General features: G+C 40.4%; 2 protein-coding genes and 2 pseudogenes across 2 annotated transcripts; 3 read left to right on the top strand and 1 right to left on the bottom strand.

Annotated features, from left to right (window-relative positions):
- Positions 1-20362: 20362 nt before the first annotated feature.
- LOC113934180 (olfactory receptor 1L3-like) lies at positions 20363-21340 on the top strand. The gene has a single exon (XM_027614695.1). It carries the CDS (start codon positions 20363-20365, stop codon positions 21338-21340), a length of 978 nt encoding a protein of 325 aa, XP_027470496.1.
- Positions 21341-43989: 22649 nt separating this feature from the next.
- Positions 43990-44497, bottom strand: LOC113934181 (annotated as a pseudogene).
- Positions 44498-45198: 701 nt separating this feature from the next.
- LOC113934816 (olfactory receptor 1L4) lies at positions 45199-46223 on the top strand. The gene has a single exon (XM_027616377.1). The coding sequence runs from the start codon at positions 45291-45293 to the stop codon at positions 46221-46223; it is 933 nt and encodes a 310-aa protein (XP_027472178.1). The 5' UTR covers positions 45199-45290.
- An 18570-nt stretch (positions 46224-64793) lies between these two features.
- On the top strand, positions 64794-65720 carry LOC113935022 (annotated as a pseudogene).
- Positions 65721-72089: the final 6369 nt, after the last annotated feature.

The raw sequence follows: 72089 nt of genomic DNA, 5'->3' as shown, positions 1-72089 counted from the left end.
GATCAGGCCACTGTTATGGAAGAACAGAAAGTGAGCTAGTTATTTGTGTGCTGGGTACAGTGATATATTAAAACTCCAGGTTCATTGCAGCATTATTCACAATTGCCAAGATATGGAAACAACCTAAATGTCTATCAGTGGATGAATGGATACAGAGAATACAGGTACATGGTATATGTATATATACAATGGAATATTATTCAGCCATATAAAACAAGGAAATCCTGCCTTTAGCAAAACATGGATGAAACTTGAGGGTATTATTCGAAGTGAAATAAGTCAGACAGAGAAAGATAAATACTGTATGATCTCAGTTATACGTAGAAGCTAAAAAAATCAAACTCACAGAGACAGAGAGTAGATTGGTATTTCCAGAGTCTGGGGTAATGGGGGAAATAAAATGTTGGACAAAGAGTACAAACTTCCATTTATATGATGAGTAAGTTCTGAGGATCTAATGCTATGTGATTATCCTTAACAATACTGTATTGTATACTTGAAATTTGCTAAGAAAACAGATCTTAAGTGTTCTCATCACAAAATAAAAATGACAACTCTGTAATGGATGTGTTAACTAATCTTATTGTGGTAACCATCTTGCAATATATACATATATCAAATTACCACAAGAATGTACACCTCAATAAAGCTGGGGGTGGGAAATAAATTAACAGGTACTGTTGCAGGTCATACACTCCAGGACGCAAACTCTGAGTTGGAGATTTGAGTTCAGGAGGTTTCTTTGGGATTACTCTTTGATTAACGCTGGGAAGAGAAAGGACTGCAGGACTGGGTGGAGGGACTGGTTGAATTATGATGCAGTCTCAAAGGAAGTCTCCACTGACCCAGAAACATTCTGAAGTTGGGATGACCTTCAGAGCTGTCCCAAGTTGAGGTAAGAGGGCCAGATCTCTATACCTCTGCTTCAGTCAGTCATTGCATGTAGCTTACCCTAGATAAATGCATGATCCAGGACTAGACAGGTTTCTCCAGCTGAGGCAACCTCCAAAAGTGGCTTACAGGAAAAGACTGTCAGCAGCCTCCCCACAACTGGAACAATAAGCCCTTCATTCGTAAAGGGGGATGTGGAAAGAGCATGACAATATCTAACACATGTACCTAACGTTAATAATTGCTAGTAATTGATACATTACTAATTAGCAATTAGTAACTGCTAATAAATGTTAGTTACTATTGTTTCCATCATCATCATGGTCACCATCATCATCACCAATATCATTATCCTTAGGCTCTTTTCTTTGTTCCCTCAAGACACTGAGGATTGCATTTCTCATATGACAAAATCATATATATCGATTTCCATCTTCAATATTAGGTCTATCGTGCTGCTGTCATGTGTATTTCAATCAGTTAGGTCATAACAGGTACATATTAAGAAAAATCATTGAGCATCTACTGAATACCAGTCCTTGTCCTAGACACTGGTGACCCAACAATAGAGAAGATAATATATATTTCTTCCCTCATGTGTCTCCTAGACCAGCTGATACAGAAGTAATTATAAGTGTAAGGAATGTTTTAAAAAGAATTAAGGAATTCTCTGGGGGGGGATGTCTAAATCAGCAAGGTTTTGCTTTTACCATGTGATCTCTAATGCTCAGAACCCAATTAGGTAGACTTCATTAGTCCTATTTAAAAGATGAATATATTGAGGGGCACCTGGGTGGCTCAGTCAGTTAAGCATCTGACTCTTGACCTCAGCTCAGGTCTTGATCTCAGGGTCATGAGTTCAAGCTCCCCAAGAAGAATATATTGAGACTCAAATATGAAAAAGTGACTGGGCTGATGTCACTGAGCTTGTGATGTATAGACCAGGGAGTCAAAGACAGATGTGCTACCTCCAAACTCACGACCTCTCCAAGAGACCAGGGAAAGGAAAATACAAGTTGCTGGACCATACTTAAAGCTCCAAGGCATGTTCAGGTTTAGAAACGGAGTAATTTAATTCAAAGTGTCCTTTTTAACATCATCAGAAGAAATACTATTGCAGTACTTTTGCAAAACTGAAAGCTGCTCTGCTCATTCATAATTTTTGGAGAAAGAAATATCCAGAAAAGTAGAAAAACATTTTAAGCCAAAGACTTCCTCTTGGATTTAGATACACAGTCATCAATGAACCCAAAAAATGCACTTTATGAACAATCATTATCTTCTTTCCTAGTCATGTTTTACAGCTTTCTATGGTTATCTAAAACCAATTTTTACTTTAGGTGTCTGACAGAAAACTATTTTTTAAAGATTTTATTTATTTATTTGACAAAGAGAGACACAATGAGAGAGCGAACACAAGCAGGAGGAGTGGGAGAGGGAGAGGCAGGCTTCCCGCTGAGCAGGGAGCCTGATGCAGGACTTGAACCCAGGACTCTGGGATCATGACCCAAGCCGAAGGCAGACGCCTAACAAATGAGCCGCCCAGGCGCCCCACGATAGAAAACAATTTAAGAGCAAAAAGAATAATGTTATTTTTTAAGATAAATAATGTTATTATTTAAAAGCAAAAATAATGTTATTTTTAACATTAACTGGAATGAAAATGAAACAAAACAAACCTGAATTTACAAGCATATTTAAGTTTAATTTACATTAAGACCTTGTTTTCAATATGGTTAGGTGGTTAGCAAAAGATCTTTGGTTTTTATTTTTTCTTATTGTAGACTAAGATATTTTGCAGTCTAACACCTGAAAAAAGGTTCTTTTAGATTGCAATGATAAGTTTTATTTTCTCCCTCCCTTTGATTAGAGTTGATTATCTCTTTACAGAAAAATTCTTCTGATTTTATTTTTTCATTCTCAAAGAGGAGCCTTAGATAAGTATGATTCCACATTTTACCTTTGATATTTTATTTTGTCTTAATATGACTTGCAATCATTAAGAATTTTTGTGCACTTTTTCCACCTTCTCTTTAAGGGTGCACCTGGGTTACTCAGTCGGTTTTAAGCATCTGCCTTCGGCTCAGGTCATGAACACAGGGTCCTGGGATCAAGCCCAGAGAGCAGGGAGCCTGCTTCTCCCTCTCCCTCTGCTACTCCCCGTGCTTGTGCTCTCTTGCTCACTCACTCTATCAAAGAAATAAATAAAATCTTTTTAAAAAATCCAATAGATAAGAGTATTGTCCCAGCATTTATATCTTCTTGAGGTATTGACTCTTTTATCATTATATAATGTCCTTCTTTAACTCTTGTAACAACTTTTTTACTTAGTCTGTTTTGTCTGATATTAACACAGCTCTCTCTTGATTACTACTTTCACAGAATATCTTTTCCATTCTTTTACTTTTGTTTGTGTCTTTGTTTTTTTTAATTTTATTTTATTATGTTATGTTAGTCACCATACAATACATCATTAGGTTTTTTTTTTTTTTCTCCATTGCGGCGCTTTTTCTCTTAGAAGAGGTTTCAGCACAGGTTTTCTAGTTCTCACTTCCAGCATTAGTTTTTGATGTAGTGATCCACGATTCATGGTTTGCATATAACACCCAGTGCTCCATGCAGTACCCTCCTTAACATGCATCACTGGGCCAACCCAGGCCCCCACTCCCTCCCCTCTAAAACCCTCAGTTTGTTTCTCAGAGTCCATAGTCTCTCATGGTTCATCTCTCAGTCCGATTTCCCCCCCTTCATTTTTCCCTTCCTTCTCCTAATGTCCTCCCTGCTATTCCTTATGTTCCACAAATAAGTGAAACCATATGATAATTGACTTTCTCTGCTTGACTTTATTCACTTAGCATAATCTCCAGTCTCATCCATGTTGATGTAAAAGTTGGGTATTCAACCTTTCTGATGGCTGAGTAATACGCTCACTCTCGCCACTACTGTTCAACATAGTACTAGAAGTCCTAGCAACAGCAATCAGACAACAAAAAGAAAGAAAAGGTATTCAAATTGGCAAAGAAGAAGTCAAACTCTCTCTCTTCACAGATGACATGATACTTTGTGTGGAAAATCCAAAAGATTCCACTGACAAATTACTAGAACTCGTACAGAAATTCAGTAATGTGGCAAGATACAAAATCAATGCACAGAAATTAGTTCTTTCTTATACACTAACAACGCAACTGTAGAAAGAGAAATTAGAGAAATGATTCCATTTACAATAGCACCAAAAACCGTAAGTTACCTCAGAATAAACCTAACCAAAGAAGTAAAGGATCTATACTCTAGGAACTACAAAACACTCATAAAAGAAACTGAAGAAGAAACAAAACGATGGAAAAACATTCCATGTTCATGGATCGGAAGAATAAACATTGTTAAAATGTCTGTACTACCCAGAGGAATCTATATCTTCAACGCCATACCAATCAAAATTCCAATGATGTTTTTCAAAGTGCTGAAACAAACAATCCTAAAATTTGTATGGAATCAGAAAAGACCCTGAATCACCAAGGAAATGTTGAAAAAGAAAAACAAAGCTGGGGGCATCACGTTGCCTGATTTCAAGCTATATTACAAAGCAGTGATCACCAAGACAGCATGGTACTGGAACAAAAACAAACATACAGACCAATGGAACAGAACAGAGAGCCCAGATACGGACCCTCAACTCTACGGTCAAATAATCTTTGACAAAGTAAGAAAAAATATGCAATGGAAAAAAGACAGTCTCTTCAATAAATGGTGCTGTGAAAATTGGACAGCCACATGCAGAAGAATGAAACTCGACCATTCTCTAACACCATTCACAAAGATAAACTCAAAGTGGATGAAAGACCTCAATGCAACACAGGAATCCATCAAAATCCTAGAGGAGAACATAGGCAGTAACCTCTCTGACATCGGCCACAAAAACTTCTTTCCAGATACATCTCCAAAGACTAGTGAAACAAAAGCAAAAATGAACTTTTGGGACTTCATCAAGATAAAAAGCTTCTGCACAGCAAAGGCAACAGTCAACAAAATAAAGAGGCAACTCACAGAATGGGAGAGGATATTTGCAAATGACACTACAGATAAAGGGCTGGTATCCAAGATCGATAAAGAACTTCTCAAACTCAATACCCAAAAAACAAATAATCAAGTCAAAAAATGGGCAGAAGACATGAACAGACACTTCTCCGAAGAAGACATACAAATAGCTAACAGACACATGAAAAAATGTTCATCATCATTAGCCATCAGGGAAAGTCAAATCAAAACCACATTGAGATACCACCTTACACCAGTCAGAATGGCAAAAATTGACAAGGCAAGAAATAACAAATGTTGGAGAGGTTGTGGAGAAAGGGGAACCCTCTTACACTGTCGGTGGGAATGCAAGTTGGTACAGCCACTTTGGAAAACAGTGTGGAGGTGCCTCAAAAAATTAAAAATAGAGCTACCCTATGACCCAGCAATTGCACTCCCGGGTATTCACCCCAAAGATACAGATGCAGTGAAAAGAAGGGCCATATGCACCCCAATGTTCATAGCAGCAATGTCCGCAATATCCAAACTGTGGAAAGAGCCGAGATGCCCTTCGACAGATGACTGGATGAAGAAGATGTGGCCCATATATACAATGGATTATTACTCCACCATCAGAAAGGATGAATACCCAACTTTTACATCAACATGAATGGGACTGGAGGAGATTATGCTAAGTGAAATAAGTCAAGCAGAGAAAGTCAATTATCATATGGTTTCACTTATTTGTGGAACATAAGGAATAGCAGGGAGGACATCAGGAGAAGGAAGGGAAAAATGAAGGGGGGGAAATCAGAGGGTGAGACGAACCATGAGACTATGGACTCCGAGTAACAAACAGACGGTTTTAGAAGGAAGGGGGGGGTGGGAGGATGCGGTAGCCCAGTGATGGGTATTAAGAAGGGCACGTAGGAGGCGGAGCAAGATGACGGAGGAGTAGGAGACCTAGATTTCGTCTGGTCTCAGGAATTCAGCTGAATAGGGATCAAACCATTCTGAACACCTACGAACTCAACAGGAGATCGAAGACGAGAGTAGCAACAACTCTCTGAACAGAGAAGCGACCACTTTCTGGAAGGTAGGACGTGCGGAGAAGTGAATCCAAGGCGATATTCGGGAGGATAGACGGCGGGGGAGGGGGACTCCATCAGCCGCTTCTGGCAAGTGCTAGAGCCGCGGAGCACAAAATCGGAACTTTGAGAAGTCGGTTCCGCTGAGGGACGTCGCTGCAGTGGCTAAGCAGGGGGTGGAATCCTCCCGGGACAGTGTGGTCTCAGGACCCTTGGGGTCACAGAAAGACCGGGGGTGCCTGAGTGCGGCAGAGCTCCTAGGTATCGGAGCGGGGAAGCCGGCTGCAGAGACGGAGCGGAGGCGCGGGCTCTCAGCTCGGGGTTGCCATAAACTGTGATCCGCTGCCCAGGCGGGCCACTGCTCCTCCAGCAGGGACCCAACAAGCGGCAGAGCCGGGGAGACTCCCCTTCCTCCCCCGGGAGGAGCGGCACGGGAACGCACCGCAGGGATCTGCTGGGTTTGGAGACTCCACACGGGGTCGGGTGCCAGAGATAGCAACATTCAGTCACAGGCCGGGTGAGCGCGGAGTGCGGCCGGAGACCAGGGAGACGGGAGTGACTGCTTTTCTCTGGGGGCACACTGAGGAGCGGGGCCCCGAGTTCTCGGCTCCTCCGGGTGGAGATTGGGAGGCCACCATTTTTGCCCTGGTCCTCCAAAGCTGTACCGAGAGCTTGCAGGGAACAAAAGCTCCTGAGAGCAAACCCGAGCAGCTTCCTTAGCCCGGACAGACAAGGGCGGGCAATTCAGCCTCCGGCAAAGACATTTGGAAACCACAGCAACAGGCCCCTCCCCCAGAAGATCAGCACGAACAGCCAGCAAACCAAGACCAAGTATACCGATCAAGGAGAACGGGAGAACTCCAGCGCTAGGGGAATACTGCACATAAAATTCATAGCTTTTTTTTACCATGATTCATTAGTTCATCAAAGTTAATTTTTGTTAACCGGTTTTTTTTTATTTTTCTTTTTCCCTTTTTCAACCAACATCTTATCAATCCCTTTTTTAAAAAAATTTTTTTTTTATTTTTCATTTTTAGAGTCATATTTTATCCCTTCATAGTAGTTACCCTTATTTTTGGCATATATATATAAGTGTTCTCTCTTTAAAATTTTGAGATACAGTTTCTTCTAACAGATCAAAATATACCCTAAATCACTAGTGTATGGCTTTGTTCTAGTCTCCTGCCTAATCACATTCTCTCCCTTTTTCCTTTTTTTTTTCTTAAATCTTCTTTCTTTTTTCAAACAACTTCTTATCTTTCAAGTCCTTTTATAAAATCTTTTATAATTTTCATCTTTACAGTCATCTTCCATCCCTTCATTGTATCAACCCTTATTTTGTACATATATGTCTTTCTTCCTTTAAAATTTTAGGAGGCACTTTTTTCTAACAGACCAAAATACTCCCAAAATCTAGTGTGTGGCACTAATCTATGCACTAGCCTGATCATATTTGATCATATTCTGCTTTTTTTGTATTGTTCTGTTTTTGTTGTTATCTTTTTTCTTTTTTTTTCTCTCTTTTTTTTTCTCTTTGTTTTTTCTTTCTTTCCCTTTCTTTTCCCCTGGTTTCAGGTCTTTTCTAATTTGTATACAATATATTTGCTGGGGATATTCTAAACCTGTTAGCATTTTGCTCTCATTCATCTATTCTCCTCTGGATAAAATGACAAGATGAAAAAAATCACCTCAGCAAAAAGAACAAGTAGTACCGTCAGCCAGGGACCTACTCAATACGGACATTAGTACGATGTCGTACCTAGAGTTCAGAATCATGACTACTAGCTGGGCTTGAAAAAAGCGTGGAAGTTATTAGAGAAACCCTTTCTGGAGAAATAAAAGAACTAAAATCTAACCAAGTCGAAATCAAAAAGGCTATTGATGAGATGCAATAAAAAATGGGGGCACTAAATGCTAGGATAAATGAGGCAGAAGAGAGAATCAGCGATATACAAGACCAAATGATGGAAAATAAAGAGGCTGAGAAAAAGAGAGAGAAACAACTACAGGATCACGAGGGCAGAATTCGAGAGATAAGTGATACGATAAGATGAAACAACATTAGAATAATTGGGATCCCAGAAGAAGAAGAGAGAGAGAGAGAGGGGCAGAAGGTATATTGGAGCAAAGAATAGCAGAGAACTTCCCTAATGTGGGGAAGGAAACAGGTATCAAAATCCAGGAGGCACAGAGAACCCCTCTCAAAATCAATAATAACAGGTCGACACCCCGACATCTAATAATAAAAGTTATGAATCTCAGAGACAAAGAGAAAATCCTGAAAGCAGCTCGGGAGAAGAGATATGTAACCTACAATGGTAGAAACATGAGACTGGCAACAGACCTATCCACAGAGACCTGGCAGGCCAGAAAGGACTGGCAAGATATCTTCAGAGCACTAAACGAGAAAAATATGCAGCCAAGAATACTATTCCAGCTAGGCTGTCATTGAAAATAGAAGGAGAGATAAAAAGCTTCCAGAACAAACAAAAACTAAAGGAATTTGCAAACACGAAACCAGCCCTCCAAGAAATATTGAAAGGGGTCCTCTAAGCAAAGAGAGAGCCTAAAAGCAGCATAGATCAGAAAGGAACACAGACAACATACAGTTAACAGTCACCTTACAGGCAATACAATGGCACTAAATTCATACCTTTCAATAGTTACCCTGAATGTAAATGGGCTCAATGCCCCAATCAAAAGACACAGGCTAGCAGATTGGATTAAAAAACAAGAACCATCAATATGCTGTCTGCAAGAGACTCATTTTAGACGCAAAGACACCCCCAGATTGAAAGTGAGGGGGTGGAAAACCAATTACCATGCTAATGGACACCAAAAGAAAGCTGGGGTGGCAATCTTTTTATCAGACAAACTAGATTTTAAACCAAAGACTGTAATAAGAGATGAGGAAGGACACTATATCCTACTTAAAGGGTCTATCCAACAAGAAGATCTAACAATTGTAAATATCTATGCCCCGAACATGGGAGCAGCATGTATATGCTGCCATATATAAGGCAATTAATAACAAAAGCAAAGAAACACATTGACAACAATACAATAATAGTGGGGGACTTTAACACCCCCCTGACTGAAATGGACAGATCATCTAAGCAAAAGATCAACAAGGAAATAAGACTTTAAATGACACACTGGACCAAATGGCCTTCACAGACATATTCAGAAGATTCCATCCCAAAGCAACGGAATACACATTCTTCTCTAGTGCCCATGGAACATTCTCCAGAATTGATCACATCCTAGGTCACAAATCAGGTCTCAACCGGTAACAAAAGATTGGGATCATTCCCTGCATATTTTCCAACCACGATGCTTTGAAACTAGAACTCAATCACAAGAGGAAAGTCAGAAAGAACTCAAATACATGGAGGCTGAAGAGCATCCTACTAAGGAATGAATGGGTCAACCAGGAAATTAAAGAAGAATTAAAAAAATTCATGGAAACCAATGAAAATGAAAACACAGCTGTTCAAAATCTTTGGCATACAGCAAAGGCAGTCCTGAGAGGAAAGTATATAGCAATACAAGCCTTTCTCAAGAAACAAGAAAGGTCTCAAATACACAACCTAACCCTACACCTAAAGGAGCTGGAGAAAGAACAGCAAATAAAGCCTAAACCCAGCAGGAGAAGACAAATAATAAAGATCAGAGCAGAAATCAATGAACTAGAAACCAAAAGAACAGTAGAACAGATCAACGAAACTAGGAGCTGGTTCTTTGAAAGAATTAACAAGATTGATAAACCCCTGGCCAGACTGATCAAAAAGAAAAGAGAAATGACCCAAATCCACAAAATCATGAATGAAAGAGGAGAGATCACAACCAACACCAAAGAAAGACAAACAATTCTAAGAACATATTATGAGCAACTCTATGCCAGCAAATTAGATAACCTGGAAGAAAGGGGTGCATTCCTAGAGATGTATCAACTACCAAAATTGAACCAGGAAGAAACAGAAAACCTGAACAGACCTCTAACCACCAAGGAAATTGAAGCAGTCATCAAAAATCTCCCAAGAAACAAAAGCCCAGGGCCAGATGGCTTCCCAGGGGAATTCTATCAGACATTTAAAGAAGAATTAATACCTATTCTCCTGAAACTGTTCCAAAAAATAGAAATGGAAGGAAAACTTCCGAACTCATTTTATGAGGCCAGCATTACCTTGATCCCAAAACCAGAGAAAGACCGCATCAAAAAGCAGAATTACAGACCAATATCCTTGATGAACATGGATGCAAAAATTCTCACCAAAATCCTAGCCAATAGGATCCAACAGTACATTAAAAGGATTATTCACCAAGACCAAGTGGGACTTATCCCTGGGCTGCAAGGCTGGTTCAACATCCGCAAATCAATCAACGTGATACAATACATTAACAAAAGAAAGAACAAGAATCATATGATCCTCTCAATAGATGCAGAGAAAGCATTTGACAAAGTACAGCATCCTTTCTTGATCAAAACTCTTCAGAGTATAGGGTTAGAGGGTACATACCTCAGTATCATAAAAGCCATCTATGAAAAACCCACAGCGAATATCATTCTCAATGGGGAAAGGCTGAGAGATTTTCCCCTAAGGTCAGGAACGCGGCAGGGATGTCCACTCTCACCACTGCTATTCAACATAGTATTAGAAGTCCTAGCCATGGCAATCAGACAACAAAAAGAAATCAAAGGCATCCAAATCGGCAAAGAGGAAGTCAAACTCTCACTCTTTGCAGATGACATGATACTTTATGTGGAAAACCCAAAAGACTCCACCCCAAAACTGCTAGAACTCATACAGGAATTCAGTAAAGTGGCAGGATATAAAATCAATGCACAGAAATCAGTGGCATTCCTATACACCGACAACAAGACAAAAGAGAGACAAATCAAGGAGTCGATCCCATTTACAATTGCGCCCCAAACCATTAGATACCTAGGAATAAATTTAACCAAAGAGGCAAAGGATCTGTACTCAGAAAACTATAAAATACTCAGGAAAGAAATTGAAGAAGACACAAAGAAATGGAAAAACGTTCCATGCTCATGGATTGGGAGAATCAACATTGTGAAGATGTCAATGCTACCTAGAGCAATCTACACATTCAATGCAATCCCCATCAAAATACCATCCGCTTTTTTCAAAGAAATGGAACAAATAATCCTAAAATTTGTATGGAACCAGAAGAGACCCCGAATAGCCAGAGGAATATTGAAAAAGAAAAGCAAAGCTGGCGGCATCACAATTCCGGACTTCCAGCTCTATTACAAAGCTGTCATCATCAAGACAGTATAGTACTGGCACAAAAACAGACACATCGATCAATGGAACAGAATCGAGAGCCCAGAAATGGACCCTCAACTCTATGGTCAACTCATCTTTGACAAAGCAGGAAAGAATGTCCAATGGCAAAAAGATAGTCTCTTCAACAAATGGTGTTGGGAAAATTAGACAGCCACATGCAGAAGAATGAAACTGGACCATTTCCTTACACCACACACAAAAATAGACTCCAAATGGTTGAAAGACCTAAACGTGAGACAGGAGTCCATCAAAATCCTAAAGGAGAACACAGGTAGCAACCTCTTCGACCTCAGCCGCAGCAACTTCTTCCTAGAAACATCGCCAAAGGCACGGGAAGCCACGGCAAAAATGAACTATTGGGATTTCATCAAGATAAAAAACTTTTGCACAGCAAAAGAAACAGTCCACAAAACCAAAAGACAACCGACAGAATGGGAGAAAATATTTGCAAATGACAGATCAGATAAAGGGCTAGTATCCAAAATCTATAAAGAACTTATCTAACTCAACACCCAAAGAACAAATAATCCAATCAAGAAATGGGCAGAAGACATGAACAGACATTTTTCCAAAGAAGACATCCAAATGGCCAACAGGCACATGAAAAAGTGCTCAACGTCGCTCGGCATCAGGGAAATCCAAATCAAAACCTCAATGAGATACCACCTCACACCCATCAGAATGCCTAAAATTAACAAGTCAGGGAATGACAGATGTTGGCGGCGATGTGGAGAAAGGGGAACCCTCCTACACTGTTGGTGGGAATGCAAGCTGGTGCAACCCCTCTGGAAAACAGTATGGAGGTTCCTCAAACAGTTGAAAATAGAGCTACCATTCGATCCAGCAATTGCACTACTGGGTATTTACCACAAAGATACAAATGTAGGGACCCGAAGGGGTACGTGCACCCCAATGTTTATAGCAGCAATGTCCACAATAGCCAAACTGTGGAAAGAGCCAAGATGTCCATCGTCAGATGAATGGATAAAGAAGAAGTGGTATGTATACACAATGGAATATTATGCAGCCATCAAAAGGAATGAGATCTTGCCATTTGCAACGACGTGGATGGAACTGGAGGGTCTTATGCTGAGTGAAATAAGTCAATCAGAGAAAGACATGTATCATATGACCTCACTGATATGAGGAATTCTTAATCTCAGGAAACAACCTGAGTGTTACTGGAGTGGTTGGGGGTGGGAGGGATGGGGTGGCTGGGTGATAGACATTGGGGAGGGTATGTGCTATGGTGAGCGCTGTGAATTGTGCAAGACTGAGGAATCACGGATCTGTACTTCTGAAACAAATAACGCAACATATTTTAAGAAAAAAGAAAAAGAAGAAGATAACAGGAGAGGAAGAATGAAGGGGAGTAAGTCAGAGGGGGAGACGAACCATGAGAGATGATGGACTCTGAAAAACACACTGAGGGTTCTAGAGGGGAGGAGGGTAGGGGGCTGGGTTAGCCTGGTGATGGGTATTAAGGAGGGCACATTCTGCATGGAGCACTGGGTGTTATGAATAAACAATGAATCATGGAACAGTACATCAAAAACTAATGATGTAATATATGGTGATTAACATAACAATAAAAAAAGAAGGCACGTACTGCATGGAGCACTGGGTGTTATAAGAAAACAGTGAATCGTGCACCACTACATCAAAAACTAATCATGTATTGTATGGTGACTAACATAACATAATAAAATTAAATCAAATTTAAAAAATAGCAATGTATTTAGAATGTTGTCTTTAATGGCAACAGTAATTAGTTAAAAGGCACATTATTTTGATGAAAGTTAAACCTACTTCCTCCATGGTAGTTGGTTTCTTCTTCTCTAGAATAGCAAAATATTTTCTTTAGAATTAAAACCTACTAATTATTCCTTCTAATTATAATAGAGTTTCAGGAGATAGAGTGACTAGCAGAATGAGTGTGAATTACAATAACCTGGTGGTTGTCATTCAGTAGGTCTCCTCTTTGATACAAATAGCATAATTAAAATGAATATTTTATGTTTTTATATTCTAATATCATAAGAATAAGTACTGACATTTCATGATGGGAAAGAACTGAGTAAGAAATAGATGAAATAACTGTAGGAATAATAATTACCGTCTTCTAACATTTGAAAATATATTGCTTAGGTAGTTAGCTTTGTCCATGGTTAGGTCAATTTCATAAATATTTCCTGAGTACCCTCTGCAGTAAAGGCTGGGTGTTAAGTGCTGTGGGAACCTAGTCTGTAAGATACAAAGGGAAAAATAATACTTCTTTTCCTCAGTGCTATATATCTCCAGTGAATAACAAAGTGCAGCTCATGGAAAATGCATAATAAACATTTATAAACTGGGACAAACATAGATGAAGGGAACATTATTCTTGACTTCCTTGATTCCGAATTATTGTATTTAACTGAATCTAAAATACCACTTGTAAGATACATTATTTTAATGTACCGTTGAGAAAAAGAAATGTCACCAATTATTTGCGAGATGCCATAGATTTAGATGCATCCCAATATGAGATGTTAAAATGTAAAAAAAAAAAAGAAAAAAAAAGGAAATGGGTCATATAATCCATAAAATATGGTAGCTGGATCATGAACAATTTAGCTCACAGCGTCTAGAAACAGGCCTAGATTTGAATCAGGGCATCAAGGAATAGTAGACTTTATGCTGAAAGTCTCTGCTTTCAAGTTTAATCTGGCAAAGAATAAAATAGGGCAAAATTTTGAATCCATTAGTCATCTGACAGCTGTTTCTTAACATAAAATATATACAATGGAATATTACTCAGCCATCAAAAAGAATGAAATCTTGCCATTTGCAATGATATAGATGGAACCAGAGGGTATTATGCTAAGCGAAATAAGTCAGTCAGAGAAAGATAGGTATCATATGGTTTCATTCATATATGGAATTTAAGAAGCAAAAGAGATGAACATAGGGGAAGGGAAGGAAAAATAAAATAAGATGAATATTGAGAGGGAGGCAAACCATAAGAGCCGCTGAACTCTAGGAAACAAAGTAAGGGTTCCTGGAGGGGAAGGGGGTAGGGGAAGGGATAACTGGGTGATGGGCATTAAGGAAGGCACTTGATGTAATGAGCGCTGGGTGTTATATGCAACTGATGAATCACTGAACTCTACTTCTGAAACCAATTTTAAAAATGTTTTTAATTTTGTCAAAGCAAAACAGAGAGGCTTTTTTGTGCAGTGGATTGACTGCATGGTTTGGCTTCAAACAGCCCTTGGTTCAAGTTATATTTTACCAGTTACCTTATTTTTCTAATTCACTATAAAATGAAGGTAATAAGTATACATGTTATGAGGTTGTTTTGTGGTTTACATGAGAAAAGCCTATAAATTACTAAGTACATAAATATAAGTTACCTTCCTTTAACTGGATAATTATATGAAAATGAGTATGATTTGTGTTTAATGGAAATTTGGATACTAAGGGAATAGAGAAGTCAGATATTTCATTTCAATCAGATAATCAAGAAATGCTCCCTGTAGGGGGGCTGCATTTGGACCTAGAGACCCAGGAGAAGGGAGATCAAAGATTGAGGTAGTTGAATTGTAAGAGGTGATAATAAACCAGTTAAGTGACAGGAAATGGGCAATATGTGTCTGGCATGTTGGGACTCTGATGTATAAATTCTGTGTGCTTCATGAATTAAGAACAGTAAAAGATCTAAAACTGGTGGCTTTCCTGAGTGGTGGTTGCAAAGGATCATAATCAAATATCTGAGCAGCAGACTTGAGAACTGGCTAACAAGGGAAGGGTGACCTAAAGTTGGGTTAAAAGATATCTATGACATTCCCATTATTTACAGGACACAGCTACTAAACTAGCAGTTGTACTTAAACTTGAGAGAAGCAAAGAATCCCCTGACCCAACCACACATCGTGGGCAGCCTTGGCAGGCAACAGAGCCCAGAGGGCCAGGCTCACACACTAGAGTTCCTACAACAGTCACAGCCAGACCTTGCAGTCAGCTGCAGCAAAGGCCTGCCCCACCTACCATGTACCACAGTAATCATGGCCAGTCCTCTTAGCCACACAAACCAGGAGCCAGCACCACTCACCAGCATGCCTGTAAACATTGCAGCCAAGCCTTACAGACTGCTGTGCCAGGGGATAGCCCCCCACACCAGCAAAACACCAGCAAATACACACCAATCATGACCCAACCACAACAGGAGGATGCATGCATCCTTCATAGGGGATACCCTGAAGGGACCTGGCTCAGGTGACCAAGAGTGTTTGTGCTACTGGGCCCCACAAGACACCTTCTACATAAGGACCGACTCCATTAGGACCAGGAGACATAACTGACATATCTAACGCATAGAAACAAACACAGAGTTAGGCACAATGATGACATAGAGGAATCTGTTCCAAATAGAAGAACAAAAAACCCACAGAAAAAGAACTGAACAAAAGAGATAAGAAATCTACTAGATAAAGAGTTCAAAGTAATGGTAATAATGATGCTTATCAAACTCAGGAGGAAAATGGATGAACACTGTGAGAAATTCAACAGAGAGAAAGAAAACATAAAAAATAACAAATAAAAGCTGAAGAACACAATAATTGAAATGAAAAATACACTAGGAAAAAATCATAGCAGATTAGATGATGGAGAAGAATGGATCAGCAATCTGGAAGACAGAGCAGTGGAAATCATAGTTGGAACAACAAAAAGAAAAACAATATTAAAAATAATAGTTTAAGGGACCTCTGAGACAATATGAAGCATACTGACATTCATATTATAGGGGTCCCAGAAGGAGAAAAAAGAAAGAAAGGGACAGAAAACCACTTGAAGAAATAATGGCTAAAAACATTCCTAACCTCGTGAAGACATACGAGTCCAGGGAGCACAGAGAATCACAAATAAGATGAACCCAAAGAGACCAGCACCAAAACTGATTATACTCAAACTGTCAATAGTTAAAGATGAAACAGAAAGAGAAAAAAAAAACCTAGTTATGTACAAAATAATCCCCATAATAATACGAATGCAGAAAAGAGAATATGCTCATGCACTGTTGGGGGAAATGCAAAAAGGTAAAACCACTATGAAACACAGCTTAGAGATTCCTCCCAAAATTAAAAATAAAACTACCATAAGATCCAGCATTTCTATGTCTGAGTATTTATTAGAAGACAATAAAAACACTAATTTGAAAAAGATATAAGCACCTTTGCAGCATTATTTATAATAGTCAAGATACAGAAGCAACCTAACTCTCCATCAATAGATGAATAAAGAAGATAGATACACAATGAAATATTATTCACCCAGTAAAAAGACTGAAATCTTGCCATTTGCAACAACATGGATAAACCTCGAGGATGGTGCTAAGTGAAATAAGTCAGACACAGACACACAAATACTGTATCATTTCACTTACACATGGAATCTAAAAAACAAAACAAACAAAACACAAACAGGATCATAGATACAGAGAACAATCAGGTAGTTCCCAGAGGGGATTAGGGTGGGCAGGGAGGGGGAAAGGCTGAAACAGGAGAAAAAGATTAAAAGGCTCAAACTTCCAGTTATAAAATAAATAATTAAAGGGGATGAAAGTTACAGAATAGGGAATATAGTTAACAATATTGTAACAACTTTGTATGGTGACAGATGGTAGCTAGATTTATCCTGGTGATCACTTTGGAATGCATATAAATGTTCAAAAACCATGTCCATTATATAAACAGTTCACTATATTAGCACTGAAATTAATATATTATTGTATGTCAATATTTTGATAACAAATAAATCAAAATAAACTTGAGGAGGAGAGAGCAGAAGATATTCATGATGTTGGGGTGCTCTGAGATAGTTGTCCTTAAGACAAATGGAAGCACTAAGGGGAAGTCCAAATCAAAGTTTCATAGGTTTAAGAAAGAAACTAGACCCAGATGTCCCTGCCTGGTACTCTATCCTCAGTGCTACATGGGACATACCAAGGTAAGCCCTCAGAGAGGTTGCAAGAGCCAAGGACAAAAAATTATTATCTATTATGGACACCTACACCAGGCTAAGCACATGTTACACTATACCCAGACTGTTGAAGACAGGTATGTGGGGGCACTTGGGGAGGGAGAACCTATGTAATTCCTCTGGATCCTTGGAGACAATCCTGCACAAAGTTAATGTGTGTTTTTCTTCTTATTCTCTCCCCCACCAAACACCAGAGATTTAGTGACACAGCATCAGTGGATACTCCCATGAGGGAAGCAAGGGCTGTAAGTATCTATATCTTGGGAAGAATGGTAAGAATCCATGCAAAGGAGCATTCAGATTTAAGAAGCATTAGATTTTCTACAATCAGACACATTTTCTGTATGTGGTCTCTTGGCACAGTTTGTCTTCTTTTTCATTAATCATTCCAGGGAGCTGAATAGATGAGGCAAGACTTTGATGTCCTTCCCAGGTAAGAAGTGAACTTTGAGAATGCCTGATCAGAAGGTGTGAATATCTGACCTCAGACAGATAATTAGTCATCACTGGACACTAAGAGAGCTAACTTATCTTTGAGCTAAATATTGAGACTATATGTATATATATATATATATACATATACATATTCATTCTACAGTTGAATCTTTCTTTACCCAGTCTACTTCTGAGTCACATTCCCCTGACCTCAGGATATGAAATATCAGCCAAAGAACAAGAAAATTCACTCTCTCTCTCACTTTAGCTTCTCAATCTTTCTTTGCCCTAGAACTATTTACATTCAATTCAACGGTTTTGTATGCCTTCCGTACTTCCACTGCAAATGATGTGGAAAGAAGCACCTTGATTTAAAAGAATGGTTCTTTTTATTTTTTATTGTTATGTTAATCACCATACATTACATGATTAGTTTTGGATGTAGTGTTCCATGATTCAACGTTTGTGCATAACACCCAGTGCTCCACGCAGAACGTGCCCTCTTTAATACCCATCACCAGGCTAACCCATCCCCCCACGCCCCTCCCCTCTAGAACCCTCAGTTTGTTTTTCAGAGTCCATCGTTTCTCATGGTTCGTCTCCCCCTCCAATTCCCTCCCCTTCATTCTTCCCCTCCTGCTATCTTCTTCTTCTTTTTTTTTTCTTAATATATATTGCATTATTTGTTTCAGAGGTACGGATCTGTGATTCAACAGTCTTGCACAATTCACAGCACTCGCCATAGCACATACCCTCCCCAATGTCTATCACCCAGCCACCCCATCCCTCTCACCCCCCACCACCACTCCAGCAACCCTCAGTTTGTTTCCTGAGATTAAGAATTCCTCATATCAGTGAGCTCATATGATACATGTCTTTCTCTGATTGACTTATTTCACTCAGCACAACACCCTCCAGTTCCATCCACGTCATTGCAAATGGCAAGATCTCACTCCTCTTGATGGCTGCATAATATTCCATTGTGTATATATACCACTTCTTCTTTATCCATTCATCTGTCGATGGACATCTTGGCTCTTTCCACAGTTTGGCTATTGTGGACATTGCTGCTATAAACATTGGGGTGCACGTACCCCTTCGGATCCCTACATTTGTATCTTTGTGGTAAATACCCAGTAGTGCAATTGCTGGATCGAATGGTAGCTCTATTTTCAACTGTTTGAGGAACCCCCATACTGTTTTCCAGAGGGGTTGCATCAGCTTGCATTCCCACCAACAGTGTAGGAGGGTTCCCCTTTCTCCGCATCCCCGTCAACATCTGTCGTTTCCTGACTTGTTAATTTTAGCCATTCTGACGGGTGTGAGGTGGTATATTATTGAGGTTTTGATTTGGATTTCCCTGATGCTGAGTGATGCTGAGCACCCTTTCATGTGTCTGTTGGCCATTTGGATGTCTTCTTTGGAAAAATGTCTGTTCATGTCTTCTGCCCATTTATAAAAGAATGGTTCTTTTTTAAATTCTTTATTTAAATTCAATTTAGTTAACATACACTGTATTATTAGATTCAAGGGTAGAATTTAGTGATTCATCAGGTGCATACCATACCCAGTGCTCATTACATCAAGTGCCCTCCTTAATACCCATCTCCCAATTATCCCTTCCCCCACCCACTTCCTCTCCAGCAACCCTGTTTGCTTCCTAGAGTTCAGCATCTCTTATGGTTTGCCTCCCTCTCTATTTTCATCTTATTTTTATTTTTTTTAAAGATTTTATTTATTTATTTGGGAGAGAGAGAATGAGAGATAGAGAGCACGAGAGGGAAGAGGGTCAGAGGGAGAAGCAGACTCCCCGCTGAGCAGGGAGCCCAATGCGGGACTCGATCCCGGGACTCCAGGATCATGACCTGAGCCGAAGGCAGTCGCTTAAGCAACTGAGCCACCCAGGCGCCCTCATCTTATTTTTAAAAGGATGGTTCTTCATCAACCCCAAACTAGGTGAAATAGCTATTTCATGATTATCTAGATGTGCATTTGCCAAGGATAATCTTTATGAGAAGCTAACCTGAACCTGATTCATAGACTGCATCTGTGGTTCCTGTGATTATCAGCCACAGACCAAGGAGAAGGAAAAGGGAATCAAGCCTTCTATAGGCCTCCTCCTCCTTCTCCCTCTCACCTTCAAACTGTTTTCTTTTTTTTTAAGATTTATTTATTTATTTATTTATTTATTTATTTATTTATTTGAGAGAGAGAGAGCACACGGTGCAGAGAGGCAGAGGGAGAAGAAGAGAGAGTCTTTAGCAACTCCAGGCTGAGTGTGGAGCCCAATGTGGAGCTGGATGTCATGACCCCAAGATCATGACCTGAGCCAAAACTAAGAGTGAGACTCAACCAACTGTGTAATCCAGGTGCCCCCCACCTTCAATCTGTTTTCTATAGATTTCTATCACAAAGATTCTAAAAGAACAAGTGCAAATACACCTTTGGCTCTGATTTGTTCATATACAGGAAGAAAAACATTAGAGTAAAAGCCCTTTTACAACTGCTCGTTCTCATTGTAAGAACCAGATGGAAAGATGCATGTCCTAGATGACATAAGAACATTAACTGACAGGACCTGTAGGTGCATACAAGTCCATGGGCATGTCCAACCTGACAAGACTCTCTGAATTCATCCTCAAAGGACTGTCCTCTCACCCTGAGGACCAGAAGCCACTCTTTGTCCTCTTTCTTATCATGTACCTGGTCATCTTGGTGGGGAATCTGCTCATCATCTTGGCTATCCACTCTGATCCTAAACTCCAAAACCCCATGTATTTCTTCCTGAGCATCTTGTCCTTTGCTGATATCTGCTACACAACAGTCGTAGTCCCCAAGATGTTAGTGAACTTCTTATCAGAGGCAAAGACCATCTCCTATGCTGAATGTCTGGCACAGATGTATTTCTTCCTGGTCTCTGGAAACATAGACAGTTATCTCCTGGCAGCTATGGCCATTGACCGCTATGTAGCCATTTGTAACCCTTTCCATTATGTCACTGTGATGAACCACAGATGCTGTATGCTGCTAGTGGCCTTCTCCATAGCCTTCTCCTGCCTCCACTCCCTCCTACACGCCCTCCTGGTGAACCGACTCACCTTCTGTGCATCAAACGTTATCCAACATTTTTTCTGTGATGTCAACCCTGTTCTAAAACTGGCCTGTTCTTCCACTTCTGTCAACGAAATCGTGGCCAGGACAGAAGGGATGGCTTCTGTGATGGCCCCGTGTATCTGCATTGTCATCTCTTACCTAAGAATCCTCATTGCTGTCTTCAATATTCACTCAGTGGCTGGAAAATGCAAAGCCTTCTCCACCTGCAGCTCCCATCTCACAGTGGTGACTCTGTTTTACGGGAGTATTGGCTATGTCTATTTCCACCCTTTGTCCAGCTATACCGTCAGAGACCGAGTAGCAACAATCATCTACACTGTACTGACATCTATGTTGAATCCATTTATCTACAGTTTGAGAAACAAAGACATGAAACAGGGCTTAGAGAAACTGGTAAGCAGGATTAAGGCTCAAATGGATATGCTTTCTACTACACAAGCCAACAAAATCCGTGGATCCTGATATCAAGTGTGGGCGTGGGTACTCATGTACACTCACCTGCACAAACTCACAGGTGCACACACATGCACACACACACATCAGCATGTGAGAAACATTTTCTTGGAAAAATATACTCTTTGCTCAATTGTAGCTGCACCCCGTAGTTTTCCAACCTGTGGTCTCTGTCATACCATGGTTGACAGTACCTTCCATGTCTTGGTACCTATGCTACAATGTAGATCACCTCAATATCTCTCTATTCCAGAAAATCACATTCCCTTTATTCCTTCCATATTTATATGGAGCCTCCCATATTTCCTTCATTTATAAATTCATCCAAGTTTGGTCACTTGATTACAAAAGAATTTTTGTACATTTATGTAGAAATCTATATATGTGCAAAAATGTTTTGCATTGGGGTGCCTGGGTGGCTCAGTCATTAAGCATTTGCCTTCAGCTCAGGTCATGATCCCAGGGTCCTGGGATCAAGCCCCACATTGGGCTCCCTGCTCAGCAGGGAGCCTGCTCATCCCTCTCCCACTCCCCCTGCTTGTGTTCCTGCTCTCCCTATCTCTCTGTCACATAAACAAAATCTTTAATAAAAAAATGTTTTGCATTTATAACCACTCTGTTCTAGCTGAAATAGAAGATTTTTTTGCAAGTGGTTGGGTGAATGTGTGTGTGTGTGTTACCTCCTTATTGGACTAGGAGCTTCCCAACTCCAGAGTCTGTGTTTTCTGATCATGCCATGACATAACTAGGGTCTCTTTTATTAATTCTGCCAACAGCTGGATATCCTGGGCTCTGGAGTCATTAGATTCACAAAACCTAACATCAATCACATAACTGACTATTAGTAAGCCAGCTCTATGCCTCTGTAGTGTTCTGTTCTCTACTCTTCCTGCCTTTCATAAGCTCAGGTTGCATTCATCAAACAATGCTTCCTGAAACTCCTTGCCTATGTGCTCCTCTCTCTAAAGATGCCTATATTTCCATGTGTTTTCTATTTGTTACTTTTTTCAGAGTGAAGGAAAATTTGTTCTATGTAATCAGAAATGCTTCCTATGGCCACTGAAGACAGAGTCAAAAATCAATGGATGTATGTATTATATGTTGGTTAACGGAACATAATAAAAAAAAAGAAAAGAAAAATCAATGGATATAAACTATTAGTAAGAAGCTTTTGGTTTACAAAGCCTCATAAAAAAGAGGTTCTTTTTTTTAAAAAATAATGATGTACTATATGTTGACTAACTGAACATAATAAATAAATATAAATACATGTGGTTTTTGATGTAGTGTTCAACAATTCATTAGTTGTGTATTTTTATTTATAATTGAGCTCCATTCATTTCCCACCTTTCATGGATATCATTGCTCCTTCCAAGTCCCATTTCTAAACTCTCAGGACTTACACAACTTCCCCCTGATGTCTTCAAAGACCCAACAGGATTTTTCTTGTTTGTTTTTTGTTTTGTTTTGTTTAGATTAGTCTGTACTTTGGTACTATGCTGATTCAGTTGCTGACATCTGACCTTTTCCCATTCATTTGTCACCATGGGTGATGACTAGGCCACGCTTATGAGACTGATGACTGGCCCACATGTCTTCTTATGCTCTGTAATGATGATCCAATGGTGATATCAACCTTGGCCAACATGAAGGGTTCTTGCCACAGCCCTTTAATGTTGGTCTAGTCTCGCCACCAACCTGGCTTCTGTTTCTCTCACTCATCTATTTGATTTTTTAATTTACATTCAATTAATTAACATATAGTGTATTTTTAGTTTCAGAGGTAGAATTCAGTGATTCATCAGTTGTATATAAAACCAGTGCTCATTACATCATGTGCCCTCCTTAATGACCATCACTCATCTATTTGAATGAGCCACTCTAGGCCCTTAAAAAACATTTAAATAACCTCCAGGAAAATACTTAGGGCAATATCCGGTCCTCTGATGTCTACAAATACAATGCCACCATTTTCTATTGCTCTTTTTAATCTCAAGAGCAAAAGGAGCACCAGTATAGTCCTCATATTGCGCAGGGCACATGTCCAATCTACTGTCAGATTCACAGACTTAAAGGACCCTGCAAGAGACTCTCTACTCTTATCTAAATGTGTCCCATTGCTTTGATTTCTCCTTCATTTCTTCCCTGGGATATATGTGGATTCCAAGTGATGACTCTTAAGAGCTAAGAATCTGGTGTTTAACACGTTGGGGTTTTAGATGGAATTGTGTTTCCCCATGATTTCATAAGTTGACATCCTAACCCCCTCATCTCAGAATGTGACTTATTTGGGGATAAGGTCTTTAAAGAGGTAATTAAGTTAAAATGTCTTTCAGGTGGTCCCCAATCCGAGATGACTGGTGTCCTTATAGGAAGAGAAGATTAAAACACAAACATACACAGACGTGAGATCTTGTGAAGATACTGCAAAGCCAAAAAGAATGTCCTCAGAAGAAACCAACCCTACAAGTACCTTGCCCTCAGACTTCCAGCTTCCAGAATTGTGAGAAAATAAATTTCCATTGCTTAAGTCACCCAATCAATGGCACTTTATTATGGCAGCCCCAGAAAACTAATACAGTATATTTGATAATTCTGCTGCAAAGAACTGAAAAGTACTGGGGCATCTGGGCGACTCAGTTGGTTAAGCATCCAACTCTTGGTTTCAGCTCAGGTCATGATCTCAGGATTGTGGGATTTAGCCCCATATCAGGCTCCTTGCTCAGCATGGGGTCTGCTTACGATTCTCTTCTTTTCCCTCTGCCCATCCCCCTGCTTGCACTCTCTCTCTCTGAAAGAAATAAATTCTTTAAAAAAAAAAAAAAAGAAGTGAAAAGTAAGCAGGGCTTAATCCCCAAATTTTTAATTCACAATATCTGCTTGCCATAAATCTTCCATTTTGGCAATGAAATCTGTTTTTAAAACCTGAATGTCTCTGATTCATCAATTATCTCCTATATCTTATCTTTTATATATCTAATATAAAACTGGGAACTTACCATAACCTCTAGCTCACCTAGAAATTAAGACCCAGATCTCAACTAGTGAGAGATGGGGGTGATGAAGTCAACATTACAACAAAAAGACAAGGGAACACTGATTAAACCAAAGTCTCAAGTAGGTAAAGAATTACTATGACCACGGGACCTTTGAAGATGTCCCTGCCACTGGTCTCATGAGTTATGTGGGAAATCTGAGGCGGTCTTACCTTCCTGTTAAGCTCTGAAAGGGAAGAACCTGTGACAGCTCCTTACCCTGCCTTCTTCTAACACAGGTGAGGTCGAAGCTGAACAGCCAGTTTCTCTCTAGTACAATTTTACTTGACCTGGTTTGAATTTTACTAAACTGTTTTTCCATTTGTTTTTTTCTTATTATTTTATTTTATTTTATTGTGTTAATCACCATACATTACACCATTAGTTTTCCATTTATTTCTATCATAAATAACTAGAAGCCAACTCTCAACTCTAGAGAACTGATGGTTACCAGAGGAGAGGTGGGTGGGGTCATGGTTTCAACAGGTGATAGGGATTAAAGAGTGCACTTGTGATGAGGACCAGGTGTTGTATGGAAGTGTTGAATCACTATATTGTATACCTGAAACTAATATTACACTGTATGTTAACTAACTGGAATTTCAATAAAAACTCTCAAAAAAGAAAAAAATTAGTCCACCACCTTAATTTATAAGAAAAACAAAGAAAGATAAGGACTTAGATGCACTGCTAGGTCCACAAAAAAAGGAGCCCAGTACAACCAAGACTGAAAAAGATAAAGAAATAGCAAATCATTCTTCAAACAGTTTAACTACTGTACTGGTATCTTGATGTCATACAAAGGGAATATAAGTGCTATGTATGAGTATCTGCTTAGGGTTCCTTTCTCTATAGGAGATTTCAGACAAGATCATTTTGCTCAAAGGAAAAACTGTAGGTGTTTCAGGGGCCCCAAGGTTTCCCCAATACATTCTTGATGAGTTTGAAAGGAAGGAGAAGTCATGAGATGAGATGAGGCTGAGGACTGTGAAGCTGAAGTGCCCATTGGAATTCTTCCATACTAGGCTGGCCAAAGTGCACCTAGAAACAGGACTTCCACTGGGAAGTTAATCTGTTGTGCCAGAATAGCAACTAAGGTCCAAAGCCAAGGATGAAGGCTCTAATTCCTACATTCTAAAGAATGTTCTGGCACTGGTAGTCTAACCCCCACCCATCAGAGCTTTTGGGAAGCAACTAGCACAAGCTCTACTACCACCAACTACCACTCAAGCCTCCTACTCCCATTTTACCATTTTTCCTTGGGCAGCATTTTCATTAATAACCTCACAGAAAGAGGCAGCTGAGTCTTAGAGGGGGACACAAATTTTCTTGAGTTCCCTGGCCATAATGCCTTCATAATTTCCATCATCTTGTGAGCTAACATTGACCTTTTATCATACATTTTTAATAAACTGAAAAATGTCAGCCAATGTACACCAAGTTACCATGGTAATCTGAAGATAACTAGCATAAATCAATCACCTATAATTCTGACTGATGGAAATTAATGACCTCATTTTAAAGAAGAGGAAACTGAAGTTCAAAGAGGTGAAGTGACTTGCCCAAAGTCACCAGCAACTAAGTGGTAAACAGAATTCAAACTCAGAATTGACTAACTCTGCATCCCAAGTGCCTACCCAAACACCATGGGTAGAAATGGGAGCTATCTGTGACCCCACCTTAACTTGTGTGAGGATATCCTCAAGAACAGCCACAACTTTCCCCAGAATCCTTTCTTGGCTCTTATTCCAGAAGAGTTCTGAACCCGATGACTAATGTTCTGACCAGGACATCAACACTTTTTATTCTCCATGTACAGCATGCTTCTCTGACTACACAATGAAATGGGTGTCCCTGGGTAGTCTGTTTCTTTGACTAGGGACAGTGTTGTGATCAGTTGTGGACATGGTTACATTGAGAATGATTTGATGTACTGAGAGGCTCCAGGCTTAATTCCCAAGTAACCATTCAAAAGAAGACAAACCTTTACCCCAGAACTCGATTTAATTGGGCTATAAAAGGAGCTACCCTCAGTGGTTAATTAGCATCAAAGTAAAGGATCCTAGAGGCTCACCAGCAAGATCTCCCCAGAGCCTCATTAAGAAAGCTGAGATTGTATCTCATCCCTCTGAGGGAGCTTCTACCATGAGAGTTGTTCAGAAACTTTTCTGGCACAATGTCATTAGTGAGTTCTCCTGCTTTCCCCTGGGCTCCCATCAAGGGGCCACATTCTGCTCTGATTCTAGAAAGGTAATTGAGGATGCCATAATTCTAAGGCTTTGCTTCCTCCCACCTGAGCCCATTTATGCAAGGGCAGCATTGGAGGGAGCTACTGAGTAACCAATTTTAGAGGAAAACAATGTTTAAACCAATTCTAGCCAGAACCTTTTCCCTTATATGCTTTGAAGAACATTATCCTTGAGGAATAGAAATCAACTCCCCCATTCCTTTTGGTCTCCTAATTAAAGACCTTTGCAATAGCGTCTATTTTATCTAAAGCAGTGGTTCTCAGCCTCCTCTGCACATGTAGCATCACCTGGGGAGCTTACAAAAAGATCCTGATGCCCAGGACCACACCCCAGACCAATTAAATCAGTCTCTAACATGTAACCCAGGTATCAGTAGTTTTAAAGCTCCCAGGTAATTCCAATGAATAGCCAAGGTTGTGAACCACTGATCTCTTTGGGGGACCGCAGTTGGCTTGTGAAATTTGGTAGTGCCATTGTGATTTTAAGGTTTAGCAAATTAATAGCCTTCTTCCCCTGTCTCCTAGGTACGTTTTTATGTATCATGAAGTATTTATTTAAGGTTTTTATATGTCAATATTTGATGCTAAGAGAGGACACAAAGAAGTCACTGTGTTAAAAAATATTTTACTTCAAGGCGCCTGGGTGGCTCAGTCGCTAGGTGTCTGCCTTTGGCTCAGGTCATGGTCCCAGAGTCCTGGGATCGAGCCCCACATCAGGCTCCCTGCTTGGCAGGAAGCCTGTTTCTCCCTCTCCCACTCCCCCTGCTTTGTGGTCCCTCTCTTGCTGTCTCTCTCTCTGTCAGATAAATAAATAAAATCTTTAAAAAATGTTTTAATTCTATTTTTCTCACCTTCCACATTTCTTTCCTTTTTTTACTTTCTGAGGATATAGATAACACATGAATACAGTCTAGTTGCGAAATTTAAACATTAGTTATAATGTACAAACTGAAAATCCCTCCTGAGTTTCACCCACAAACCTGTTACATAGAGAAAGATATCTTTACACATGCAAATACTAAGATTAAGAGCACTTGTTGTGACGAGCACCGGGTGTTGTATGGAACTACTGAATCACTGTATTGTACACTCGAACCTAAAATTACACTAACATTAACTAACTCAAATTTATTTTTTTATTTTATTTAAGTCTTTTTATTATTATTATGTTCAGTTAGCCAACAAATAGTACATCATTAGTTTTTGATGTAGTGTTCAACGATTCATTAGTTGCGTATAACTAACTCGAATTTAAACTAAAACTTATTTTAAAAATTTTTTAAAGGCTCTTTAAGACTTTTATAGACCAATCCACAACCCTGACAATTTCATTCGAATATAATTATGTGTAGAAAGTCTAAAAGATTGGCCTATAAAAGTCTTCAAAAAAAACGGAAAGATGAAGAACTTTGGACATTAAGGATGAAGTAAAATAGGAAAATATTAACCATGTTGGTTTTGGTTGCTAAAATTCTTTAAGGAAATTTGTGTTTTATAGTGGAAGACATGTTTATTCTAATGTCTAAATGTATTGCAATTCTTCCTTGAATTGTGATTGGAAAAGATTGCAAAATCTCTTGGTGTATCAATTTTCCTAAAATAAATTATTTGAAGCAGAAAAAAAAATAAAGGCTCTTTAAATAGAAAAAAAAGTTAAGAGGACTGAATTCACACTACATAGATATATTACCTTTGAACTTGACTTTTCATCTAAAAAGATGTCTTAAGGATGGTTCCAAGTCACTACTATCTACAATATACTATTGTTTTTAACTTGTTCATATTATTTTAATAATATTAATAATAATTCATAATATGAAGCTACCATAATTTAACCATGTCTTCATTCCTGAGCATTTAAACTGTTTCTATTTTCTCTTGTATCTACTATAAACAATACTTCTATAAATACCTTGTATACATACATTGTTCAAACGTGTACACATACATCGTTCAAATACCTTATATACATAAAAGTGGAATTTGAGAGATACTGACAAGTTGTTCTCCAAAATGGCTGTGCCAAATGCACAGAAAGTGCATTTCTGTGCCAATCTGTAGTACATGAAGCACCCTTCTCCTCACACATTCAATACCATGTAGTATCACCATCATCTATGGTGATACTTCTACTGGTCAAAATAAATAATACTTTATGTCTTTTATATGTTTATTGGTCCTTTCTATTTCTTCCACTGTGAATTACCTGTTTATATCCTTTTCTCATTTTTCTATTGAAGTATTAGCCAGAAAGGATTTCTACATTGCAACAGTAAATTAATCCCCAAATCCCAAAAGCTTCACACAGCAGAACTTTATTTCTTGCTCACACAATATATCCATTACAGGTCACCAGGGCTGTTCGATGGATAGTGATTCAGAGAAAACCGCACTGATAGAGGTCCACCATAACTTATTAGAAACCTATGGCTTCCTTGGCAGGGAAAGACAGATTGGAGAATTTCATGTGGTTTTCCATTGCCTTAATCCAGAAATAACACACATCACTTAAACTCATATTTCTTTGGAAAGAAGTTGTCATGTGTTCATAAGAAACTGCAAGGGGTGAGACATCTAAGTTTTTGTATAGAATATTTGGTAAATATCACTGTTCCTATCAAAATTAGAAAATGTGTCATTTTCTTATTGATTTTTTGGAATCCTTTCTACTATATGAACATTAATCCTTTCTATTATATGAATACATATATATATGTGTGTGTATATATGTATGTCTATCTATCTATATATATATATATATACACATCATCAGTATTTTCTCCAAATCCTTTGACTCTTTTATTTTTTTAATGATTTTTTATTGTGATGTTAATCACCATACATTACATCATTAGTTTTTGATGTAGTGTTCCATGATTCATCGTTTGTGCATAACACCCAGTGCTCCACACAGAACGTGCCCTCTTTAATACCCATCACCAGGCTAACCCATCCCCCTGCCCCGCTCCCCTCTAGAACCCTCATTTGTTTTTCAGAGTCCATCATCTCTCATGGTTCATCTACCCTCCGACTTACTCTCCTTCATTCTTCCTCTCCTGCTATTTTCTTCTTTTTTTTTTCTTAACATATATTGCATTATTTTTTTTCAGAAGTACAGATCTGTGATTCATCAGTCTGTGTAAATTCACAGCACTCACCATAGCACATACCCTCCCCAATGTCTATCACCCAGCCACCCAATCCCTCCCACCCCCCACCACTCCAGCAACACTCAGTTTGTTTCCTGAGATTAAGAATTCCTCATATCAGTGAGGTCATATGATACATGTCTTTCTCTGATTGACTTATTTCACTCAGCATAACACCCTACAGTTCCATCCACATCGTTGCAACTGGCAAGATCTCATTCCTTTTGATGGCTGCATAAGATTCCATTGTGTACATACACCACTTCTTCTTTAACCATTCATCTGTCGATACACATCTTGGCTCTTTCCACAGTTTGGCTGTTGTGGACATTGCTGCTATAAACACTGGGGTGCACGTACCTCTTCGGATCCCTACATTTGTATCTTTATGGTAAATACCCAGTAGTGTAATTCCTGGATCGTTTGGTAGCTCTATTTTCAACTTTTTGAGGAACCTCCATACTGTTTTCCAGAGTGGTTGCACCAGCTTGCATTCCCACCAACAGTGTAGGACGGTTCCCCTTTCTCCGCATCCCCGCCAACATCTGTCGTTTCCTGACTTGTTAATTTTAGCCATTCTGACTGGTGGGAGGGGGTAACTCATGGAGGTTTTGATTTGGATTTCCCTGATGCCGAGCGATGTTGAGCACTTCTTCATGTGTCTGTTGGCCATTTGGATGTCTTCTTTGGAAAAATGTCTGTTCATGTCTTCTGCCCATTTCTTGATTGGATCATTTGTTCTTTGGGTGTTGAGTTTGATAAGTTCTTTATAGATTTTGGATACTAGCCCTTTATCTGATATGTCATTTGCAAATATTTTCTCCCATTCTGTCAGTTGTCTTTTGGTTTTGTGGACTGTTTCATTTGCTGTGCAAAAGCTTTTTATCTTGATGAAATCTCAATAGTTCATTTTTGCCCTTTCTTCCCTTGCCTTTGGCTATGTTTCTAGGAAGAAGTTCTTGCGGCTGAGATCAAAGAGGTTCCAACTTGGTTCTCCTTTAGGATTTTGATGGACTCCTGTCTCACGTTTAGGTCTTTCAATCATTTGGAGTCTATTATTGTGTGTGGTGTAAGGAAATGGTCCAGTTTCATTCCTCTGCATGTGGCTGTCCAATTTTCCCAACACCATTTGTGGAAGAGACTGTCTTTTTTCCATTGGACATTCTTTCCTACTTTGTCAAAGATGAGTTGACCATAGAGTTGAGGGTCCATTTCTGGGCTCTCGATTCTGTTCCATTGATCGATGTGTCTGTTTTTGTGCCAGTACCATACTGTCTTGATTTCCTTGTTGAAATTTTGCTTAGATGATCTGTCCATTTCAGTTAGGGGGGTGTTAAAGTCCCCCACTATTATTGTATTGTTGTCAATGTGTTTCTTTCCTTTTGTTATTAATTGCCTTATATGATTGGCTGCTCCCAGGTTAGGGGCATAGATATTTACAATTGTTAGATCTTCTTGTTGGATAGACCCTTTAAGTAGGATATAGTGTCCTTCTTCATCTCTTATTACAGTCTTTGTTTTAAAATTTAATTTGTCTGATAGAAGGATTGCCACCCCAGCTTTCTTTTGGTGTCCATTAGCATGGTAATTGGTTTTCCACCCCCTCACTTTCAATCTGGGGGTGTCTTTGGCTCTAAAATGAGTCTCTTGCAGACAGCATATGGATGGGTCTTGTTTTTTAATCCAATCTGCTAGCCTGTGTCTTTTTTTGGGGCATTGAGCCCATTTACATTCAGGGTAACTATTGAAAGGTATGAATTTAGTGCCATTGTATTGCCTGTAAGGTGACTGTTACTGTATATTGTCTGTGTTCCTTTCTGATCTATGCTGCTTTTAGGCTCTCTATTTGCTTAGAGGACCCCTTTCAATATTTCTTGGAGGGCTAGTTTCGTGTTTGCAAATTCCTTTCGTTTTTGTTTGTCCTGGAAGCTTTTTATCTCGCCTTCTATTTTCAGTGACAGCCTAGCTGGATATAGTATTCTTGGCTGCATATTTTTCTCGTTTAGTGCTCTGAAGATATCATGCCAGTCCTTTCTGGCCTGCCAGGTCTCTGTGGATAGGTCTGTTGCCAATCTAATGTTTCTACCATTATAGCTTACATATCTCTTCTCCCGAGCTGCTTTCAGCATTTTCTCTTTGTCTCTGAGACTCGTAAGTTTTACTCTTAGATGTCGGGGTGTTGACCTATTTTTATTGATTTTGAGAGGGGTTCTCTGTGCCTCCTGGATTTTGATGCCTATCTCCTTCCCCACATTAGGGAAGTTCTCTGCTATAATTTGCTCCAATATACCTTCTGCCCCCCTCTCTCTCTTTCTTCTTCTTCTGGGATCCCAATTATTCTAATGTTGTTTCATCTTATCGTATCGCTTATCTCTCGAATTCTGCCCTCGTGATCCTGTAGTTGTTTCTCTCTCTTTTTCTCAGCCTCTTTATTTTCCATCATTTGGTCTTCTATATCGCTGATCCTCTCTTCTGCCTCATTTATCCTAGCAGTTAGTGCCCCCATATTTGATTGCACCTCATTAATAGCCTTTTTGATTTCGACTTGGTTAGATTTTAGTTCTTTTATTTCTCCAGAAAGGGTTTCTCTAATAACTTCCACGCTTTTTTCAAGTCCAGCTAGTATCTTTAGAGTCATGATTCTGAACTCTAGGTCCGACATCGTACTAATGTCAGTATTGAGTAGGTCCCCGGCAGACGGTACTACCTCTTGTTCTTTTTGCTGAGGTGATTTTTTTCGTCTTGTCATTTTGTCCAGAGGAGAATAGATGAATGAGAGAACAGAATGCTAACAGGTTAACAACGTCTCCAACAAATATATTCTATACAAATCAGAAAAAACTTGAAACCAGGGGACAAGAAAGGGAAAGAAAGAAGAAAGAGGAAAAAAAACGGAAAAAGAAAAAGATAAAAACAAACAAAAACCAAACAACAACAAAAAAAACAGAATATGATCAAATATGATCAGGCTAGTGCATAGATCAGTGCCACACACTAGCTTTTGGGCATATTTTGGTCTGTTAGAAGAAAGTGCTTGCTAAAATTTTAAAGGAAGAAAGACTTATATATGTACAAAATAAGGGTTGATAAAATGAAGGGATGGCAAATGACTGTAAAGGTGAAAAGTATAAAAGATTTTATAAAAGGAATTGGTAAGAGAAGAAGTTGTTTTTAAAAAAGAATGAAGAAGATTTTAAAAAATCAAAAGAGAAAAGAAAAAAAAGGGAAAAAAAAGGAGAGAATGTGATCAGGCAGGAGACTAGAACAAAGCCGTACACTAGTGATTTAGGGTATATTTTGATCTCTTAGAAGAAACTGTATCTCAAAATTTTAAAGAGAGAACAACTTATATTAATATGCCAAAAATAAGGGTAACTACTATGAAGGGATAAAAATATGACTCTTAAAAATTAAAAATAAAAAATGTTTTTTTTAAAAAGGGATTGATAAGATGTTGGTTGAAAAAGAGAAAAAGAAAAATTCAAAAAAAACAGTTAAAAAAATTAACTTTGAAAAACTAATGAATTATGGTAAAAAAAAGCCATGAATTCTATGTGCAGTATTCCCGTAGCGCTGGAGTTCTCCCGTTCTCCTTGATCGGTAAACTTGGTCTTGGCTTGCTGGCTGTTCGAGTTGATCTTCTGGGGGAGGGGCCCATTGCCGTGGTTCCCAAATGTCTTTGCCGGAGGCGGAATTGCCCCGCCCTTGTGAGTCCGGGCTAAGCAAGCTGCTCGGGTTTGCTCTCAGGAGCTTTTGTTCCCTGCAAGCTCCGGTACAGCTTTGGAGGACCAGGGTGAAATTGGTGGCCTCCCAATCTCCGCCCGGAGGAGCTGAGAACTCGGGGCCCCGCCCCTCAGTGCGCCCCCAGAGAAAAGCAGTTACTCCCGTGTCCCCGGTCTCCAGCCGCACTCCGTGCTCACCCGGCCTGTGACCGAGCGTTTCTATCTTTGGCACCCAACCCTGCGTGGAGTCTCCAAACCCAGCAGATCCCTGCGGGGCGCTCCTACGCCACTCCTCCCGGGGGAGGAAGGGGAGTCTCCCCGGCTCTGCCGCTTGTTGGGTCCCTGCTGGAGGAGGAGTAGCCCGAGTGGGCCGCGGGTCACAGTTTATGGCAACCCCGAGCTGAGAGCCCGCTCCTCGGCTCCGTCTCTGCAGCCGGCCTTCCAGTTCCGATACCCGGGAGCTCTGCCACACTCAGGCACCCCCGGTCTTTCTGTGACCCCGAGGGTTCTGAGACCACACTGTCCCGCGAGGGTTCCACCCCGCGCTTAGCCCCTGGAGCGACGTCCCTCAGCGGAGCCGACTTCTAAAAGTTCTGATTTTGTGCTCCGCGGCTCTATCACTTGCCAGAAGCGGCCAACGGAGGCCCCCTCCCCCGCCGTCTATCCTCCCGACTATCGCCTCGGATTCACTTCTCCGCACGTCCTACCTTCCAGTAAGTGGTCACTTTTCTGTTCAGAGAGTTGTTGCTACTCTCTTCGATCTCCTGTTGAGTTCGTAGGTGTTCAGAATGGTCTGATCCCTATTCAGCTGAATTCCTGAGACCAGACGAAATCCAGGTCTCCTACTCCTCTGCCATCTTGCTCCGTCCCCCTTTGACTCTCTTTTAACTTCATTCATGACATCACTGGTCACACACACGTTTTCACTTTTATATAGTCAAATCTGCCCATCTTTTCCTTTACAACTTCAGGGTTTACATTTTGCTGAGAAGGATTATTCTATCCACAAAATTATAAAAATATTCTCCTGTATTTCCATGTTATAGTTTTAGGGATTTTTACTTTTAAATCTTCAAATACATCTGGAATTTATTTTCTTCTTTTTTTAATTTTATTTTATATGTCATGTTAGTCACCATACATCACTAGTTTTTGATGTAGTGATCCATGATTCATTGTTTTCATATAACACCCAGTTCACCATGCAGTACGGTGCCCTCCTTATACCTATCACCAGGCTAACCGATGCCCCCACCCCCCTCCCCTCTAACACCCTCAGTTTGTTTCTCAGAGTCCATAGTCTCTCATGGTTCATCTCTCCCTCCGATTTCCCCCCCTTCACTTTTCCCCTTCCTTCTCCTAACGTCCTCCCTGCTATTCCTTATGTTCCACAAATAAGTGAAACCATATGATAATTGACTTTCTCTGCTTGACTTATTTCACTTAGCATAATCTCCTCCAGGCCCATCCATGTTGATGTAAAAGCTGGGTGTTCATCCTTTCTGATGGCTGAGTAATAGTCCATTGTATATATGGGCCACACCTTCTTTATCCCGTCATCTGTTGAAGGGCATCTCAGCTCTTTCCACAGTTTGGCTATTGCGGACATTGCTGCTACGAAGAATGGGTGCATATGGCCCTTCTTTTCACTACATCTGTGTCTTTGGGGTAAATACCTAGGAATGCAATTGCTGGGTCATAGGGTAGCTCTACTTTTAATTTTTGAGGCACCTCCACGCTGTTTTCCAAAGGGGCTGTACCAACTTGCATTCCCACCAACAGTGTAAGAGGGTTCCCCTTTCTCCACAACCTCTCCAACATTTGTTATTTCTTGCCTTGTCAATTTTTGCCATTCCGACTGGTGTAAGGTGGTATCTCAATGTGGTTTTGATTTGACTTTCCCTGATGGTTAATGATAATGAATATTTTTTCATGTGTCTGTTAGCCATTTGTATGTCTTCTTTGGAGAAGTGTCTGTTCATGTCTTCTGCCCATTTTTTGACTTGATTATTTGTTTTTGGGTGTTGAGTTTGAGAAGTTCTTTATAGATCTTGGATACCAGCCCTTTATCTGTAGTGTCATTTGCAAATATCTTCTCCCATTCTGTGGGTTGCCTCTTTGTTTGGAATTTATTTTCACATGTGGTATAATGTCAAGATCTAAACTTATTAAATTTATCTTTTAATTGAATACACATTTGTCCCACAATTTGCTTTCCTGCCACATCCAGAAAGGCTACGTGGCCTTTTTAGTTAGGTCTATTTCTGGAATCTACTCTGCTCCATCAGCTGGATTTTACATTCTTACACCAATACTATGCTGTTGTAACTAGCAAAGCTTTGTTGTATGTTTTTCTAACTGGGAAGACAAACCCATCATCATTATTTTGCTTTGTTTTCAAAATTATATTGTTACTTTTACACATTTTCTTTCATTAACAAGTTTTAGAGTAGACGACATATTCTATAAAGAACCGTTTTAGAATTTTGTGAGTCTACTGAATATATGTATTAATTTGGGGAAACTGACATTTTTCCTACATTATTTTACCACCCAGGAATATGGATTACATGACTGGTCACCCTCTACTACCTACTCCTTAAGGTTTTTTGCTGTCAGTTTTCTTTGGGGAGAGATCATTCCTAGTGAGATTTTTTTGTATCACAAAATTGTAAACAGAATACCTTTTCACTGTTCTGGAGGAGGCCCTAAGCCAGGATATTATCATTGCAGAGTTTCAGATTGGTATAGCATGCATTTTGTTACAAGGGTAAATGACTGTCTTCATTGGATGGTATCATCTCTGGGGAGATTACTGATATTAGTTCCTCATAGAGTTGCTAAGTCTGGCAGCCCTACAGTCCTCTGGTGTGTCCAGAAGTATGTTGTTAGGGACTTGAACTTGGGAAAATGAGAACATAGAAAGGGGGACTTTCTTCTGGGAGAGATAAATTTGCCATAAGATTATGCTGCCAGGATAAGGAAAGAAAAGATCAGAAGGGGAGCCCCTTAAAAAAGAGTACACAGCCAACAGCATCTAGGGACAGTAAAATCAGCCATCTAATTTTATAGTTCCCTCCACTGTTATCTCTTTGTGTTAGCTTCAAGCCTTGGCAGACACAGCCTTGAGCATTGTGTGTTTTGAGAAATAATGAGAGAGAATCTAATCAAATTTTGCAGTGAAACAATCAGAGGGAACAGCAGTAGCAGAGATAAGCTCACAGGAGGACAAGCAAGGATAGTCCGTCTTGAGCACGGGGGCATGGCCCAGGACAGCTGACTTTTCCTTTTAAGTTTTTATCTTGATTCCAGTTAGTTAACATACAGTGTTATATTAGCTTCAGGTGTACAATAGACTAATTCAACACTTCCATATATCACCCTGTGAAAGCCAAGTTTTCAAAGGAGAAGCAACTCTCCTGAAGGATGAAGAAGAACTTGTACACATTCAGGTTATATATGTTCTATCCCTAAGATTCAAGCAAAGCTCTCATTCCATGCCACAAATATAGAACAATGCTGTTCTTCTCCCTCTTAAAAAATGAGTAAAATTGACATTACTCCATGTTAATTCTGTATAATTACATATCATGACAAACCACTTAGAAAACACGGGCTGTCACCAAGGGGACACTTTGAAGGATATAGATCAGAGAAGTAACCAAATAATTACAAAGTTGTTCCTGATTTATATAGATCATTCTGGTCGCCAGATGGGGTTGTGATGGAAAGCTTCCATTTGTCCATTTACCCGTCTCTCCACCATTGGCCACCCTGCTCTGTGCTCCCTGAGGCTGAGATATGTATCAAAAGATTCTTTTTCAAAAACTTAGCAGTAAGAAAATAAACAACCCTAATAAAGTTAGACAAGGACTTTAAAGGCACCTCACCAAAGAAGATACAGATAGAAAATAAGCAAAGGAAACATGTCATCAGGGAAATGCAAAATAAAACCACAGTATGATACCACAACACATCCATTAGAATGGCCAAAATTCAAAACACTGATAATACCAAATGGTGACAAAAATGTAGACCAACAAGAATTCTCATTCATTACTGGTGGAAGTTCAAAATGTACAGTCTGGCAGTTTCTTACAGAACTAAACATACTCTTACTATATGATCCAGCAAACACACTCCTTGGTATTAACCTAAAGGAGTTGAACACTTATATCCACACAAAACCCTACATATGGATGTTGGTAGTACCTTTATTCACAACTGCCAAACTTGGAAGCACCAAGTATGATGTTGCTACTGTTCTTCTTTCAGTAAGTGAGTGGATAAATAAACAGTGATATATCCAGACATTTAAATATTACTCAATACAAAAAAAAGAGCTATTAAGACTGGAAAACACATGGAGAAAACTTAAATGCATATTACTAAATGAAAGAAGCCAATCTGATATGGTATATATACACAATGAAATATTATGCAGCCCTCAAAAGGAATGAGATCTTGCCATTTGCAATGATGTGGATGGAAGTGGAGGGTGTTATGCTGAGTGAAATAAGTCAATCAGAGAAAGATATGTATCATATGACCTCACAGATATGAGGAATTCTTAATCTCAGGAAACAAACTGAGGGTTGCTGGAGTGGTGGGGGGTGGGAGGGATGGGGCGGCTGGGTGATAGACATTGGGGAGGGTATGTGCTATGGTGAGCGCTGTGAATTGTGCAAGACTGTTGAATCACAGATCTGTACCTCTGAAACAAATAATGCAATATATGTTAAGAAAAAAAAGAAGAAGATAGCAGGACGGGAAGAATGAAGGGGAGTAAATCGGAGGGGGAGATGAACCATTAGAGATGATGGACTCTGAAAAACAAACTGAGGGTTCTAGAGGGGAGGGGGTGGGAGGATGGGTTAGCCTGGTGATGGGTATTAAAGACGGCGCGTTCTGCGTGGAGCACTGGGTGTTATGCACAAACAATGACTCAAGGAACACTACATCAAAAACTACTGATGTAATGTATGGTGATTAACATAATTTTAAAAATTTAAAGAAAAAAAAAGAAGCCAATCTGAAAAAGCTACATGCTATAGGATTCCAATATATGGCATTCTGGAAAAGGAAAAACTATGGAGACAGTAAAAGATCGGTGGATGCCAGGGCGTAGATGGGAGGGAGGGATGAACAGGTGGAACACCAAGGACTTTAGGGCCAGTGAAATTATTCTCTATGATACTATAATGTTGTCAATAGACATTTGTCAAAATGTACAACACCAAGAGTGAACCCTAATGTAAACTATGGATTTGAGTGATGATGATGTGTCAGTGGGGTTCATCAATTATGACAAGTGTAGCATTCTAGTGGGGATGTTGATAATCGGGGGGTTTGGTGCATGTGTGGGGGCTGTGGCTATGTGGGAACTCTCTGGACCATGTGATCACTTTTGCTGTGAACTTATAACTGCTCTAAAAAAAATCAAGACTATTAAAGGGAAAAAATAGAAAATAAAGAAAATAAAGTTGTGATTGCTAAGCATTTATAGATGAGGACAATGTGCTTTAGTGAAGCTAAACAACTTGCCCAAGTTCCCCCATTTAGTAATTAGTGAAACTGGGATGTCTGCTTTAAGAAACTGAAGCAATAAAATGTTTAAGAAAGGCAAACAAAAACCACACACACACACACACACACACACACACACACACACACAAAATGAAGCTCAAAAAAGTTAAGTATTGCAAAAGCTCACACAGCCTGTAGGAGGCAGAGCCAGCAACTGAATCTATTCCAACTGGCTCCAGAACCTGTATCTTAATCCCTTCCCTGGAACACTACACCTGCACCTAGATGGAGTCATGCCTGCAGACACAGAACTTCAGACATGACAGACGCCATCACCTCTCCTTCCGGGTAGGCACACATAAGCCGACACACAGACATGCACAAGGAGCACATGCAAAAACAGAGAACATGCATGTGTGTGTGAACTCACATGTTCATGTACATACTTCACATACATGTGCATGAAAACCTCCACCCCTGTTGCTGCATGGCCCTAATTCCCTTCCTGGGGATATGAGGCTACACCTCTAGAGCCCAGTTTCCCCAAGGCTCAGAGCATAGAGCTCAGTGAGGACATCAGTAATGATGTTCTCTCCTGGAAAGACCACAGGGCCAATGCCCCCAGGGCTCTGGCATTCACAGAGGACAGGCCCCTGGGTCTCCCTTTCCATCACCAACACCCATTGTAGGTAAAGAGAAGAGATAGCACTTTTCTGAAAGTAGATCTGCACTTGCCCTGGCCTGCTCCCTCACAGATTCAGAGCCTGATCTCAACTCCCTGGCAGGCCCCCTAGCCTGGTCAGGATCCTGAATCTCCTCTGTCAGGCCCACAGGTAGGCAGGCTGAGGGCTCTTTGGGAACAGAGACTGGGGATCAACCTCTTCATATGATCTTCTTCCCTTTCCCTTATCCTATCTTCTCTCTATCTCAAAGATAGGAGACAAAGGAACGAGAAAGCTAGCATAATGCAGGGGATAAGAGCACATATTCTCAAGCTGGACTCTACCTTCTAGCTGTGTGGACTTAGGCAAGTCACTTCAGTTCCTTGTGCCTTGCTTTCATTATCTGTAAAATGGGGTGTTGTGAAGAACTAACTGACTTAATGTATGTAGAATTCCTAGAGCAGTATCTGGTACACATAAGCACTGTGTCATTGCTATTGTATTACCCTGACTGAGGATATCCCCGGGAAGGGCTGCAATGAAGTAGGTGTCTCCCATAGGAGACATCTGGGTGAGGCACTACCAGCTCAGCAAAGGGACACAAGAGACTGGGTTTCTGCAAAAGTCCCACTCTAAGCATTTCTGGTCCATCATATGGATACCAAAGACAATTATTTACAAAATAGGAATGAAATGGACAGAAGACAATTATTTACAAAAAAGGAATTCCAGGGGGCATATTTCCAATGTCCATTTGCCTTGGAATCTAGAATTTAACAGCTGGAAATGGCTGGGTAAAATTCTAATCTGACATAGGAGTGAACACTAGGCATGAAGGAGAGATTTTGGAGAACTGAAAAGAGAAGACCCATGCCTGGAAAGAGCCCTGTGGGATCCCTAAGCAGACATATCTGTATACAAAGTTAAATATGGAAGGAATTCCTCACTCCATCCCTATAATCTCGCTTCAGAAGGCAACTACATACACATAAACACACACACACCACAACAAACACAAATATAAAGGAGATATACTTCTTTGCAGAAAATGGAATTATTCTATATGCACTGCTCTGCAACTTGCTTTTATCACTTAACAAAATGTCATGGACAGAGTATCACCTTGAAAATACAGCTTAGCAATCAGTGCCTTCTGCTCTGCCATCAGACTGCTTGAATTAAAATCCCAACTCTACCACTTACTAACTGTGGGATCTGGTAAATTACTTTGCTAAATTCTATTTTTTTTATTGAAAATAAGGGTATTATGCTAAGCAAAATAACTCAGTGAGAGAAAGACAAATACAATATGATTTCACTCATATGTGGAATTTAAGAAACAAAACAGCTGAACATAGGGGAAGGGAAGGAAAAAGAAAATAAGACTAAAATTGAGAGGAAGGCAAACCATAAGAGATGCTGAACTCTAGGAAACAAACTGAGGGTTGCTGGAGGGGAGGTAGATAGGGTATGGGGTAACTGAGTGATGGGCAGTAAGGAGGACACTTGATGTAACGAGTGCTGGGTGTTAATATGCAACTGATGAATCACTAAATTCTACCTCTGAAACTAATAAAAAATGAAAAGAAAAGAAGGATAATAATGGTACCTATCTAGGATTTGGGGAAAATAAAATCATAAAACACATGAAAAGCACCTACCTCAGGGTGGAATATACTGAGTACTAATAAACATTGACTATCATTAGCCATCTTATTTCGTTAGAGGATGGGTGCTATTGAGTAATGAGAAAGCACTATTACTTGTTTTAATAATTTGTGGATATTTAGGTTGTTTCCTCTGTTGGTTTTGTTTGTTCTTTTCTTTTAATCTGGTTACAAGCAATGCTACAAATATGTGTGTATGTATCTTTGTGCTACACATAAATATTTTTAAAGGATGGATTTTTATGAGTGGAATTACTGGACAAAGAGATGCAGATTTTTTATTCTGACAGAGACTGCCAAAAAGCCTATACTGATTATCCTCTCATCACCAGTGTATATGAGGGTTTTTTTCCTTTTGAATATTGCCAAAAAAATTTGACAATCCAATGAGTAAAAATTGTGTTTCAGTCTAATTTACATTTTTTGATTACCAACTAGTTTGGTACGTTTTCTTTGGTATATGTACTGTAGATATTTTGAGTCAATAGTTAATATTTTAGTTTTACTTATGATCTCTTTTGGTGTCATTTTCACATTTTTGAGTACAGTGTTTTGTCATTCTTGCCTCTACATTTTTTTCTCAATCGGAATGGCATCCACATCTTGAGACCATATAAATATGCCCTTTATTTTTGGCTAATACTTTATGATTTGGATTTTTTACTTCTAGTTTGTTCATATGGATTTTGTTTCTGTGTGGGTTAGAAAAAAATCTAGCCTTATTTTTTACAAAGGTTTTGCATGTCTATTAAGATCCATATACATGTATAAATATAGGCATATAGCATTCTTTATGTTGGTTCATTAATTGGTTTTTCTCTCTGTGTACGATTATCGTATTTTTTTTCATTATTACATACTTTGCTTTTGGGTTAGAAAAACTCTGTTGGGGCGCCTGGGTGGCTCAGTCAGTTGAGCATTCAACTCTTGATTTAGGCTCATGTCATGATCTCAGGGTCGTGAGATTGAGCCCTACATCAGGCTTAGTGCTGGGCATGGAGCCTGCTTAAGATTCTCTTTCTCCCTCTCCCTCTGCCCCTCCCCCACTCTCTCTCACTCTCTAAAGAAAAGAAAAACGCTGTCATTCTAATTTTTTTTTCAAAATTGTCTTTCCCAGGCTATTTACTCCTCTAGATGAATTTTAGAATGACCTTCTCAAGTCCTATTAAAAATGTCCTTGGGAGGGCACCTGGGTGGCTCAGTCGGTTAAGCGTCTGCCTTTGGCTCGGGTCATGATCCCAGAGTCCTGGGATTGAGCCCCGCATCGGGCTCCCTCCTCAGCAGGTAGCCTGTTTCTCCCTTTCCTCCCTGGCTCGTGCTCTTGCTATCTCTGTCACTATCTCTGCCTCCCTCTCTCAAATAAATAAATAAAATCTTTTTAAAAAATGCCCTTGAGTAAAGAAATGCTCTTGGGGTATTACCATAGGTGCACTAAATTTTATTAATTCTAGAAGAATTTTCTTACAGCCTTATTGAGATATAATTGACATATATAACACTGTGTTAGTTAAAGGTCTACAACATGATGATTTGATACATGTTGTGCAATGATTCCCACAGTATGGTTAGTTAATATCTCCTTCACCTCACATAATTACCATGTCTGGTTCTTTTACAAGAACATTTAAGAACGACTCTCTCAAACTGAATGTGGGTCAGGAGGGGCTGGGAGAGTGGGGGAATCGGGGAGATGCTTAAAGGTACAAACTCGCAACCAGTAAATGAATAAATCCTGGAGATTTAACATGCAGCATAATGATTACAGACAACAATAATGAATTATATATAAACCTCTCAGTTTCTAAGAGTGGTAGATTTTAATTGTTCCCGTCACAAAAAAGAAATGACAATTACGTGGTGTGATAGAGGTGATGGCTAATGCTATGCTGGTAATCATACTGCAACTTAAATGCATCAAATGAACACATTTTACAGCTTAAGTTTACACAATGTCATATATCAATTATATCTCAATTAAAATAAATAATAAATATCTACTGTCTCAGCAAATATCAAGTATATAAAACAATATTACTAACTTTTGTCACCACACTTTACATTAGATTTCCAGAACTTACTGACCTCACAAATGGAAATTTGTACCTTCTGTTCGACATGTCCCCATTTCTCCCATCCTAGCCTCTGGCAACCACCACTGTACTACTCTCTGTTTCTATGAATTCATCTTTTTTAGATTCAGCAATAAAAAGAAGGAAATCCTGCCAATTGCAACTTGGATGGAACTTGTGGGCATCAAGCTAAACAGAGAAAGACAGCTACTGTCTAATATCACTTACATGTGCAATCTGAGAATTGGCACTTTAAATTGAATCTTCCCTATTTTATAGAAGTACAGTATCTCCATTTATTCAGACATCCTTTTGTGTTCTGTTACACTTTCTTCAGAGAGATCGTTCTCATCTCTTTTTACTTTTTTCTATCAGATTTATTGCTAAATAGTTTTTACACCTTTTTTGGAAGAAACAATGGTTTGATTGTTTAAGATTTTTATTTATTTGAGAGAGAGAGAGAATGTGAGAGTGGGGAGGGGCAGAGGGGGAAGGAGGAAGAATCTAGCAGATGAATCCTGTTTTTCATCACAACAACTGCTGGCATTCTTTCATCAAAAGTCCACCCATCAGGATTTCGCTATCCTGATTGGCCAAGGGGTCCTGCTTTGGTTGCCAGGGCCTCCTTCAGCTAAATATGATATTCCTGAAATCTCATGGATATACTTTGTGTCATTTTTAAATATTTCTGTTAGCCATGTTCTGAACAGGTGGTCTCCTCAGGTTTTACTTCTCTTGTTGTGAAGTCTTAAACAGAGTTCAAATAGCAGGTTTCTGTAAGTTGACTGTAGGTTCCAAGAAATTCCTTAAACTGTTCGGTCTGATCAGATTCTGGTATTTGTGCTGCTGTATGCTTTTGATATGTTTATACCTTTCCTGATGCATGACTTTCCTTGTTGTTCTGGAAAATTAGCTCTCCAACCTTTGCTTGAATGTCTCCACTGAGGCCTGATTTCTTACTGGAGCATAAACTCTCACATCCTACACCAGTGTGAGGCAGGGGGGCTGCACTACCAGTAGATGTAGGGACAGAGGGTCTGGATCAGGGCAGGCACTGCAGTAACTGGAGGGTTAGACCTTCTTGTCATTGCCAATTGAAACCTTTTACTCCGTTACATTTTTCTACTATAGGATAATATTTATATTTGCATGGTATCTTATATCTGGCCACTGTGATAAATCTTTATAGGTTTAAAAATTCTCAGATGAGTACCTTGGATTTTTTTTAGATAGCCAAACAAGCCAACTAAAAATAATGACAAAGTAAATGTTATGCCTATTTCATTAATTTTGTTTTTTCACTGGCTTACACTACCATCTGAGCACTATAGTTTAATAGTGGTAACAGAAGACATCCTTGCCTTGTCTTTTCCCTAACTGGTGGAATGGGATGTTTACATTCAAAGTTTTCTATTCTGGTAAGTATAAATGTTTAGAATGAGAGCTTCATAGATTTTTAGTCAAAATAGCTCATGTATATAAAGCCATCCCCTGGACGAAGAAGAAAAAAAAAAATCTAAGGAGTTGCTCAAGGAATGACCTAAAAAGAATATTTAGAAAGAGAACTGAGAAAACTCAAACAAATCACACTAACAGAATTTCCAAAAAAAAAAAAAAAAAAAAAAAAAAGAATTACCTAAGGACACATGGGAAAATATTAGTTTCTCATGTAGAAAGCATCTTGGAATTTTCTTATTTTTCTCTTACTAGATCTTACTCCCTCTTTCTCTAGAATGCCTTGAAGTAAATACTCTTTAAAATGAGAAGAAATATCAATGGGCTTTTTTATAACCTGGAGATTAGGGAAGAAGCTGACTTGATGAAATTGCCCTTCACATCTCTCCAACTGCTTCTCCACACCCTGCCCACAAAGGCACAGACATGGAGACAAAGAACTACAGCAGCAACTCAGGCTTTATCCTCCTGGGCATCTCTTCCAACCCTCAGCTACAGAAACCACTCTTTGCCATCTTCCTCATCATGTACATGGTCACTGTCACGGGCAATGTACTCATCACCCTGGCCATCCACTCTGACTCCCGACTCCATACCCCTATGTACTTTTTCCTCAGCAACCTGTCCTTCATGGATATCTGCTTCACAACAGTCATTGCGCCCAAGATGCTGGCAAATTTACTATCAGAGACCAAGGCTATCTCCTTTGTGGGATGCCTGGTCCAGATGTACTTCTTCATGGCCTTTGCAAATACTGACAGTTACCTGCTGGCTTCTATGGCCATAGACCGGCTGGTAGCCATCTGCAACCCTTTCCACTATGATATGGTCATGAATCCACGGCGTTGCCTCCTCATGCTGCTGGGTTCCTGCACCATCTCCCACCTGCACTCCCTGCTCCGGGTGCTACTCATGTCCCGCCTACCCTTCTGTGCCTCCCATGTCATTAAGCACTTCTTTTGTGATACCCAGCCTGTGCTAAAGCTATCTTGCTCTGACACATCCTCCAGCCAGATAGTAGTCATGACCGAGACCCTGGCTGTCATCGTGACCCCCTTCCTGTGCATCCTCTTCTCCTACCTGCGAATCATCATCACTGTGCTCAGAATTCCCTCTGCAGCTGGCAAGTGGAAGGCCTTCTCTACCTGTGGCTCCCACCTCACTGTAGTGGCCTTGTTCTATGGGAGTGTCATCTATGTCTATTTTAGGCCCCTGTCCATGTATTCAGTGGTGAAGGACCGGGTAGCCACAGTCATGTACACAGTAGTGACACCCATGCTGAACCCCTTTATCTATAGCCTGAGGAACAAAGATATGAAGAGGGGTTTGAGAAAATTAAGGGATGGAATTCACTCATAGAAAGAACATATAGATGGAACACCTTAATTGGGAGATGACCTAAGAGGTGATCACATTATCTTTCCCTCCTACCCACTTTTCACATGGCACCCAAACAGGTTGAAGAAGGTAGTGATGGAAAGCAATAAGAGCCCTAACCTAGAAGCTAGAACACTTGGTTTCTATCAGACCTTGACGGATTACATGTACAATCCCAGGCCAAGTGCTGCTAGGAATCCACATTTCAGGAAAACTCTTTCTGCCACCTATATAAATAAAGTTTTCTTGAAGTGGAATAAAGCTATCTCCAAATACCTCCTCCATGGGTTTGACTTTGGGTAATACTCAAGAAAGTACAAAGTCCTTTCTTGGTTTTGAGTGTAAGAAGTTACATGACTTCAGTAGGGAATTGGGAAAGACTTCTTGGAATAATGACCTAAGGTTATCCTAAAGGATGGATTGATTTTGACAGATCAAAGTTCAGTACAGCAGGAAATAGGCAGAACATTCCAAATAGTGGGACCCACACAAAGAGGAAGAAGCAAGAAACACTGGAATGTGTTTGAGGGACAGTGGAGAGCCCTGTGAGGCTTGTTCAGTTTGAGAACAGAGACAATAAGGCTGGAAAGATGGAAGAAACTACAAAGCAGATGCAGTGTCCGCCCCAACAAAAAGGTGTCATCACAGTGAATTCTCAGCACTTGACTTCTTTTCCCTTCCCCCTTCCTTCTGCCTTTGTCCACATGGCCATGATCCTCACTGAAATGCCCTTTATATCCTGGAAAAAAGCAATGCATGTCAGTCAAGATAAGCTAGGTTATGCTGAGGAAACAAAAAATGTTAAAATCATTGGACCTTGAAACCAAAGATTTATTTCATATTGACACTGCATGTTCACCATTGAAAAGCATAGAGTGCGGGGGGGGGGGGGCAGGAGCAAGATGGCGGAGGAATAGGAGACCTGGATGTCGTCTGGTCTCAGGAATTCAGCTGAATAGGGATCAAACCATTCTGAACACCTCCGAACTCAACAGGAGATCGAAGATAAGAAGAGTAACAACACTCTGAACAGAAAACCGACCACTTTCTGGAAGGTAGGACGTGCAGAGAAGTGAATCTGAGGCGATATTTGGGAGGATAGACGGTGGGGGAGGGGCCTCCGTTGGCTGCTTCTGGCAAGTGCTAGAGCCGCGGAGCACAAAATCGGAACTTTTAGAAGTCGGCTCCGCTGAGGGACGTCGCTCGCTCCAGTCGCTAAGCGGGGGGTGGGACCCTCGCAGGACAGTGTGGTCTCAGGACCCTCGGGGTCACAGAAAGACCGGGGGTGCCTGAGTGCGGCACAGCTCCCACATATCGAAGCGGGGAAGCCGGCTGCAGAGACGGAGCCGAGGCGCGGGCTCTCAGCTCAGGGTTGCCATAAACTGTGATCCGCGGCCCACTCGGGCCACTGCTCCTCCAGCAGGGACCCAACAAGCGGCAGAGCCGGGGAGACTCCCCTTCCTCCCCTGGGAGGAGCGGCGCGGGAGCGCACCGCAGGGATCTGCTGGGTTTGGAGACTCCACACGGGGTCGGGTGCCAGAGATAGAAACGCTCGGTCACAGGCCGGGTGAGCGCGGAGTACGGCCGGAGACCGGGGAGACGGGAGTGACTGCTTTTCTCTGGGGGCGCACGGAGGAGCGGGGCCCCGAGTTCTCAACTCCTCCGGGTGGAGATTGGGAGGCCGCCATTTTCGCCCTGGTCCTCCAAAGCTGTACCAGAGCTTGCAGGGAACAAAAGCTCCTGAGAGCAAACCCGAGCAGCTTGCTTAGCCCGACTCACAAGGGCGGGGCAATTCCACCTCCGGCAAAGACATTTGGGAACCACGGCAACGGGCTCCTCCCCCAGAAGATCAACTCGAACAACCAGCAAGCCAAGACCAAGTTTACTGATCAAGGAGAACGGGAGAACTCCAGCGCTACGGGAGTACTGCACATAGAATTCATGGCTTTTTTACCATAATTCATTAGTTTTTCAAAGTTAATTTTTTTAACTTTTTTTTGAATTTTTCTTTTTCCCTTTTTCAAACAAGATCTTATCAATCCCTTTTTTAAAAAAAAATTTTTATTTTTCATTTTTAGAGTCATATTTTTGTCCCTTCATACTAGTTACCCTTATTTTTGGCTAATATATATAAGTTGTTCTCTCTTTAAAATTTTGAGATACAATTTCTTCTAACAGATCAAAATATACCCTAAATCACTAGTGTACAGCGTTGTTCTATTCTCCTGCCTGATCACATTCTTTCCCATTTTTTTTTCTTTTTTCTTTTATTTAAATCTTCTTCTTTCTTTTTAAAAACAACTTATCTTATCAATTCCTTTTATAAAATCTTTTATAATTTTCATCTTTACAGTCATCTGCCATCCCTTCATTGTATCAACCCTTATTTTGTACATACATAAGTCTTTCTTCCTTTAAAATTTTAGCAGGCACTTTCTTCTAACAGACCAAGATATGCCCTAAAGCTAGTGTGTGGCACTGATCTATGCACTAGCCTGATCATATTTGATCATATTCTGTTTTGTTTTGTTCTGTTTTTGTTTGTTTTTATCTTTTTCTTTCTCTTTTTTTTTTTTTTTTCTCTTCTTTCTTTCCCTTTCTTGTCCCCTGGTTTCAGGTCTTTTCTGATTGGTATAGAGTATATTTGCTGGAGACGTTGTTAACCTGTTAACATTCCGTTCTCTCATTCATCTGTTCTCCTCTGGACAAAATGACAAGACGAAAAAAATCACCTCAGCAAAAAGAACAAGAGGTAGTACCGTCTGCCAGGGACCTACTCAATAGGGACATTAGTACGATGTTGGACCTAGAGTTCAGAATCATGACTCTAAAGATCCTGGCTGGGCTTGAAAAAAGCGTGGAAGTTATTAGAGAAACCCTTTCTGGAGAAATAAAAGAACTAAAATCTAACCAAGTCGAAATCAAAAAGGCTATTGATGAGGTGCAATCAAAAATGGGGGCACTAACTGCTGGGATAAATGAGGCAGAAGAGAGGATCAGCGATATAGAAGACCAAATGATGGAAAATAAAGACGCTGAGAAAAAGAGAGAGAAACAGCTACAGGATCACGAGGGCAGAATTCGAGAGATAAGCGATACGATAAGACGAAACAACATTAGAATAATTGGGATCCCAGAAGAAGAAGAAAGAGAGAGAGGGGCAGAAGGTATATTGGAGCAAATTATAGCAGAGAACTTCCCTAATGTGGGGAAGGAAACAGGCATCAAAATCCAGGAGGCACAGAGAACCCCTCTCAAAATCAATAAAAATAAGTCAACATTCCAACATCTAAGAGTAAAACGTACGAGTCTCAGAGACAAAGAGAAAATGCTGAAAGCAGCTCGGGAGAAGAGATATGTAAGCTACAATGGTAGAAACATTAGATTGGCAACAGACCTATCCACACAGACCTGGCAGGCCAGAAAGGACTGGCAAGATATCTTCAGAGCACTAAACGAGAAAAATACGTAGCCAAGAATACTATATCCAGCTAGGCTGTCACTGAAAATAGAAGGCGAGATAAAAAGCTTCCAGGACAAACAAAAACTAAAGGAATTTGCAAACACGAAACCAGCCCTCCAAGAAATATTGAAAGGGGTCCTCTAAGCAAAAAGAGGGCCTAAAAGCAGCATCGATCAGAAAGGAACACAGACAATATACAGTAACAGTCACCTTACAGGCAATACAATGGCACTAAATTCATACCTTTCAATAGTTACCCTGAATGTAAATGGGCTCAATGCCCCAATCAAAAGACACAGGCTATCAGACTGGATTAAAAAACAAGACCCATCCATATGCTGTCTGCAAGAGACTCATTTTAGACCCAAAGACACCCCCAGATTGAAAGTGAGGGGGTGGAAAACCATTTACCATGCTAATGGACACCAAAAGAAAGCTGGGGTGGCAATCCTTCTATCAGACAAATTAAATTTTAAAACAAGACTGTAATAAGAGATGAAGAAGGACACTATATCCTACTTAAAGGGTCTATCGAACAAGAAGATCTAACAATTGTAAATATCTATGCCCCTAACCTGGGAGCAGCCAATCATATAAGGCAATTAATAACAAAAGGAAAGAAACACATTGACAACAATACAATAATAGTGGGGGACTTTAACACCCCCCTAACTGAAATGGACAGATCATCTAAGCAAAAGATCAACAAGGAAATAAAGACTTTAAATGAAACACTGGACCAAAAGGACTTTATAGACATATTCAGAACATCCCATCCCAAAGCAACGGAATACACATTCTTCTCTAGTGCCCATGAAACATTCTCCAGAATTGATCAGATCCTAGGTCACAAATCAGGTCTCAACCGGTACTAAAAGATTGGGATCATTCCCTGCATATTTTCAGACCACAGTGCTTTGAAACTAGAACTCAATCACAAGAGGAAAGTCAGAAAGAACTCAAATACATGGAGGCTAAAGAGCATCCTACTAAAGAATGAATGGGTCAACCAGGAAATTAAAAAAAAATTAAAAAAATTCAAGGAAACCAATGAAAATGAAAACACAACTGTTCAAAATCTTTGGGATACAGCAAAGGCAGTCCTAAGAGGAAAGTATATAGCAATACAAGCCTTTCTCAAGAAACAAGAAAGGTCTCAAATACACAACCTAACCCTACACCTAAAGGAGCTAGAGAAAGAACAGCAAATAAAGCCTAAACCCAGCAGGAGAAGAGAAATAATAAAGTTCAGAGCAGAAATTAATGAACTAGAAACCAAAAGAACAGTAGAAGAGATCAACGAAAGTAGGAGCTGGTTCTTTGAAAGAATTAACAAGATTGATAAACCCCTGGCCAGACTGATCAAAAAGAAAAGAGAAATGACCCAAATCAACAAAATCATGAATGAAAGAGGAGAGATCACAACCAAACCAAAGAAATACAAACAATTCTAAGAACATATTATGAGCAACTCTATGCCAGCAAATTAGATAACCTGGAAGAAATGGGTGCATTCCTAGAGATGTATCAACTACCAAAATTGAACCGGGAAGAAATAGAAAACCTGAACAGACCTCTAACCACCAAGGAAATTGAAGCAGTCATCAAAAATCTCCCAAGAAACAAAAGCCCAGGGCCAGATGGCTTCCCAGGGGAATTCTATCAGACATTTAAAGAGGAATTAATACCTATTCTCCTGAAACTGTTCCAAAAAATAGAAACGGAAGGAAAACTTCCAAACTCATTTTATGAGGCCACCATTACCTTGATCCCAAAACCAGACAAAGACCCCATCAAAAAGGAGAATTATAGACCAATATCCTTGATGAACATGGATGCAAAAATTCTCACCAAAATAGTAGCCAATAGGATCCAACAGTACATTAAAGGGATTATTCACCATGACCAAATGGGATTTATCCCTGGGCTGCAAGGCTGGTTCAACATCGGCAAATCAATCAACGTGATACAATACATTAACAAAAGAAAGAACAAGAATCATATAATTCTCTCAACAGATGCAGAGAAAGCATTTGACAAAGTACAGCATCCTTTCTTGATCAAAACTGTTCAGAGTACAGGGATAGAGGGTACATACCTCAATGTCATAAAAGCCATCTGTGAAGAACCTACAGCGAATATCATTCTCAATGGGGAAAAGCTGAGAGCTTTTCCCCTAAGGTCAGGAACACGGCAGGGATGTCCACTCTCACCACTGCTATTCAACCTAGTATTAGAAGTCCTAGCCACAGCAATCAGACGACAAAAAGAAATCAAAGGCATCCAAATTGGCCAAGAGGAAGTCAAACTCTCACTCTTTGCATATGATATGATACTGTATGTGGAAAACCCAAAGACTCCACCCCAAAACTGCTAGAACTCATACAGGAATTCAGTAAAGTAGCAGGATATAAAATCAAAGCACAGAAATCAGTGGCATTCCTATACACCAACAACAAGACAGAAGAGAGACAAATCAAGGAGTCGATCCCATTTACAATTGCACCCAAAACCATAAAATACCTAGGAATAAATTTAACCAAAGAGGCAAAGGATCTGTACTCAGACAACTATAAAATACTCAGGAAAGAAATTGAAGAAGACACAAAGAAATGGAAAAACGTTCCATGCTCACGGATTGGAAGAACAAACATTGTGAAGATGTCAGTGCTACCTAGAACAATCTACACATTCAATGCAATCTCCATCAAAATACCATCCACCTTTTTCAAAGAAATGGAACAAATAATCCTAAAATTTGTATGGAACCAGAAGAGACCCCGAATAGCCAGAGGAATATTGAAAAAGAAAAGCAAAGCTGGCGGCATCACAATTCCGGACTTCCAGCTCTATTACAAAGCTGTCATCATCAAGACAGTATGGTACTAGCACAAAAACAGACACATCGATCAATGGAACAGAATAGAGAGCCCAGAAATGGACCCTCAACTCTATGGTCAGCTCATCTTCGACAAAGCAGGAAAGAATGTCCAATGGCAAAAAGACAGTCTCTTCAACAAATGGTGTTGGGAAAATTGGACAGCCACATGCAGAAGAATGAAACTGGACCATTTCCTTATACCACACACAAAAATAGACTCCAAATGGTTGAAAGACCTAAACGTGAGACAGGAGTCCATCAAAATCCTAAAGGAGAACACAGGCAGCAACCTCTTCGACCTCAGCCACAGCAACTTCTTCCTAGAAACATCGCCAAAGGCAAGGGAAGCCAAGGCAAAAATGAACTATTGGGATTTCATCAAGATAAAAAGTTTTTGCACAGCAGAAGAAACAGTCCACAAAACCAAAAGACAACCAACAGAATGGGAGAAAATATTTGCAAATGACATATCAGATAAAGGGCTAGTATCCAAAATCTATAAAGAACTTGTCAAACTCAACACCCAAAGAACAAATAATCCAATCAAGAAATGGGCAGAAGACATGAACAGACATTTTTCCAAAGAAGACATCCAAATGGCCAACAGACACATGAAAAAGTGCTCAACATCACTCGGCATCAGGGAAATCCAAATCAAAACCTCAATGAGATACCACCTCACACCCGTCAGAATGGCTAAAATTAACAAGTCAGGAAACGACAGATGTTGGCGGGGATGTGGAGAAAGGGGAACCCTCCTACACTCTTGGTGGGAATGCAAGCTGGTGCAACCCCTCTGGAAAACAGTATGGAGGTTCCTCAAACAGTTGAAAATAGAGCTACCATACGATCCAAGAATTGTACTACTGGGTATTTACCACAAAGATACAAATGTAGGGATCCGAAGGGGTACATGCACCCCAATGTTTATAGCAGCAATGTCCACAATAGCCAAACTGTGGAAAGAGCCAAGATGTCCATCGACAGATGAATGGATAAAGAAGAAGTGGTATATATACACAATGGAACATTATGCAGCCATCAAAAGGAATGAGATCTTGCCATTTGCAACGACGTGGATGGAACTGGTGGGTGTTATGCTGAGTGAAATAAGTCAATCAGAGAAAGACATGTATCATATGACCTCACTGATATGAGGAAATCTTAATCTCAGGAAACAAACTGAGGGTGGCTGGAGTGGTGGGGGTGAGAGGGATTGGGTGGCTGTGTGATAGACATTGGGGAGGGAATGTGCTATGGTGAGCACTGAGAATTGTACAAGACTGATGAATCACGGATCTGTACTTCTGAAAGAAATAATGCAATATATGTTAAGAAAAAAAAAAGAAGAAGAAGATAGCAGGAGGGGAAGAATGAAGGGGGGGAAATCTGAGGGGGAGATGAACCATGAGAGATGATGGACTCTGAAAAACAAACTGAGGGTTCTTGAGGGTAGGGGGGTGGGGGATGGGTTATCCTGGTGATGGGTATTAAAGAGGGCACATTCTGCATGGAGCACTGGGTGTTATGCACAAACAATGAATCATGGAACACTCCATCAAAAACTAATGATGTAATATATGGTGATTAACATAACAATAAAAAATTATGAAAAAAAAGAAAAAAAAGAAAAGCATAGAGTGCTACTCATTTTAAACACTCAGGGACCAAAGCTGATGGAGCAGACACCACTGTAAACATTAATCATCACTCTCTCAGAAGCTGATGGAACCTCTTGAAGATTTTGCACTGGCATTTAATACAGTGGTCTAGATGTGACTCACAGCACTTGTGACCCCAACTTATTGTCGACAAGTAACCTCCCTAAAGTTCACACTAAAGGGAATTCTAGAGAACAAGAGACAATGAGGGGCACTTGGGTGGCTCAGTCGGTTAAGTGTCTGCCTTCAGCTCAGGTCATGATCTCCGAGTCCAGGGATCAAGACCCACATTGGGCTCCCTGCTCAGCGGGGAGTCTTCTTCTCCCTCTCCCTCTGCCCCTCCACCTGCTTGTGCTCTCTATTTCTCAAATAAATAAACAAAATCTTTTAAAAAAGAAAAAAGAGGGACCATGAGATATACGTTGTAGTGAAAGTGTTACATATCTGTCCCCCAGGTTAGTCCTAACCTTCTCAGCCACAGCTCGAGTGCTGTCTCTGTCAGAATAGGAAGCACTTTCCACAAGATAGCCTGCCACCCTTCAGAAGGGTGAACTGATGTTGGCAGGTAGTATTGAAAAACTAATCAAAGTTTTGCTATCCAAACAAAGGAGCCTAGCATGAACTTGGAAATTTACTAATGAACAACAGTGAGAATGAAATAAATCCCTTCTGAAAGTACATATAGTCAGAGCAAAGGTCTAAGCAGGCCTTCTGTACACCCTGCCCAGTCAGGTGAAGAGCTTCTACGTGGCCCTTGGGAACAGACGAGGAAACCCCTTGGCAGCTCCTCCTCCCACCATATAGACAGATAACCTGTGAGGCTGGTGATACAACAGTGGAATAATTCTAGAAGCATGTCGTGTGATGAGGAAACTGTGAAGGGAAATGTATTGGGTCCTTCTACTGCAAGCTCATTACATATATGAAAATGCTGGAGATTTTACACAATCCTGAGCTAAGAAAAATTACTTCTTGGACATATTTTGCCTGTTGATCAGAGTAAGTAACAATCACTAGGAGGGGTGTGAAACATGAATGCTGAGGAGAAGAGTGCTGAGTATTTCTGATACTGAGGAGTCCAACAGAGAAGGTATTAGCAACGAGGACAGAAAAGGAGTACTTGTATCGTCCAAGAATCGAAGTTTCAAGAGGCTGTGACTATTAACCAACATTAAAATATGAACAGTTTAAGCGAAATAAGCCTGGAAGACTGTCCATTGACTTTAATGACATGAAGGCCTTTGGTGACACTGTTAATGAAGCTGCACTGGAGGAATGGAAAGAAGACTGGTGTGGGTTAAGGATTCAGTTGTGAATAGGTACATTCACGATGAACAGTGTGAAAGGAAATAAGTAAACTACCTCACCAGTAGCATCAGAAAGAATAAATTACTTACGAATAAATTCAATTAAGAAGGTGAAAGACTTAAATAATGGAAACAAAAACATTTGATGAAGTTAAAGAAGGTCCCAAATATATGGCAAAATATCACCTGTTTATGGATTGGAAGGATAAGTATTGTTAAAATACCATTCTTTTTTTTAATTTTTATTTATTTATTTGAGAGGGAGAGAGAGAGCGTGCATGCATGAGCAAGGGGGCGAGACACAGAGAAGCAGACTCCCCATCGGGCAGGGAGCCTAATGAGGGGCTTGATCCTAGGACCCTGAGATCATGACCCAAGCTAAAGGCAGATATTTAACTGACTGAGCCATTCAGGTGCCCCATTAAAATACCATTCTAACCAAAGTGATCTACAGGTTCAATTCAATCCCTATTAAAATCCTAAAATCCCAATGGCATATACAACAATAAATAAAGGAATCCTAAAATTCATATGAAAGTACAAAGGGGAGGAAAATAAAACAAGATGAAATCAGAGAGGGAGACAAACCACAAAAGACTCTTAACTATAAGGAAAAAAACTGAGGATTGCTGGAGGGGAGGTGGGTGGGGGGATGGGGTAACTGGGTGATGGGCATTAAGAAGGGCACATGATGTGGGCGCCTGGGTGGCTCAGTTGGTTGGGCGACTGCCTTCGGCTCAGGTCATGATCCTGGAGTCCCAGGATCGAGTCCCACATTGGGCTCCCTGCTTGGCAGGGAGTCTGCTTCTCCCTCTGACCCTCTTCCCTCTCGTGCTCTCTATCTCTCATTCTCTCTCTCTCAAATAAATAAATAAAAAATCTTAAAAAAAAAAAGGGCACATGATGTAATGAGCACAGGGTGTTATGTGCAACCGATGAATAACTGAACTCTACCTCTGAAACTAATGATACACTATATGCTAATTAATTGAATTTAAATAAAATAAAATTTTAAAAAAAGAAAGTACAGGGGTGCCTGGCTGGCTCAGGCGGTTAAACATCTGCCTTCAGCTCAGGTCATGATCCCAGGGTCCTGGGATCCAGCCCCACATTCTGCTTCCTGCTCAGTGGGGAGTCTGCTTCTTCCTCTCCCTCTGCCCCTCCCCCCGCTTATGCTCTCTATCTCTTGCACATGCATGCTCTCTCTGTCTCTCTCTCTTAAATAAATAAATAAATAAAATCTTAAAAAAAAAGGTACAAAGAATCCCAAATGGCAAAACAATCTTGAGAATATAAAACAAAATAGAATGCTCACATGTCATGATTTTGAAATATATTACAAAGCAACAATATCAAAACAGTATGGTCCTGGCATAAAGACTAATGAAACAGAACAGAAAGCCCAGATATAAACTCAAGTCCATACAATCAACTAATTTTAAACAAAGGTATCAAGAATATACAATGAGGAAAGGGTAGTCTCTTCAACAAGCAATGTTACAAAAACTAGATATCCACATGCAAAAGAATGAAATTGGACCCTTATACTATTCACTGAAACCAACTTGAAATTGGTTAAAGACTTAACTGTAGGTCCTGAAACCATAAAACTCTTATATAAAACTTACGGAAAAAGCTCTTTGACGTTGGTGTTGGCAGTGATTTCTTGGATATGACACCAAAAGCACAGGCAACGACAACAAAAACTAGAGAAGTTGGAATATGTCAAACTAAAAAGCTTCTACAAAGCAAACAAAACAAACAGAGTGAAAAAAAAAGCAACCTAGGAAATAGCAGAAAATATTTGCAAAACATATCTGATAATCTATTAGGTTAAAAGATAAGCCCATTATAAGATATATTGTGGGGAAATTGTATTTTCCTACAATTCATTAGAAGAAAAAAATAATAATAACCTAATTTTAAAATGGGCTATGGATTTGAATAGCATTTCTCCAAAGAAGACATACAAATGGCCAACAAGTATATGAAAAGATGCTCAAGATCGTTAACTTAATGCCACTGAACTATACATTTTAAAATGGTTAAAATGATAAGTTTTATGTTATGTATAGTTTACAACTAAAAAGGGGGGGGGCGGTTAATCAATGGATTGATAGGTGTGGCTGTATCAGCACCAGCTCATCAGCAAAGAGGAGTTTTTATGTGAAGACCTGGACTCTTCCCTTGACTCTATGCATTCTCCCACATCGTGGAAGAAGCCCCAGGCTTTCTCTATGCATTTGCCTCTGTCTCCTTAGAAATCACTAGAATAACAAGTGACTAATTATCTGGAGATCCAAGAAAAACACTGCTACGGCAGCCTGAGTTTCCTTGGTCTCTACTGAGAGGTCTCTACTTCTCTCCCAGACACAGTGTTTAATGAGTTCCCTGGGGTTGGTGCCTGGGGAGGCTGCCTACCTCCTTGGGGTGAGGTCACGTACAGGACAGTCAGATAGTTCTAAGCGCACACCCTATTCCTCAACATCTGATTTAACCTGAAGCAGTAAGGTGGTGGATGGCTGGGGAGGAAAGAAAGGCTCATGATTCCAGTTCCTGGGGCTACACTGAGAGGTCACCCCTCTGGAGGAAGCAGAAAAGTGGCCACATCAGTTGCTGATAACCTTATCTCTAGACTGAAGCAACAATTACACATGCCCCACACACCCAACATTGCAGGTCTTGACACCTCTCACCAGAAGCTGGGGCTTTTTCCTTTTCTTGACTTGATATGAACATTCTTTCTATGTTCCAAACCCTCTATTCCTCCTCTAGACATCAAGATCAACAAGGCTAAGGAGAAGGGCTTGGGTCCTCCAAAGGCCATGTGAGGTCACCATCCCTTACCTGAGTAATTAACTGGTATCCCCAACCATACCCAACCTAGATGTTTCTAACCTAGAGTGTCAGAAACTTACGAATACATTCATTTTTAGAGAAGAAAATCTTTTTTTGCATGCAACATGTTAATGCCAGGGTCATGTGACCCTTACCACCCTGACGCCAATATTTTTTTGTCTCAGACTCCTCCATGTGCCTCTGTTTCCCTTCTCCATCCACAAAAAAAATGGAAGGATTTGCGATGAATGTGTGAGACTCCAAGCAAAGAGATCAACACTTTCGGAGGACTAGTGTAGCTGCTTGGATGCTGAAGGGTAAAAGTCCAGCCTCTGTCATCCCAGCCTGGCTTCACAGTGTCCCCAAAGCCAGTCCTGCACTAAAGAGAATCCACATCGGTGGCCTTAGCCCAACTTCAGAACAGCATGGGACACGGGCTGTGGGAAAGGCTGAAACAAGAGAAGGGTAAGGGAGGAGAAAATTCCGAAGACTCACAGTGCAGTATTAAATGACCATTTCCATGTGCTATATATATACATATACACACACACATACATACACACACACAATGAAATATTACTCAGCCATAAAAAAGAATGAGATCTTGCCATTTGTGACATGGATGGACCTACAGGGTAGTAATGCTAAGTGAAATAAATCAGACAAAGACAAATGCCATATGATTTCACTTACATGTGGAATCTAAAAAGCAAAACAAAAAAAAGCAGAAAAAGACTTACAAATGCAGAGAACAAAGTGATGACTACCAGAGGGGAGGGGAGTGGGGGAAGAACCAAATGGGTGAAAGGGAGTGGGAGATACAGGTTTCCAGTTATGGAATAAACAAGTCATGAGGATGAAAACTACAGCACAGGGAACACAGTCAGTGGTACTGTAATAGCAGCGTAACTGGTGACAGATGGCAGCTACACTCACTGTGAGCATAGTGTGGTGTACAGGGTTTTCGAATCACTATGTTGTGCACCTGAAATTACTGTAACATTGTGCGTCAACTATACTTCAATATAATAAACACAAAAATAACCAACTTCCTTCTTTGGGTTTCAATTGTCCCTCTGCAAATTGATCGTGTAGATTAGAATTTCAGTTTTGATATCTTTCTTTAGCAGTGAGAGCTTGTCTTCAAAATTATCCTTTTTTAAAAAAAAATCTGTAAAACACATGAAAGCAGATTTTTTCTGGGTAAAGAGGAAGATCCTGGGACTCCTGAGTCCCTATTCACACTCTACCTCGCTGATGGTGGGTCTGTCACATGGCAGTGTCAGTCATGGGATGGAGGAAGAGGGTGACTGGAGATAGGGGAGACCTAGAAGCTGTGTCCTGAAGGGGTCAGGCCAGAGCAGGCAGGAGACAGTGGACGTGGAAAAGTGAAGACGTAGGCAGAAATGGCCACTGTCTTCAAACACCTGTCGGGTGACTTACTGTCTGTTCACCTCTGTGTCCCCAGGACCTACCGTGACTGTCGGCACTCAGAAAGTGCTTACTGAATGCTGAACAAATCAGTAACTCCACAAGTAAAAGAAGAACAAAATTGTCATCACTTGTAACTGAAATCAGTTAAGAAAGGATATTGGAAGTGTGAGGTTTAGAATTCTTGACTCTTGGATTTAATATCAAAAATATCCACAGATAAAAAATTGGAAGGCAATTCAAAAAATTGGAAGGAAACTCACTAGTTCCCTGTCACCAGATATATTCAAGCTGGATGACCACCCTCAGGGCTTCTGCAAGTTTCCTGCTCTGGGTGGTGGTTTGGAAGGGATGATTTCTGAGTGTTATTCTGACTCAGATTATTTAAATCTCTGTATATTTCTTCAGGTACTTATTAAACATCGACTATGTGCCAGTTTCCTAAGGTTTACATATACAAATCCATTCAATAAGGTTGAACAGAAATAATTACTGCTGGGGGGCGCCTGGGTGGCTCAGTCATTAGGCGTCTGCCTTCAGCTCAGGTCATGATCCCAGGGTCCTGGGATCGAGCCCCGCATTGGGCTCCCTGCTCTGCAGGAAGACTGCTTCTCCCTCTCCCACTCCCCCTGCTTATGTTCCTGCTCTCGCTCGCTCTCTGTCAAATAAATAAATGGAATCTTTAAATAAATAAATAAATAAATAAATAAATAAATAAATAAATTAGAAATAATTACAGCTGGGACTTATCAGGAGTTTATTCTGTCCCACTTAAATTACTAACTGATTTGTAATGCATATTATGAGAATCCTCATAACTGCCTAGAGGCAAATCCTATTATATAATTCTTGTTTTCTAAACCAGAAAACTAAGGCTTAAGGTTAAGCAGCTTGCCCAAGTCACTCTGCCAAAATCTGGTGAGGCTAGGACTTGAGCCCAGGACTGTCTGATCTCAGAGCCCTCAATCCTAGCCAGGAGGCTACTAAGTGGAGTTTGCAGTTCAACCCAATCCAGTCCACACCCGACATGGTCCTGAGATTGAGACGTCCTGTAATACTCTCCTCAACCCCTCTCTGCTGTCATTATTTTGCTTCCTTATTTAAAAATTTTTATTTTATTTTGGTAAGAACACTTAAATGAGATTTACCCTCAACAAATATTTAAGTGTACAATACATTATTATTGACTATAAATCCCATGTTGTATAACAGATCTCTAGAGCTTATTCATCCTGCTTAACTGAAACTTTATGCCCATTGATTAGTGACTCCTCACTGCCCCCTCCCCCTGCCTCTGGAAACCACCATTCCACTTTCTGATTCTATGGATTTGACTATTTTAGATATATCATACAGGGGTAATTATGAAGTATTTTTTTCCTGTGGCTGCCTTATTTTGCTTTGCATAAGGTCCTTAAAATTCATCCACATTGTCACATCTGGCAGAATTTTCCTTCGATTTTATCTTTGTAGATATATAACACATTCCACTCATCTGTCAATAGACAGTCAAGTTGTTTCCACACCTTGGCCATTATGAATAATGCTGTAATGAACATAACAGTGCTAATATCTCTTCAAAAATAGTTATTTGCTTTGGATATATACCCAGAAGTGGAATTGTTGTAGCATATGGTAATTCTATATTTTATTTCTTGAACAACCTCCATACAGGTTTTCCATAATGGCTGTACTAATTTATATTTCCACCAAAAATGTAGAAGGATTGCTTTTCTCCACATCACTGCCAATACTCATTGTCTTTTGTTTCTTTGATGATAGGCATCATAACAGGTGTGAGGCAATACCTCATTCTGGTTCTGGTTTCCCTGATGATGAGTGATGTTGAGCATCTTTTCATATACTTGTTGGCCATTTGCGTGTCTTCTTTGGAGAAATGTCCATTCAAGTCCTTAACCCATTTTTTAATTGGGTTATTACTATTTTAATTGGTTTCTTACTATTGAGTTGTAGGAGTTCAATCATTTGCTTCTTAACTGGAAACTTCTTGGACAAGGCCCTTGACACTACCTCACACATGAACCTACCCCATCATCATGCTCCCTTGCCTCTTGCTGTCCTCTTCATTTCTCCCACTGTCTCAGCTCAGAAGCATCCTGCCTTGGAACCAAGGAGGATGCAGAGATAATCATAGGAATGAGGGTGCTGTAGCAAACCAGTCTCTTGTCCCACATCAAAAGACTTGAGTAAATACAAAATACTGGATGAAGAAAGGTCATCTGGCTTTGCTGAGCTATTTGAAACCATAAGTGAAATAAGTCAATCAGAGAAAGACAAATGTCAGATGATCTCACTCATATGTGGAATTTAAGAAGCAAAGCAGAGGATCATAGGGGAAGGGAGGGAAAAATAAAATAAGACAAAATCAGAGAGGGAGACAAACCATAAGAGACTCAACTCTAGGAAACAAACTGAGGGTTCCTGTAGGGGAGGTGGGGGGAATAGGGTAACTGGGTGATGGGCATTAAGGAGGGCACTTGATGTGATGAGCCCTGGGTGTTGTATGCAACTGATGAATCACTGAATTCTACCTCTGAAACTAATCATACACTGTATGTTAATTAATTGAATTTAAATAAAATTTTTAAAAAAAGAATATTCACCTTAAAAAAATAAAAACTCTCAGTGACCTGGTTGTGGGAAGACTGTCAGCATTGGCCCCTTAACTTATCCATCACTACTGCAGAAAAGACCCACAAAGCAGGAAACCCACTGGAATCTCTGTCCCTTCCCCTTCTCTGACCAGGAAATTCTAATACTGCCTGTCCTGCACCTCTCCAGAAGCTATGACCTTGCTCTCCTTTCAGTGATCACCCCGACCATTTCACACACACTTACTTCCTTACTTTCTTTTGTCTTAACTAGCTAAACCAGGTACTATATATTAAATATGAAGATTATTATTTTCCATTATCATATATTACTTTAATTATATATTATTTATACAATGTCCACTGATATAGCACCTGCTCATTTACAAACCACTTTTCAGATATGTTCTTTCATTTGATGCCCACAACATTCTGATGGAAATGGTGTTGTACTTCTCTCATTTTTCCATGAGAAAAATAAACAAGGCACAAAGATCTTCCAAGGGAAACAGGTGGTAAGTAACTACACCAGGACTAAAACCAAATCCTGGACTGTTTCCATTAATTCTCCTGATCCAAAGAAGCTAATTCTGGCCACATATGCAACACGCCCCCATCATTCAAGTTGCTGTCAAAGTTGTCCCTTCTGAGTTTATACTGTGAGCAAATATATAACAGGCAGAGGAGTAATATAGCATAAGAGCAAAGAACAAGACCCTAAGGACCAAACTGCTTGGGTTGGAAATAGAGCCACTTACTAACACTATGATCTTGAGCAAGTTACTGAGCAGTAACTGGGTCCTGCTTTGTTCCTTCTGGATCTTGCTTCTCTGCACCCATTTCAAGGGTAAATCTCTAATAAATCTACAGTTCAGTTTCCTCATCTGTATACTGCCAGAGTTCTTATATGGATTAAATCATCATACAGTGCCTAGCACATGTAAATACTCTCGAAGTGTTCAGTATTTGCATTGGGCACCTGCTACGAGGATATGGTGGTGAACTGGGGACACAGTGTCCAACAGCCAAACAGGTCCCTACCCCCTCTGAAATGATATCCTGGGCCTCCCCGTGTCAATGGTGTGTCATTGTGTCCTTCCTAGTAGGAGAAATCACTTCGGTCCAAAGTTCCAAGCACTTGGGAGAAAAAAAGACACTTTAGAAGCTCATGCTTCTGTACCTTAGAAAAATGCCCAGAGAGATGCAGGCAGTATGGGTCTTTTCCAACATTACAAAGGATTTTATTTCAGTGCTTTAATCATCAGGAGAAAAAATCATTGGTACTCAGTGTCCTTGAGTGTAGACTTGCTCTCACGCATCTTCCCTTACCAGTTTCTCCCTTTACCTGGAGTCACGGACACACATCTGCAAATCTCTCCCTGAGTTCTGCTCTGGAACTAATCCTGACCCTAGGCAAGGTGGACATTAGGAGCCCGAGACCAGGAACATAGTGACTGACTCAGGATCAAGTCATTCTGGCCAGTAGCCAGAGTTTGATCCTGGGCACAAAGGGCAGGTAATGGATTTCTGATTGTGTCCCATGGCAGCCGAGTCTCTGCCTTTATAACTGCTGAGCGGAGCCACAGTTCCTTCCAAACTGGGTCCTGTTCTGTTCCTTCTGGATCTTGCTTCTCTGCACCCATTTCACGGGTAAGAACCCAATTCCTGAAGCCCGGAACTTTGCTATCTAATCCTCTCAGTATTATCTGCACCTTTTATATAATTTTCATGCTCAGACAAGCACCTACAGCTCTACTCCACTCTAATCTACTGTCACGATATGCACCTGTTACTCCTGTTATGACTTTCTTAATGCCACCCACCTGCATGAAATAAAAAGTTTAACCAAACCAGACAGAAGCCCTCCCACTGCCAGAAAGTGGCCTGCCTCATACCATATAGTTTCATCTCCTGGGGGACTGTAGCCTGTTCAGTTCCATGACACTCCTGATACATTATTCCAACACCCAAACCCATTCTGCAAGCTTTTCCCAAAGAGGTTGGAGCTAAGAACATGCCCTCTAGGATATATATCCTTTTTCTTCAGGGAGAAGTTAAGATCTTCTGATATCCAGTTTTAGAAAGCCAAACAGAGAGAAATCCCGGCCAAAACAGAATAGTCTGAGGAGGTAAATTTCATAATTTCTGCCTTCAATGATGAAGGCAATGAAAGTTCAAGAGGTGACTTCGTGCTCCGTGTAAATCAGTGACAGAGCCAAAATGGAAAGCCAGAAAGCTGTGACACCAAAATCCATACTCCCATCAACTATACCAGTCACTCAGAAGAAGTTATAACTAGAGACTCCAAGCCAGGACACATGCCTAACATTCCTTTATATTTTCTACTTGCAGGATAACAATGTCAAGGGGAAACCAGAGTCACATCACTGGATTCCTCCTCCTGGGACTGACCGGTGACCCCAAAGAGCAGGGCTGGCTCTTTGCCAGCTTCCCTGCCATGTATCTGGTCAATGTGGCTGGCAACTCAGTCATCACTGCAGCCATCCAGGGGGACGCCCGCCTCCATACCCCCATGTACTTCTTCCTCTCCAACCTGTCCCTGGTGGACATCTGCTTTACAAGTGTCATTGTGCCAAGGATGCTGGCAAACATGCTGAGCAAGAGCAAGAAGGTTCCCCTTGCCCAGTGCCTCACACAGATGTATTTCTTTGTGGCCTTTGGGATCACTGACAGCTTCCTCCTGGCGGCCATGGCTATTGACCGCTACATGGCCATCTGTAACCTGTGCATTACACCACGACCATGAGCCCCCGGTGCTGTCTCCTGCTGGTGATGGCGTCCTGGGTGCTGTCCCAATTCCACTCACTCACACACACGATTCTCATGACCCGCCTCTCCGTCTGCAGGCCCAACGTCATCCACCACTTCTGTGACGTCCAGCCACTGCTGACGCTCTCCTGCTCTGACACCTCCGTCAGTAAGTTTTCAGCCTTCACAGAGGGCTCCGTTGTGATCATGAGTCCCTTCATTTTGATCATTGTCTCTTATGTTTTTATCACCCGTGCCATTCTGAGGGTCCCTTCTGGGGGAGGCAGGTACAAGGTCTTCTCCACCTGTGGAGCCCACCTCACGGTTGTGGCGCTATTCTATGGAACTGCCATTTCTGTGTACATTTGCCCTTTATCCACCTACTCAGTGACAAAGGACCATGTGGTCACTGTTATTTATATGGTGGTAATCCCCATGCTCAACCCTTTTTATCTACAGTCTTAGGAACAAGGACATGAAATGAGCCTTGAGAAAGCTGACTAGGAGAAAAGAATAGAATACTCATATTCTGCTTCCTCTAGGAGTTTACTCATTGATTCAACAATTAAAGGCTAAGCACCTACTACCTACAGGTATGAAGTTTAATTCTGTGAGAAAGGCAAAATAAATCATCACTTCTGTCCTCAAAAGTACTTATAGTCTAGTTATCAGAAAGGAAAAGATTGCCAACAGTTTACTGTAATCAGAGTTTGACTTTCTTTTTCATAAAATTAAATATAATAATTATAAATATCTTAATAGTTTATAAAATAATTCCCAACTTCTCCCTTCTTCCTTTATCCCTTCCTTTTTATAATCTCTAGTTCATTCATCTTATGTAAATTACCAGCATAAACCAATATGTTTAACCATAAAAAATTAAGGAAAAAACGCTTCTCAATGTGTATTTTCAACAGTTTAGTCATACAGTTTAATGCTCCTACCAAATAAGTTATCAATTCTACACATGCTTCCCTTGGACCTGCACAGATTTGCTTAGTAAAATATAATATAAATATAAATATAATAAAGTTCTAACTGCTCTATAGCTGTTTACTTCATGGTCTAAGGAGGTAATGCACTAACCTGGAGTGGTAAAAAGGCTCTAGAATTCTAAGTCAAGAAACTTTAAATTAGGTCACAACTTGGCCTTCCCAGGTTTGTGGAGAAGGCTATCACTCTCTCTAAGTCTCATTTCCTTTAGTGACAAAACAGGCATCTGTGTGGAATACATTCTAGAAAGGGGAGTCAGATCCAAAAACCGATGATGAGAGTATCCTCAAGGAGGGGTGATTTGGTGTGTCCAAGTAGAGTGAAGAGGGCAAACCTGTTGGGAGCCTGGCTTTTGGAGACACAGCTGATTCCAGGACTGAAGCAGAGAAAGAATAAGATGATCCTGGAACATCTTGTGATAGAAAGCAAGAAAGTGCCTGGAGAATGGTGGGAATATATCAAAAGGACATAGAAGTATTAAATTATATATAACTCACTGAATAAGAAACATGACTCCATAGCAATATAGGTAAATGAACAGATGAGAAGAATTTTGATGAAGAATGGGATAGTTACATCATTTCATAAAATATTTGTTGCTAACAAAGAGGAAAAGTAACTTCACAGAGAAGTCTGTCAGATGCCACTTTAATCAAGTAATCAAAATGAACATCAACAGTAATGGGACAATTCAAAATCGTGTGCCACCTGATAGGATGCAATGAAGAGAATAAAATGTCACTTCTAGGATATTCCTGCCAAAAAATGGATAGCCTGAATCTAGTCATGAAGAAGCAAAAAATAAACCAGATTGAGGGACATTCTAGAAAACAAGTACCCCATAATATTCAAAGATGTCAAGCATATGAAAATCAAGGAAAGTTTGCGGGATTATTCCAGACTGAGGGAAACAAGTTAAATGTAATACAGGGTTCTGAACTGGATATTTTTATTATTCCTTCTGCTATGAAGACATTATCAAGCAGTGAAACTTGATGTGGTAGATATGGTAATGTATTAATGTTAATTTCCCGATTTCTTGATTTCAATGGTTTTATTGTGGTTATGGAGGAGAACGTCTTTGTAGGAAACACATACTAAGAGAGGAAGACAGGTCATCAGGCTGCTAATTTAATCTTAAATGTTTTGTGCCATAATTGCATTTTTCTGTAATTCTGCGACTGTTTCAAAATTTTAAACAATACTTAAATCCACTAAAGACCTTCAATGTCGAGAGGAAGGAAAGATGTCGGAGGAGTAGGGGACCCTATTTCAACTGGTCCCCGGAATTGAGCTGGATATCTACCAGACCACTCTGAGCACCCACAAAACCAGCCTGAGATGTAAGAAGATCTGGATCTCTACAAACAGAATATCGCAGGCGGTTGGTTTTGAGGGAGGAAGCAGGGAGCCGTGATTCCCTGGGCAGATATCGGAGGATAAACGGCAACAGGAGGGTGCCTGGCCGTGGGGATCCTATACCGCCTGTGAGCAACAGCCTCGCGTGCTGGGGACAGGGCACAGACTTGCAGATAGGGAGCAGTGGGGAAAGGACTTTAGGGCAGCCCTGGGGCGGAAACCCAGAGCGGTGGGGTCGTGCATGCGAACTGGGAGCAGCTGGCGGTTTTAGAAGCACAAAGGGCAGAGACATGCCGACCTGGAGGCAGGACTGGGGGCACTGCGGAGGGGCGCACAACCCAGGACGCTGCAGTTTATAGCAGCACGGATAGAAACGGAGACGGTGTGGCCTGGAGAGCTCACTGAAGAACAGACTGCGGTCTCTCTGCTCTGAGGCAGAGGGTGGGAAACGGTCTCTCCTGCTCTGACTTGCAGAAGAGACACGGAAAGCCACCAGGGAAAGTTGCCAGAGAACAAAAGCGCCAAACACTGATTCCCGCTGAGCCCATCCCCCACCACAGGGGGGCAGGGCAACTCCGCCCAAACAGGGTTGCCTGAGTAACAGTGCGGCAGGCTCCTCCCCCCGAAGACAGGCTGGGAAAACAAGAGGCCAGCAACCCTAAGGTCCCAAGAAAACAGGTGCATCTTGCTTGGGTTCTGGTCAATAATTTGGACTCTATACATTCCCTCAAACACCCATCAACAGAATGACTGGAGGAGGAACCCCCAAAATAGAAAAGACTCAGAGATTATGACTTATGCTGCAGATTTACAAATGGATGCAGATATAACCAAGATGTTGGAGATGGAATTCAGGCTAGCAACTGTGAAGACAATGGTTAGAATGGAGAAATCAATTAATGGCAACATAGAGTTTCTAAGGGCAGAAATGAAAGCTGAATTGGCAGAACTTAAAAATGCTATAAATGAGATCCAATCCAATCTAGATAATCTAACAGCTAGGGTAAGTGAGGCAGAAGAACGAATAAGCGACCTGGAAGACAATATAATAGATAAAAAGGGAAAAGAGGAGGCCAGGGAAAAACAACTCAGAATCCATGAAAATAGAGTCAGAGAAATAAGTGACATCATGAAGCGTTCCAATGTCAGAATAATTGGAATCCTGGAGGGAGCCGAGAGAGAGAGAGAGAGGACTAGAAGATGTATTTGAGCAAATTATAGTGGAGAACTTCCCTAATATGCGGAATGAAACAAACATTCGCATCCTAGAGGCAGAGAGGACCCCTCCCAAAATCAAGGAAAACAGGCCAACACCCTGGCATGTAACAGTAAAACTTGCAAATCTTAGAACCAAGGAAACCATCTTAAGGGCAGTTAGGGGGAAGAGATTCCTTACGTACAGAGGGAGGAACATCAGAATAACATCAGACCTACCCACAGAGACCTGGCAAGACATATTCAGGGTACTAAATGAGAAGAGCATGCAGCCAAGAATACTTTATCCGGCAAGGCTGTCGTTTAGAATGGATGGAGAGACGCAAAGCTTCCACGACCAGCAGAAACTGAAAGAATATGTGACCACTAAGCCAGCCCTGCAAGAAATATTAAGGGGGGTTCTATAAAAGGAGAAAGACCCCAAGAGTGATATACAACAGAAATTTACAGGGACAATCTGTAAAAACAACGTCTTCACAGGCAACATGATGACAATTAATTCATATCTTTCAATAATCATTCTCAACATGAATGGCCTAAATGCTCCCATAAAATGGCACAGGGTTGCAGATTGGATAAAAAGACAGGACCCATCCATATGCTGCCTACAAGAGACTCATTTGGAACCTAAAGATACATCCAGACTGAAAGTGCAGGGATGGAGATCCATCTTCCATGCCAGCGGACCTCAAAAGAAAGCTGGGGTAGCAATTCTTACATCAGACAAATTAGATTTCAAACTAAAGTCTGTAATTAGAGACACAGAAGGACACTATATCATTCTTAAAGGGTCTATCCAACAAGAAGATCTAACAATTGTAAATATCTATGCCTCCAACATGGGAGCAGCCATCTACATAAGCCAACTATTAACCAAAATAAAGAGTCATATTGATAACAATACATTAATTGTAGGAGACCTCAATACTCCACTCTCAGCAATGGACAGATCATCTAAGCAGAAAATCAACAAGGAAACAAGAGTTTTCAATGATACACTGGACCAGATGGACCTCATAGATATTTACAGAACATTCCACCCTCAAACAACAGAATACTCATTCTTCTCAAGCGCACATGGAACTTTCTCCAGAATAGACCACATACTGGGTCATAAATCAGGTCTCAACCAATACCAAAAGACTGAGACTATTCCCTGTATATTCTCAGACCACAATGCTTTAAAACTGGAACTCAATCACAAGAAAAAATTTGGCAGAAATTCAAACACTTGGAAGCTAAAGACCACTTTGCTCAAGAATGCTTGGATCAACCAGGAAATCAAAGAAGAACTTAAACAATTCATGGAAATCAATGAAAACGAAAACACATTGGTCCAAAACCTATGGGATACTGCAAAGGCAGTCCTAAGGGGGAAATACATAGCCATCCAAGCGTCACTCAAAGAAATAGAAAAATCCCAAATTCACCAACTAACTCTACACCTTAAAGAACTAGAGAAAAAGCAACAAACGATGCCTAAGACACGCATTAGAAGAGAAATAATTAAAATTAGAGCAGAAATCAACGAATTAGAAACCAGAAACACAGTAGATCAGATCAACGAAACCAGAAGTTGGTTCTTTGAAAGAATTAATAAGATCGATAAACCACTGGCCAGACTTATCCAAAGGAAAGGGAAAGGACCCAAATTAATGAAATTATGAATGAAAGGGGAGAGATCACGACTAACACCAAGGAAATAGAAACAATTATTAGAAATTATTATCAGCAACTATATGCCAATAAACTGAGCAATCTGGATGAAACGGATGCCTTCCTGGAAACCTATAAGCTGCCAAGACCAAAACAGGAAGAAATTGACAACCTGAATAGGCCAATAACCAGTAACGAGATTGAAGCAGTGATCAAAAACCTCCCATAAAACAAGAGTCCAGGGCCTGATGGATTCCCAGGGGAATTCTACCAAACATTCAAAGAAGAAATAATACCTATTCTCCTGAAGCTGTTTCAAAAAATAGAAACTGAAGGAAAACTTCCAAACTCATTCTTTGAGGCCAGCATTACCTTAATCACCAAACCAGGCAAAGACCCCATCAAAAAGGAGAATTTCAGACCGATATCCCTGATGAATATGGATTCCAAAATCCTCAACAAAATCCTAGCTAATAGGATCCAACAATACATTAAAAGGATCATCCACCACGACCAAGTGGGATTTATCCCTGGATGCAAGAGTGGGTCAATATTCGCAAATCAATCAGTGTGAGAACACATTAATAAGAGGAGGGAGAAGAACCATATGGTCCTCTCAATTGATGCAGAAAAAGCATTTGGCAAAATACAACATCCTTTCCTGATTAAAACTCTTCAGAGTATAGGGATAGAGGGAACATTCCTCAAGTTCATAAAATCCATCTATGAAAAACCCACAGCAAATATCATCCTCAATAGGGAAAAGCTGAGAGCCTTTCCCTTAAGATCAGGAACACGTCAAGGATGCCCACTCTCGCCACTATTGTTCAACATAGTACTAGAAGTCCTAGCAACAGCAATCAGACAACAAAAAGAAATAAAACGTATTCAAATTGGCAAAGAAGAAGTCAAATTCTCTCTTTTCGCGGATGACATGATACTTTATGTGGAAACCCCAAAAGACTCCACCCCCAAATTACTAGAACTCATATAGCAATTCAGTAATGTGGCAGGATACAAAATCAATGCACAGAAATCAGTTGCTTTCTTATACACTAACAACGCAACTGTAGAAAGAGAAATTAGGGAATCGATTCCACTTACAATAGCACCAAAAACCATAAGATACCTCTGAATAAACCTAACCAAAGAGGTAAGGGATCTATACTCTAGGAACTACAGAACACTCATGAAAGAAACTGACGGAGACACAAAAAGACGGAAAAATATTCCATGCTCATGGATTGGAAGAATAAACATTGTTAAAATGTCTATGCTACCCAGAGCAATCTATATCTTCAATGCCATACCGATCAAAATTCCAATGACATTTTTCAAAGTGCTAGAACAAACAATCCTAAAATTTGTATGGAATCAGAAAAGACCCCGAATCGCCAAGGAAATGTTGAAAAAGAAAAAAACAAACCTGGGGGCATCACGTTGCCCGATTTCAAGCTATATTACAAAGCAGTGATCACCAAGACAGCATGGTACTGGCACAAAAACAGACATATAGACCAATGGAACAGAATAGAGAGCCCAGATATGGACCCTCAACTCTATGGTCAAATAATCTTTGACAAAGCAGGAAAAAACATGCAATGGAAAAAAGACAGTCTCTTCAATAAATGGTGCTGGGAAAACTGGACAGCCACATGCAGAA

Source organism: Zalophus californianus, chromosome 13 (genome assembly GCF_009762305.2).
Source record: "Zalophus californianus isolate mZalCal1 chromosome 13, mZalCal1.pri.v2, whole genome shotgun sequence".
In the NCBI taxonomy this organism is placed as follows: Eukaryota; Metazoa; Chordata; class Mammalia; order Carnivora; family Otariidae; genus Zalophus; species Zalophus californianus.
Note: the sequence above shows the minus strand (reverse complement) of the source record. Positions and strands in the feature narration are given on the sequence as shown.

Coding starts and splice junctions, on each gene's coding strand:
- LOC113934180 (XM_027614695.1), top strand. CDS start 20,363: ATGGGCATGTCCAACCTGACAAGACTCTCTGAATTCATCCTCAAAGGA.
- LOC113934816 (XM_027616377.1), top strand. CDS start 45,291: ATGGAGACAAAGAACTACAGCAGCAACTCAGGCTTTATCCTCCTGGGC.